This window comes from Dermacentor albipictus, unplaced genomic scaffold, assembly GCF_038994185.2.
Source record: "Dermacentor albipictus isolate Rhodes 1998 colony unplaced genomic scaffold, USDA_Dalb.pri_finalv2 scaffold_121, whole genome shotgun sequence".
Taxonomy (NCBI): domain Eukaryota; kingdom Metazoa; phylum Arthropoda; class Arachnida; order Ixodida; family Ixodidae; genus Dermacentor; species Dermacentor albipictus.
The window spans coordinates 53500-125588 of record NW_027225675.1 but is presented as its reverse complement, the minus strand read 5'-3'; the positions used below and the strand labels follow the sequence as shown (position 1 = coordinate 125588).

Genomic DNA, 72089 nt, shown 5'->3' with positions numbered 1-72089 from the left:
ACCCTGATGCCTGCCTGATAACCGTCTCAATAGGGCCTCCAAATTTTTCAGGTGCGCCTATTCAGTCTTTGCTTTTACCATGATGTCGTCGATGTAACAAGTAACTCCGTCAAGGCCCTTCACAATATCATCCATGATCTTCTGAGAGATCGCCGACGCTGAGGCGATGCCAAAAGCAAGTGGTTAATAACATATAAGCCCCTGGGCGTGTTCAAGGTCAGGTAGGCTTTGGATTCCTCGTCCATCTCGACTTGCTGATAAGCCTGATTTAAATAAGTCCTGGAGAGTTTCTGACCTGCCGCTAACGCTACCAAAAGCTCATCAAGCTTTGGAAGCAAGTACGTCTCGACATCTAGGTTCGCGTTCAGCGTGAGTCTAAATTCCACAGATTCAAATTGACCCATCGCGCTTTACTACGGGAACAGTTGGCGTAGCATACTTGCTACTGGCCCCCGACACGAGAAATGATTCTCAACTTCTCGAGCTTTTCTAATTCAGCCTCTGCCTTTTTGACAAGTGCGAAAGGCATACTCCGTGCTTTTAGACAACAGAGCACATGGTAACCATTAAACTGGAGACTTGCCTGCTCTCCTTGTATTGTCCCTAACTCATCCTTAAACAGGTCTTCGTTGTTCCGTAGCAGCGTTTCCAGGGCTGCGGGTGGACTGCTTGACGCATCGGACACTTTGCAAAGACCTCGAATGCTACCCCAGTCTAGCCTGATATTCTGTAGCCAGTTGCGACCTCAAAGCAATGTGCCGCCTTGCGGAAGAATGTAAAGCGGCAACCGTGCTTCTTGGTCGTTGTGGCGGACCTGCCAATCTATTAGTCTTACAGGCTTTACGGTTTCCCCTGTGTACGCCTTCAGTTGCATCTTTGTTGACTGCAAACGAACACCGGGAAAGTACACTTTAGCTCGATGGTGTGACATGATCGATACTGCTGTTCCAGTATCGAGCTCCATGTGAACGGTAGTTCCTTCTACATTTACGCCAACCATTATGGGTGCCGTTCATGACACGTCGACACTATTGAACTTAGTGAGGTCGCGCTGGGTCTTGCACTCAAGCATGCGCATGCACTGCTTTTGGTTTTTCGGTTTCACTCTTGCTCTGCACATTCTGCGTATGTGCCCCTGCCGGTTACATTCGAAGCAAGTAGCTCGTACGAGCGGACATGCTTGCGCATCGTGCTTGAAAGAACCGCAGCGATAGCACTGCTGGGATTTGCCACGTTTGCTTGCGTACTTATTCTTCTGCTATCCGCTCTGCATTCGGTGAACTAGGCCACCACTATCTGATAAATCATTGGCTGTCACTGCATTTTTCATCCCGGTTTCGGACGCCAGAGCACGGTCAGCTGTCTTCTGGAAAGTTAAGTGCTTGTCCTCGTCGAACAGCTGTCTTTGGATGTCTATTCGCTGCATGCCACACACAAACGTGTCGCGAAGCGCATCGTCAAGAAAAAAAACCGAAATCGCGGCTTTGAGCCAGCCTGCGTATCTCTTCTACAAACTGAGCTATCGTCTGCGTTTCGCCCTGCACGGCGTGGTAAAACTTGGATCTCACGGCAATAACAGATGGCTTCGGGGACAGGTGTTTGCTCGAAACTTCCCTTAACGCGCTTAACGACTGCGAAGTAGGCGTATCGGGAGCAGTCAAATACTTTAACAGTTGGTAGGTTTTCGGACCGATGAGACACACGAAAACGTGTACTTGAAGGTCGTCTGGAACCTTGCTTGCCCTCAGGTACGATGAGAGTCGCTCGTCGTACGACGTCCAGTCACTGGTCGATGATGATGATGATGAAAAACGTTTATTTGCTCTATTTTACAGTGATTTTTGCGGCTTGAGATGGAGTCTTCCATTCTCTCTCCAGGGTCGGTTGCCCTAGTCTAGAGCTCCACTGAGGGTAGCTGCCCTGCGTGCACGCCTTACTAGTCCTTGTTGGACTTTCAGGATGCCGCTGGATAGCATCCTCTCCCACTGTTCCGCACTCGGGTTTTTTATTATGGCTAGCCCATCTGTTTTCTGGCAAGCCAATGTGGTATGGTATAGGGTTGGTTTGTCTCCACACCATGGGCACTTGCTCTCGTACTGCGTCGGGTAGACTTTGCTTAGCATGTTTAGGCACGGGAATGTTCCCGTTTGTAGCTGTCGCCATGCTATGGCGTCTTCTCTATTTAGTTGTTTGTGAGGGGGCAGGTATTTTCGTCTGATGCCTCTGTAGTAGTTTAGCATCTCTGAATAGCTTTGCGCTACCGGCTCGGGTTCCTCAGCGATGTCGGGATTGTTGGATGCTCGGTTTGTTGCGTGCCCCCGAGCTATCCTATCCGCCTCCCGATTTTCCGTAATGTCTGTATGTCCCGGCACCCAAACTATCGTGTGTTTGGCCTGGTTGTTGACGGTTTGGCACTTGAGCGGAGGATGCGGAGGGCACTGTGGCTGATTCTGCCGTTTAGGTAGTTGCAGCATGCTGCTTGTGAGTCTGTGAGTATGGTTAAGGACCTGTTGGATCGGTAGCCCTCCGCTGCCGCTAGAGCCACGGCTGCCTCTTCGGCCTCAACTACCGTATAGTTCCGAATTGATGCGCTGGTGATTTCTTTTAGGACCGAGTTGATCCCCGTTGCGACTTTGCTTTTCTTAAGGCTTCTGTCCTCAGTGTAGGTAGTGGCGTCTACGTACACTGTGTCGTGTCTAGTTGCCAGTGCTCTTTGCACATACTCTGCTCTTGCTTGTCTTCGCGCCATCTGTAGGTTCGGGTCCATATTGCTGGGTATCGGTGCTACTTCGATGGTGTTTCTCTATTCGTCCGGTATCGTCTCCGTGCTTTGTGTATACTGGTCGACTCGTCGAAAGGTTCCATCTGTCCCTGCTGCGAGGCCATTTTGCAGTATTGTCGGCTCCGAAGTGAAGAAGAGAATGCCAAATTAGCTGCAGGGTCCCACTGTCAATGCGTCGATCCTCGTCGCCATTCAGTTGTGTTCGTCCAGGCAGGCAGGAACCAGGCAGTTGCAGGGAAAGTACGCAGAAGGAACTTTTTCATTCCATGGATAAAGCATACAGAAAGGAAGACAAGAGCGGACGGTCCCATAGAGCCCAGCGGCCGAATTGACTGCAGCGCACCAAGCCGTCGGCGTTAATACCTAAACCACACTTCCGGTTTCGATTTTCTACGCATGCGTTTTAATACTGGCTGGTACGCGTCACGCCGCGGCTCCGTTGTTTTTTTTTTTGCTTCCACAGCTCAACCGCGCGCGGGCTTCGCGCGATATCGCTTTATTAATAGGTAAAATTGATTACGAACAATCTTCACAAGCCTCCGTCGAATATAGTTAAAATAGTTAAAAATAATATTGGCGCTCATAGAAAGCATCCACACATCTTCCAGTATGATTCATTAATTCAAATTACCTGCGCCACGATGGTCATGCTGTTTTTCGTTAACTGCGTCGCAAGTCTTGCCTATACGTACCGGGCAGTGTGCCTAATTGTTTGAAATGCGTCGCAGACTGTCGAACAAGTTTCTCACCTTGCCTTAGCCCAATAGTGCAGTGGTGCGATGTCGAAGTTCAGATGGAATGCAAGAATTATCCGGGAGCACACCAAACCTGGCTAAATCCCAAAGCAGAAAAAACAGGCAGATGGTTGACCACTCAGATGCGCGGCTGGTCTCTCTCGCTTCGGTGATGTGTCTGACGAATGACGCAAACATCTGGCTCGTCATTCGCCGGTTCGCCTGTCACTAGGCAACGGAAGTAAGCCGCAAAGTTTAATTTCTTGTAGAGGCAGATATCTTTACTTTTACAGGGAAAGAATAAAAAGAATAAAACAATTTCTGTTAAGCTCATTTCACATTATTTTTTTTCGATACTTGCGGCCCCAAACGGTCGGCGTTAACGCTGTAGCGTGACGTATTTCTTGTTTACAGTTTTCGCCGAGTGTCCGCTCTTGTTATATTCCTTTCTCTATGGACAAAGTGACTGGCGAACGCCAGCACAGCTGGGCCGCCGTCTGAGATAAGCTGGGAAGAAGTGCGCCGGCTACGCTCGGCGCCGCGGTATATACGCCCTTATCAAAGGGGCGTGTCGCAGTAGCGCACGTGTCGGTTATCAGTAGGCGTGCAGCCACTACAAATGCCAGCGCCCGTCGAGTGTGGTGTGTTCATATTTGCTGGTGTGCGCTGGCACAATTCCTGTTAATTCCCTTAGGAAGCGAATATTTTCAAGTGTAAACGGCAGATGAAAATAATATATTTACTTCGTATAGCTGGATTGCTTGCCAGGGGGCCGTGGAGTACAGACGTGTCTCACATGGGCTCCCGCTTCTCGTGCTTCTCACCCCGCAACAAGGCCAGTGACGAACCCAAGTTTTGCACCCGTGCGACCGGCGAGACGAGAGAAACTGGCAGACACTAGCCACTTGAGGGTGAGTGAACCTTATATCAAGATAACAAGCGTTATTCCCGACGACCGCCTGCCCGCCCCGTTAAGCCTAACACCAGAACCAGCTCCGCGCGCGGCGCGCCGCGTGAGCACGAGCACACGAGCGCTCGCTCACGCCGCGGCGAAGAGCCCCTACGATGAACTGAGAGGAAGCTGCTGCAAGCGAAATGTCAAACCAGAAAGAAGATGAAGCAAATGCAATGCAAACAGACCGGACGGAAGAAAACACCGGGGAAGGTACCTGGAACTATGACGCAGAAAGCGGCCGAACAATCGAAGCGGAAAGCGCCTGGATCACAAGAAACAAGAATGCCAAGAAGGACACCTCTAATTCAAAGACGCCGGCAAAAAAACCAACCGATGAGCAAACGCCCAATGCAGCACCTTCACACCAACAACGCAGACCCAGGATGCCGCCCCGGCCACTTGACGGCTTTAAGATCGTCTACCGCCCGCAAGCAGGTCTCGACCTCGCCAAATGGAATACCGTCGCAGTCGTGCACTCCATCGGGAGAGTGAGTGGACTATCACAGCAGGACTTCAATGACAAAGTACGCGTACAAGTAAGCACGGCTGACAAGGAAAACGCCAAGATGCTGGTCAGCATCAACAGAATACAGCTCGGAGGCACTTACCACAACGTCAAAGGCAACATACGAACCCCTGACGACGTCTCCCGAGGCGTCATCAATGGCCTCATACCAGGAACAAGCACCGCAGAAGTTATGGCCGGAATCCGAGCACCGGCACGATACACCGTTCTTCACGCCTGAATGATGGGTCAGTCGACCGCGACACTCGTATTCTTCGAAGGACCGCATGTTCCCTACTACATCATCTTGCAGAGCGTAGACTTCCGCTGCAGACCATATCGCAAGTCAGTGCAGCACTGCCGCACCTGTGGCAACACGGGACACTGCCAAGACGTCTGTCCCAAACCCATCCCAGATTTTTGCTACAAGTGCGGCAAGACTGGACAACCACAAAACCATGACTGCAAACCGACCTGAAGCTCTGCGGAGAAGCGCATGAAACTGCAAGTACAGAGTGCAAGAAGAGACTAAAGCCAAGCCCTCCACCCTACAATATACGGCAACAGCGCCTTAACAGACTACAACAAAGAGACAACCGTTGGAGCTCCAGCAGTGACGAGTTCCCGGAGCTGGGCACCTCGGCCACCAGCTCGAGCAATGTCAGTGCGAGCAGATCCCCCAGACGGAGCAGCTCCAAGCCAATACTGCGAAGTGCTTCGCGCTCACGTTCCCGCTCTCGCTCCCACTCAGTCAAGCGCGCGAGCAACGCCGATGCGGTAAACGGCTCGAGCGACCCGGGTGGTACGAGCAGCTTGGATGCATCGGCTGAAGCGGCAGTCATACGGGTCCTAGAAAACAAACAGCAGAACCAGCAGAGCAAACTGCAGAATCAGCACAGCCAATTGCAAAGCCAGCAGAACCTCATAAACAAGCTACTCCGCAGTCAAAAGAAACAGCAAGAGCTCACCAATAAACTGCTTCAAAAATTAAAAGAACAAGAACTCACAGACAAGCTGCATTAAAAATGCCAGGAGCTCGAAAACATACACAGAGCGTCGGGAACGACGTTGACCAAGGCCGACGTTGAAGCCATAGTAGATGCAAGGTGCCTGATATTTCAAGAAGCCTTTATGAAGAACATTCACGCCACAATGGGAAAAGTTGCCCAATCAACATTCGAAAAAACAGCCGCTACCTTCGAAAACAAGATCGCCACGTTAGACGTCAAAATACATGGGATCACACCACAGATCAACAATTTTATCTCGCATGTAAAAAACAACTACATCACCAAGGCACAGCTCCACAGTTCGCGCCCCACGACTCGGAAGAAGGCACGGGCGAACAGCCACAGCGACTCTCGCTCGGTCTCGCCGACACGCGATCGCCGACGCGAATTCGAATCCATCGACGATGGCGATCCCTAACCGCAAGGCAAAGAACCAGCATTCAGCTATACGCATATGGCAATGGAACTACCGATCATACCACCCTCGACACGCCAATCTACAAGAATTCGTCAAGCTGAATCAACCCGACGTCATAGCACTACAGGAAACCAACACGCAGAACGTCCGACTGCAAGCATACGTCACGTATGCACAAACCCGACGAACTGCCACACTGGTGAAGAAAACTCTCACAGCCCAAAAACATGACGTAGAGAACACCCAGACCGAACACACCTTAATCGAGGTTTTAGCGGAACGAAAGACTCCGAAAAGCCTATTCGCGGCCAGCGTGTACAGCCCGCCTCGCGACCAGCTTCCGGACTTCGATCACTTTGTGTGAAAAATCAGGAAATCCACGAATGGACACCAAATCGTCATAGTGGGAGACTTCAACGCCTCGCACATGGCATGGGGCTATCATACCACCACAAAGAAGTGTGCTAGAGTGCATGATGCTGCCCAGCAACACAGACTCACCCTCTGCAATGATCCTCTCCAGCCCACGAGAATTGGAAACAGCGTCTCCAGGGACACAAACCCCGATCTAACCTTTACTGCGGACGTCCCCTGGGCAGAGTGGACTCGACTCCAGGAAACCTTAGGTAGCGATCACCATATCCTCCAATTAGATGTAGCACACAGCCGTAAGCAGACCAAGACCGGAATTGCACGGCTAACCAAATGGAAATCCTTTAGGGACAAGCTAGATTCCGGAGCAAGCATAACTGACATTGACGAGTGGCTCAAAAATGTATTAGACGCAGCAGAACGTCACAGCAAGATCATACAACTCGATGCCGATAGACCCGCGGTCGACGCGCACCTCCTACATCTCTGGGAGGCAAGAAGTGGCCTCCTGAAGAGATGGAAGCGACAAAAGGTTAACAGAAAGCTAAAAACACGTATCGCTCTCCTTACCAAGCAGGCTCAAGACTATGCGGACCACCTCGTCAGGCAGAACTGGCGCGCTTTCTGTGACAAGCTACAGGGGACTCTGAGCACGAAGAGGACCAGGCACCTCCTACGCGCACTCCTGGCCACTGAACCCTCCAAAACGAAACAGAAGCAACATCTTAACAGTCTTATCCACAACCGCGCCGGATCAGAAGAACACCTCCTGCGAGAACTACAAAAGAAACTATGCGGAGACGCACCCTCTACCGTGTCAACTCACAGCCAAGAATACTCTGGAAAACCGAATCCAGAACTTGACCGACACTTTACGCAGGCTGAACTCCACGTAGCCCTATCCAAGCTGACTAGAAATACTAGCCCTGGTGAAGGCAGGATCGTTAACAAACACCTACGCAACCTACCGCAGCAGGCCACCAAGGCTCTCCTCCGTTACTACAATGAGTGCTGGGAGAAAGGAGAACTGCCTGCTGTGTGGAAACACTCGGACATCACCTTGATCCCGAAGCCCAACAAACCTCTCAGCTTGGAGAACCTGCGCCCGATCTCCCTCACCTCGTGCGCGGGAAAGCTTTTCGAACATATGGTGCACGACCGCATTACCCAGTACCTGGAAGACAACGACCACCTACCAGACAACATGTTCGGTTTCAGGCAGCACCTCTTAAAGCAGGATGTACTGTTACAACTAAAGGAAGGCCTTCTAGATCAACTAAACAATCGAAGCAAATATCCCATTGTGGCAATAGACGTCAAGGGAGACTTTGATATTGTTAACCACGACGCGATCCTCAGCAATCTCGAAGGCGTTGGCTGTAGCACTAGGACCTACGCATACGTCAGAAACATTCTGATGGACCGCACGGCAATAGTCGGAATCTGCAACATCCGCAGTGAAAGCTTCCTACTTCCAAGCGGAGGCACCCCGCAAGGGTCGGTCATTTCACCGCTACTCTTTAACGTAGCTATGATCAAGCTACCCCCACTCCTCGAGACCATACCATATCTGCGTGACGCGATGTATGCTGATGACATCACGCTCTGGACCAGAGGCACGAACGTTGGAAGGCAAGAAAGTAGCTTACAAGAATCCGTCGACACCATTGAAAGCTATCTCCGAAACTGTGGCCTCCGCTGCGCCGCAGAGAAGTCTGAACACCTCGTCCTGAAAGCAAGAACGAGAGGCCGACCAACCAACTACGAAGAGCCCGACCCCAGCATCACACTCAACGGGACAACAATCCTGAAAGTCGACACCATGCGAATACTTGGACTCCACACCCACAAAGACGGATCGGGAGCTTCCAGCCTACCGAGACTAGAACGCACCCTTTCGCAACTAACGAACCTCGTCGAAAGGATCTCAAGCCAAAGAAGCGGACCCAAGGAGCAAGACACTCTAAAAATAATACAAGCGCTCCTCATCAGCCGCATCACATATGGCCCGCCGTACCTGGCTTTAAAGAACGCTCAAATAGAAAAGCTGAACGTCAGGGTAAGGAAGGCAATCAAAGTCGCCCTGGGACTCCCCGCCATGGCCTCTATATCACGTCTCCTTAAGATGGGCGTCCACAACATGTGGCAAGAGCTTGCCGAAGCGCACAAGAACAGCCAGCGGGAACGACTCAACCTCACGTCCACCGACACCTAAACTACAGCTAGACGTATGTCGCAGACATGGACAAGAAAGAGCGAATATCACCGGACGTTCGAGAGGGCATTTGCATCGCACGTGTCCCGCGCAACATGCATCGCATATATCACAAGAGTAGAAGACAGGCTAGAGCCAACGCCATCAAACGAAGTTCCAAGCATGACCCGAATGCCCGCTACACCGACGCGGCCAAGTATACGCATCGAAACGCGTACGCTCTGAGCGTCGTAGACTCCCAAGGCTCCAAGCTAGCATCGGCAACCATCAAGGCAAGCAACCCGGAAACGGCTGAAGAAGCGGCAATTGCTCTCGCCACCACCACATGCAGAGACGCAGCGGTTATATTCACCGACTCTCAGGCCGCCTGCAGAAACTTCTTGAGGGGCCGCATCTCGGCCGATGCACTCAAGATACTAAAAGACGAAGCACTCCGCTCCCGTACACCTGCATAACGTGGGTACCCGGATACGAGGGACTAGAGGGGAACGAAGCGGCCCACGCCGCTGCCCGCGAGTACGTCACCCGGGCTCCCCTCTCGCCACGCGCTCTCGGATCCCTGACAGAAGAGGCGGAGGCCATACCCACCAACTATTCGGCCATATTGCAACATTACAGGCTCGAGCGTCGAGTGTACCCTCCACCGCACCCAAAACTCGACAGAGAAGAAAGCCTGATCCTTAGACGCCTGCAAAGTAATACGTACACGCACAGAACGATAATGCATCGCCTCTGCCCGACCCTCCACGGCTACCTCTGCCCACTTTGCAACGTACCCGACACTATGGCACATTTGCTCCTGGAATGCCCGTCGCAGGAAGGCAGCGAAATGCAACCAGAAACGCACGCGAAATGAGCAATAGAAGCAAACGACCTATTCGAAACGTGCGAGGCCAAGCTAACCCTGGGGACCTGGAAGACCAACGACAACCCGTAGCCAGGGCGAAGAGGGCAGTCGAAGCCAGAGGGTTCCTGGACTAAGGAGCCTTCCCACCTTAGGGTGATACCCGGCCTCGCTCGGGATACTGTTTCGTTTAATAAACGTTTCTCTCTCTCTCTTCGTATAGCTGTGCACTAATTTGCTACGGATGGATGGAAACGACTTTATGTAAATCCGGCAAACAACCAGAGCTCCGGTCTTCCATGAGAGGACTTCGAGGCCTTGCCTCTTCGGCTCCTCTCGGGCCCACTGGACCGCCCACTCTTGTTTCTTGAGGTTGGAGCTGCGCAGAGCGGCGGCACACTTCGACGCAAGAGCCTCCGGACCAACTGCTACTTTAGCTGCTATGACAGGAGACTCCCACAACATGTGTGAGAGCGTCACTCTAGTTTCCTGACATAGCTTGCGAAGAGCCCTCGGGAATTGCGCGGCGAAAATGTGCCGCAATAGCACCGGGATGGGGAAGGTGTATGTCGGCAGTTGTCGCCAGACGACTGGTGGCAACGCTTCAGTTCGGGGTGAGGGGGGGGGGGGCAATATCCACCTGCCTAGCTGGTAGTGCTTGGTGATGTCGCTGTATCTAACGAAGCGTTCGCGCACGTTTCGAACCAGGAGGTCCCAACTCGAAGAGGGGGTCTCCGACTCGGCGCGTAGGGCCAGTTCTCGCGCAGAGTGGTGTGCTACCTCGTTCAAGTTAGGGGGGCGCTCGACGGTGGCGGCGCCAACGTGTGCTGGGAACCACATGAGCGCGGTGCCATCGAAGTGCTGTGGACCAGCTTTCCTTAGGATCTGCAGAGCTTCGGAGGAAATGCGCCCCCGCGCGGAGCTACGAACTGCGGATTGTTAATCGCTAAGAACTACCTCGCAGAGGGGGTCGGTAAGTGCCAGTGCAATCGCAACCTCTCCCGCTGCTTCTGGGTGTTCCGTGCTGACACTACACGCGTGCGTAAGCCGGGAGTTTACGTCTACAACTACCGCCGTGAACCGGCGTTCTTGTGCGCATTCTGCCGCGTCTACTAAGCGTGTAGTCCTCTTCCCACCATAGGAGCGCAGCAATGCCTTTGCATGGGCCTAGCGTCGGCCCCCGTTATGTTCGGGGTACATGTTTCGAAGGCTAGGGGTGACGATCAGCGTGTCGCTGAGGTCGGGTGGAACGGCCAGTTTCTGACCGTGATAGACGTGGTAGTTGAAGCCGAGTTTCTGCAGGTTGTACCGACCCGTGGCTGTCAGGGACATGCGTTCGAGCTGCGAGGCTCCGTGGGCATCCACGATTTCCTCAAGCGTGTTGTATACGCCCAGCTGTAGCAGGCGAGCAGTCCTCGCGGACTCCGGTAAGCCATGGTCGCTCTTGTAAATCATCCGTATAAGGGTGTGGAGTTTCTCTTTTTCGGCGACATTCCAGTTGTGGAAGGAGGCCACATAAGTAATGTTACTGATTCCGAATGAGTTTGTAAGTGGCATGACGCTGTCCTCCTTTATGCCCGTGTGCCTGCTTGTAATGAGTTTGATCAAGCGCGAAGCCGCTGTAACCTTCCCTTCGGTCTTGCGGATAGCTTCTGCGTTTGACCCGTTGGCTGCTAGACGCATGCCGAGGATGCGTATATCCGGGACTCGGCGAATACAGCAGCCGTGTTGCGTTCACAGAAGAATTTCGTCACACTGGCGCGATTCGCCTGTAGGCTTGGGCCGGCGTTGCGGGCGGTAGAGGAGCAGCTCCGATTTGAGTGGAGATAGTCGGAGACCAGTGTCTTGAAGGTAGGTTTCTACTGTAGAGACCGCTGCTTGTAAGGTACATTCTATGTGACCGTCACTGCCCTTGTGGACCCACAGGGTATGTCATCTGCATACAAGGCATCATGGAGGCCGTCAATATCGTCGAGGTAGGCCGAGAGACCCAGCATCACGAGCTTGAAAAGGAGCTGGGATGTGACTGACCCTTGAGGTGTGCCGGCGCTTCCTAGTGCATGTTCGTCGGATACCATGCTGTTGACTGCGAGGGTGACTTTGCCATCGCAATCGATGCTTCGCTTTGCGGGCGAAAGGCTTCGAGTCTTTTTTATGTACTTATTTTATACACTCATGATGTCGCGCCTCCTCCTACCCATTTGCTGCGCCGTCATGTGCCCAGCGACGAACGCACCAGGCCATACGTTTAGTGAGCCAGATGGCTGCGGCGTGACGTGCGCAATGAAGCACGCACTAGGCACACATTTAGTCAACCGGAACAATGGAGCCACCGTGGCGTCGGGGAAGCGTGCTCGTGCCGTAACCTCGGAGGCCCAGGTTCTATTCCCACCCACACCGAAATTTACCTAATGTTCTTTTCAAGGCCCTTAATTTGTTTACAGAAACTTGCCCTGAGAAATTCGACGTCAATTCGAGTATATTTAGGTGGTTTTACCCTTTGCCGATGGCCATTTTTTGTACCATCAGTCGGTAACGCCGGCCACTACAACGCTGAATTTTCGCATAATGCCTCCTATATTGGTTTCGTATTAAAAAATGGCCCTGACATGAAATCAATGAGAATAAAGCTTGCCATAGGAAAGGGCAAGATGCATGCTCTCAAAGATAAGCAAGTGAATGTCAACAACAATTTAGATGATATAGTAAAAGCACTGGAGGAAATCTACGCGTTGGCCTTAGAAGGGCCTTGCAAGACAGTACCCGGGAAAAAGCGGCACAAGATGGAAAACAGTCAATTTAACCAATGATGGAAGAGATATCATACTTGAAAAGCTTGCGTCGCTTTATACGCAATTCATCACTACCTAAAGTGTACCGGAGAGCTGGAATAATGACGACATTATACTAATCCATAAGAAAAAAGAAGTTAAATAATTGTAGATTTAGAGAACCATTAGTTTGCTTTCAATATCGCATAAAATATTCACCAAGATAATTTCCAATAGCATCAGGGCAACACTTGACTTCATGCAATCAAGGGAAAAGGCTGGCTTCAGGAAGGGATATTCTACATTAGATCACATTCATGTAATCAATCAAGGACTAGGCAGGATTCTGTAAAGGCTACTCAACAATAGATCATATTCACACTATCAATCAGGTGATAGAGAAATGTGCGGAATATAACCAACCCTTATATATAGCTTTCATTGATTACGAGAAAGCGTTTGATTCTGTCGAAACCTCAGCAGTCATGGAGGCATTACGGAACCAGGGTGTAGATGAGCCGTATGTAAAAATACTGAAAGATATCTATAGCGGCTCCACAGCCACCATAGTCCTCCATAAAGAAAGCAACAAAATCCCAATAAAGAAAGGTGTCAGGCAGGGAGATACGATCTCTCCAATGCTATTCACGGCGTGTTTACAGGAGGCACTCAGAAACCTGGATTGGGAAGAATTGGGGATAAAAGTTAATGGAGAATACCTTAGAAACTTGCGATTCGCTGATGATATTGCCTTGCTTAGTAACTCAGGGGACCAATTGCAATGCATGCTCAATGACCTGGAGAGGCAAAGCAGAAGAGTGGGTCTAAAGATTAATCTGCAGAAAACTAAAGTAATGTTTAACAGTCTCGGAAGAGAACAGCAATTTACAATTGGTAGCGAGGCACTGGAAGTGGTAAGGGAATACATCTACTTAGGGCAGGGAGTGACGGCGGATCCGGATCATGAGACGGAAATAATCAGAAGCATAAGAATGGGCTGGGGTGCGTTTGGCAGGCATTCGCAGATCATGAACAGCAGGTTGCCATTATCCCTCAAAAGAAGTCTATAATAGTTGTGTCTTACCAGTACTCACCTACGGGGCAGAAACCTGGAGGCTTACGAAAAGGGTTCTACTCAAATTGAGGACGACGCAACGAGCTATGGAAAGAAGAATGATAGGTGTAACGTTAAGGGATAAGAAAAGAGCAGATTGGGTGAGGGAACAAACGCGAGTTAATGACATCTTAGTTGAAATCAAGAAAAAGAAATGGGCATGGGCAGGACATGTAATGAGGAGGGAAGATAACCGATGGTCATTAAGGGTTACGGACTGGATTCCAAGGGAAGGGAAGCGTAGCAGGGGGCGGCAGAAAGTTAGGTGGGCGGATGAGATTAAGAAGTTTGCAGGGACGGCATGGCCACAATTAGTACATGACCGGGGTTGTTGGAGAAATATGGGAGAGGCCTTTGCCCTGCAGTGCGCGTAACCAGGCTGATGATGATGTTGATGTAATCAATCGGATAATCGGAAAATCTTGGGAGTACAATCAACCTCTCTATATGGCTTTCATAGATTATGAAAATGCATTTGATTCAGCTGAGATACTAGCAGTCATAGAGGTGTAAAGAAGTACAGGAAGCATATTTGGATATCTTGGGAAATATCTACGAATATTCCAAAGCTACCTTTGGTTTTTCGCATGAAAAGTGTAAAGTTATCTATCATGAAAGGGGTCAGGCAAGGAGACTATCCACTGCTATTCACGGCGTACTCAGTATGGTATGGTATGCTAAAACTTTAATAATTAAAGTCCTGCAGATCGTGAGTCTTCACAAAGCGGGTCGCTCCAACGTGGGAACCGGAAGGCCGAGCCTCTCGGCCGCATTGTGGGCCTGCTGGACAGCCCAGAGTTGGTCAGGCAGAAGAGGGCTGCGGAGAACCGCCTCCCATCTGGCCGAGCTGTTAGCGATAGTAGAGCGTGACCGAGCACACCGCCAGAGCATATGGTCTAACGTGGCTATATCTCCACAATTGTGGCAGGTAGCGTTGGTGTAAACATCCGGATAGATTTTATTTAAGAGCGATGGATTCGGATAGGTATTCGTTTGTAGTAGACGGAGCGTTAATGCTCGAGCTTTATTGAGGTGCGGATGAGGAACAAAGTAGGTTCTATGGCTGAGATAGTAGTGTTTAGTAATCTCGTTGTAGGTGGAGGGTGTGTCCCTGTTCTCTGGTGAGTCGGCTTCCGATTGATCGAGGGTAGCGCGGTGGGCAAGTTCACGCGCAGCCCCGTGAGCCGACTCGTTGAGGTTTGGAGGAGCACCCTTTATCTGACCCTGATGTGCCGGAAACGAATAAATGAAGTGGTGCGTGATTGCCTTGCACCCAATAAGTCTGAGCGCCTGTTGGAAACGGTGCCTTTTTCAAATGCTCTGACTGCAGATCTTGAATCACTATAGATGGCATCCCGTGAGCTATCCAGCAGGGCTAGTGCAATAGCCATTTGCTCAGCTATTTCGGAGTCCCTCGTCCGAACCGAGGCAGCATTGGTGATTCCTTGCCGACCATCAACAGTGACGATGGTGAACGCCTGACGTCCCTTACAAGAAGCGGCATCCACAAAGCTGACCTGTCGCTGATCACTGCGGTGGTGGCCTAAGGGTGTTGGCCCCCCTTGCCCTCCTTCTACCGCGATTATGATCGGGGTGCATGTTCCTAGTATTGGCGCGACCATAATGTTCTCACGAATCGACGGAGGAACGTCAGAGGAACGTCCGCTACTCTATCGAAGTGATATACGAGTTCTTCCAAGATGGATCTCCCTGCCTTCGTTGTTGTGAGGTGAGTTAGCTGTGCGCGCTCCTGGGCCTCTGCGATCTCTTCAAGAGTGTTATGAATGCCAAGCTGAATTAAGCGCTCTGTACAAGTCTATACGGGTAACGCGAGAACCCGTTTGGTAATCTTCCTAAGCTGTGCATTCAATTTATCCCGCTCTGCCCGTTTCCATCGATGCATGGCTGCCACGTATCTAAAGTGGCACAGAACGAAGGCATGCATTAGTTGAATGAGGTTATCCTCCTTGAGTCTATGATGCCGATTTGATACTCTCCGAACTAAACGAACAGCACTTTCAGTTTTAGCAATTAGCTTGCGTATAGTCTTGCCATTTGTACCCCCTGACTCAACGATCATGCCCAAGACCTTGATTGAATCGACTTTGGGTATGCGACAACCGTTTTTTGTACATCAGTTAATGTCTCTGTCTTCTAACGATGTCCATCCCTTGGGCCTTGGACCACGTTTGTTGGGACTATACAGCAAAAGTTCTGACTTCATGGGGGAGCATCTGAGACAGGTGGGTTCGAGATAGGTTTCAATAGTGTCTATTGCCTCCTGTAAGGCTCCCTCAACCTGACCGTCATTGTCTCCTGTGCACCATATAGTTATATCGTCAGCATACATAGTGTGTTTGATGCTTTCAATCTCGTGAAGCTTGCTGCTTAGGTCAACCATGGCTATATTGAATAAACAGGGGGAAATGACCGACCCCTGTGGGGTGCCCTTCTCGCCAATTTCCAGCAGTTGTGTTTCGAGCTCGGCCATTTGGATGGTAGCCTTCCTATCCGAGAGGAACGATCTAACATAGTTATAAGATCTCTCACCCAGATTGAGCCGAGATATCTAGGCTAGGATATGCGAATGTAGAACGCTGTCGAAGGCCTTTTCAAGATCAAGTCCCAAAATGGCTCGAGTGTCGCTAGAGTCGTTGTCTACGATTTGATTCTCAATCAGTTTCATGGTATATTGTGTGGATAGGCCTGGTCTGAATTCTATCATACTATGGGGGTAAATGTACTCAGTAGTCAAGCTATTAAGCTGGAAAAGCTTAGGAGTGAGGATCAACGGCGAATATCTCCGCAACTTTGCTTTACAAATGGCATTCTTGGGAGCTCGGTTTAGCGGAGGCAAGGATTTCACGATTTAAAAGGTTGTAAACAGAAAGTCGGCTTACTTTACTGAAAAGTAAAACCCGGTTTGCTGACTTACTGTGGTGGCGCTCTAGTCTGGCAGCCACTTCGGTAGCAAAAAAAGATAGGGGGCAATGACCCTCACGGCGAGGCACGGCGGAGTGACGGACGGCGCTACAGCATTGACCTGTTCAGTAACACTGGGAACGAATTACCGCAAATGATCGAGGAGCTCGATCGAGAAAGTACACAAGTGAATTACGGTTGAAGATCAATATGCTGAAGACAAAGATAACGTTTAATTGCATGGCATCGGAGCAAGAGTTAAAGATCTCCAGTCAGCCTTGAGAGTCTGTACATGAGTACCTTTAGCTTGGCCATTTACTCACAGGGGACCCTCATCATGACAAGGACATTTGCAGAAAGATAAAAAATGGGTTGGAGTTCGTGCAGCTTGCATTACCAAATCCTTACTCGAAGCTTAACACTGTCGTTAAAAAGAAAAGTGTACAATCATTGCATTCTACCGGTGCTAACATGCGGTGCAGAAACTTGGAGATTCACAATGAAGCTCGATAGCAAGCACAAGGAGAGATGGAACAAAAAATGTTAGGCGTAACGTTAACAGACAGGAATAGAGTGGCATGGATCGTAGAGATAACGGAGATGGCTTATATTCTAGTTGACATTACGAGAAAAGAGGAAGCTGGGCTGTAAAGCGTAGGGTAGATAACCGGTGGACCATTAGAGTTAGAGAATGGGTTCCAAGGGAAGGGAAGCGCACTCGAGGACGGCACAAAGCTAGGTGTGTGATGAAATTAAGAAATTCGAGGGTGCTAGTTGCAATCGGTTGGCGAAAAACAGGGCTAATTGGAGATCGCATTGAGAGGCCATCGTCTTGCAGTTGACATACGATAGGCTGATGATGGTGACGATGATCGCATACGCAGTTCAAGGTTTGCTGGTCTTTCTTTACGACGATAATCAAATATACCCTAGTTACGTAATCGACTTAGCTACACCCGCGGGTTCTCGCTTTCGTTGACCATTGAAACCAAAGACTCCTGAAATTCAGAAGCCTTATGGGCTCTGTTGTGCGAGAACATGGACGGGAGCCAATAAAGCTGGCGGGTTTTAATGATCTTCGGTTCCGATTGTCATCGATAGTGCTCGTGCCACCAGTGTATAAATATGTCGGTTTATTTAAGGTACGTACGTTGTGCAATATGGAGTTAGATTTCTGACTTCTATGGCATAAAAAACCGTAATGCTGCACAATTGCTGCACAAATGAAACAAGCGTCGGATGTATCGCGGCCGGGTAACTACTATGTTCGGATGTAGTGAAGCCACTCAAATGGCTCGTGCATTCCCGAAGGGGCGTCTCCGTCAGCAAGCGTTTGGTGTGCTGCGGCTCCACATACCCTAGCACATGGGGACTGGGCCCTCCGGGGTGTAGCTGCACACGGCTTAGCCGTCTCCGCGAAAAAGGGGATCTGGGGGATTGAACCGAAGCCGTGTGTTTGGGCCTCCGCTTAACGTAGACGGGCACCCCGGACTGACATCCGCGAGGGAAAATCGGTAGTTGCCCTTTCTTATCACCCTCTCTATTCTTCGTCTTTCTCTCTCACTTTCAATCTTTCTTGTCTTCGTTTCGTTTTACTTCCGATTTTCAGGTATGAAGAGTTAATCGTGCGTGACCTAACCAATCTAGGTTATATCATATTAGGTTATAGCGGTGACGGATAGCTGGTGTTTGCAGGACCTGTTTCACACGTTCTGCGCCAAACCCTTGTTGAACTCCGTGGTCCATGGTTGCCGTCACTGCTGAAATAGCAAACTTTTATGATTAGTTTGTTCTCTCAAATCCCTGATCCCCCCCAGAAACGAGGGCGCACCGAGAAAGTGTTCAAGTGTCTTGGTCACCAAAAAGGGAATTTCCTTTACTACCATGTAATACACAGTGAAAGACCATAGAAGGCAGTGGGAGTCATCTTAGCCTTTCTTGTTTGTAAATGTATCGCAGAATCTATGGGTCAAAGTTACAAGGTGGCAAAGTTGGCGAACGGTGACCTCCTCTTGCAGCTCCGCGAGGAAAAGGTACATGAAAAGGTGCCTTTCTTGTGTCTTGCGGAGAAATCCAAGTGACAGTCATTTCTAACCGTACAATGAACACCATATGAGGTGTCATCTGAAAAGATGACTTTATGGAGCTCACCGAGGAAGACCTTTTGGAAGTATGGAAAGCGCAGGACGTGGTTAACGCAGGAAGAATTGAGATGAGCCGTGATAGTAAACAAATTCAGATGAAGCATATAATTGTTACCTTTACATCAAGTGTGCTACACGAGACCGTCGATGCTGGATATGTAAAGATCCAGGTCAGGTCATACGTGCCTAACCCTCTGAGATGCTTCAAATGCCAAAAATCTGAACTGCGAGGTCACTTTACCTGTGCTAAATACAGCACACACGAACATTCATATGAAACTTGCGAGAACAATCTATAGTATGTAAACTGCTGTGGGGAGCATGCCGCATATTCGCGGTCGCGCCCTACTTGGAAAAAAATATTGTTGCGCCCATGAAAAAACCGTCTATATACACTCTCTGAACCACAGGTCAACGTGGTGTGTGCGACAGCAGCCCACAGCAGCAGCAGCAGTGGGAAAGTCGTAGGAAGAGGCAAAGAAAGCTTCCATTTAAAACTCAGTGCCCTTCCACTCTATGAAGAAGGATGACCAGGGAAGCTGTGTACGTGGGCCCCTTAATGGCGAATCGCACCTCCCCCACAGTCGGCCCGGCATTGCATGGTCTTCGGGATATGCCCACGCATGGGGAGTGCTTAACGCCTGCTTCATCTCCACCACAGGTCCGGCCGGCATTGCACCATCTTCGGGAACGGCCACGTATGGAGAGTGCTTAACGCCTGCTTCACCTCCGCCACGGGTCGGGCCGGCATTGCACAATCTTCGAGATCGGCCCATGTAGGGGGAGTGCTTTGCGCCTGCATCATCTCCGCTGCGGGTCCACCCGACATTTCACTATCTCGGGAATCGGCCCACGTATGGGGCGTTTCTTTTGCTTACCACACCAACAGCGACAGGAAAATTTCCTTGAACAGTAGAGGCATACAGCTTCGCTGTATAATAGCAGCTAATGGAAGCAGGCCACGCTATCCACGTACTTTTATCAGTGGTGGAAAATGCGCTCAAAAAACTTGCGACACCGGGTGGTAAGCGCGAGCGCAGCTAAGCAAGGGGAAAGAAGGTGGTTGTACCATGCATGCATGGGACATCGCATGGTTTAACTGGCCCGAAAAGTGGAAGTGGACGTCGTGTTTTCAGCTCCACAAAAGCTATTAAACATATGTAAGGCCAACGATCTGTTGAGAAAGACGCACCGAGGTGGCGCGAAGAACCATAGGCCACCGTTTGTGCACTGCGCGCAAGGTGTCGTACATCGCTTCCCTTTCTCGTGCAGCAAGGTGTACATAAGGCAGATATGCAGGAGCCTCAAGGACAGGCTAAGGGAACACGAGCAAAAATTGAAGTGTTATCGAGATGGCCATGTGTCCGTGAATTGTGATGATTGCGGGTGTAAACTGCTGTTTATGGATTGTGTATTCATATTTAGAAATACAGATAGAGATACGAGGGCGATTGTAGATGCAAGCTTGATTCCAAAAGAAGGTGCAAACTGCGTCAGTGCTCCGTTGATTACTTAGAGCAGAAAGGAAACAGCCTATGTTGAAAATGCTGGGTTGCACGTGCGATAATTTCCACTCGTTTGAGGCGGTATGAGTACCATGCTTTTCTGAAATAAAATTCAGTTGATAGTTTGCACACGTCCTGTCGTTTTCCTTGTCTGCGTCAATCCAGCGCTATGACTTCAATTGATGCCATGAACAAGCTCGACCAAAAATCTGCATTCCCAGTATAATGGTTCAGAAAGTTGGATGCTGACAATTCTTTTTGTTTTTTAAAAATGCAAATAGGTAGAATATTAGGCAAAATAAGAACAAGAGTGTGGTGGCCCAAAAGGTCGCCTCGTTTTAAAGGGGAGGGTCATAGCACCCATCCATCCATCTGTCCATTCATCCATCCAGGCTGCGATCGCCGGTGCCATCGGCTTGCTTTGGTGGTTTATAGTAGTTTAGATAAGTTTAGGGTCGGCCGAACTAAACATACACGTTGCCAATTTTGTTCTACCGACCGCCTGCCACAGCTGTGTTGGGCCGATGACCATGCCAGCGAGAACTGCGTCGTCGGCAGACAAATAAGACGATTTAGTTGATTCCCTGAAACGACAGTGCTGCCGTGAAATTTTCGCCGCTGATTTCAACACGTGGTGCTCGGTTTTTTTTTTGTCACTCATTATCATAGAGACAGCTCGAATATGTAGGGCAAGCAGTACTGCTTGAGCGGCGCTGTCTGCGTGTACGTATCGATTTACCTGAAAGGTTCATTTGTGTCTACCGGCGTGTGCGGCCACAGTTGGTAGTTCCCTTCAAGTATCGTGTAAACCGCACGGCTGTTGACCTGACTTTATGGGTCATCGCGATCAGCGAGGGCCCAGAACACACAGACTTGTGCATATGGGCGGCGTCGCATCGCACTAGCTGAGACGAGGTGCATGATATTAGCGGCAGAAGCCTTCAGGGACCCTTTGAAAACGGTGGCTGGGAAACCAGGGGCGGTGAGTAACAGGTGGTCCTAGCATTTCGTACTCTTTATCGTACATACAGAATGTTCGATGTTGTATTTTTAAAGGAAAATATGCGCGCATAAGCACTCACTCAGAGAGCGCGTAGCTTTTTATATAAAACTTCATATGTCATTGCCTGCTGTAGACGCGCCTAGATGGAATAAACTTTATTTTCCAACGGATAAGGTAGTCTACCCGTTCCGCGACGCGCAGGTCAGGGGGCCAGTGCCGCCGCCTCAGATGCAGGCTGGGGGTCTTGGGTCCCAGCACCCTCTTCAGCCAGTTGGACGAGCCGGAGCTGGAGCTCAGAGTCTGAGCTGCGCAGCAGGGTCTCCCAGGTGTCTCTACTACCTATTTTGTGCGTTCCCCCGGGAGAGCATGGACATTCCCATATTATGTGGTCGAGGGTCCCTCTCGCCCCACAATGAATACACCTATCGCTCCTGGCCTCGAGGAACATGTGGTCCACCATAACCGGGTGCGGATATGTATAAGTTTGTAGCCGTCTCCAGGCGACTGCTTGTCTGTTGCTTAACTTCGGGTCTGGCGGGGATACCAGTCTACAAGCCAATCTGTAATGCTGTGTGATCTCCCCATATTTTAGCATGCGCTCTCCGCTGCCTCCTAAAGACTGAGCGAGGCGCGCTGCACTATTATGGGACCTGTCACTTGTTGCCCCTTTGGCACAAGAAACAAACAAGTGTGTCAGCATAAGAAGACCACGACGTCCTCTACAGGTCACAAACAAGATACACAGAGCCAGGACTATATGTAGTGGGGCCGGCAGCCTTCGATTGAGAAAGGTGACGTGCCGATGTTGGCACTGCGCCACTTCCTCTTTCTCGTGTGCACACAAAACATTTCACGTCGCTTTGCCCGAAAATTAACTGCCAAACCAGTTATCTTCGTCCTAATTACTTATTCTTAAGTTCAGGTCTGTCGGCAGAAAGTGCGTAAGCTCGCTGGCTGAGCTAGACATCATATCCACTGAATGAGGTCGACGAAGCTTCAAACTCAATTTGAACGGCTGGAAAGGGCTGACAATCGTGCATTTTAAGTTCGGAAGCACGTTTCGACTTTGTGCGTTAACAAGCATAGGGTATCTCAGCTAACGTTAGCTTAGCATCTAAAAAAATGTAAAACAAAAAAATAAAGCACGCGATGCTGGTCTTATAATTGTTTCTCGCGCGTGCTTTTTTTCTTTTTTCCACGAATTTGTTTAATGTTAGGTGGGACACGCAGTATGTATAGAAGCGCAGGTATTGCTTTTTAACCTAATTTCGACCCCCTGGGGTTCTTTGACGCACAGCTAAATTTGGGTACATAATGATTTCGCATTCTGCCCCCATTGAAACGCGGCCGCGGAGGCCGGGAAGAAAACCTCCATCCTCGTGCTCAGCAGTAGGTTACTATAAGCCACTGAACCACCACCGTGGATGGTAGGTTCGAAAAAAAGAGAGATAGATGAAATAAACATATGGGGATCATGCGCTGTGGGCATTGGTTTAAGCGTGACTTACGTTTGTGCTTGCGAAGAATGCACATCTTGATTAAACCACCACTTTCAAGTATAGAATGCCCAACCATACAGGACACATCTGTACCGAGAAAAATCTCACTCAACATAGAAAATAACAAACGGAAAGGGTGGCCAGTGCTAGGAGCAACTGCGCAGTCCACCACAACAGAGGGAGTCTTACCCGTCCAATATACCAGTCTCCAAAGGGTAGAGGAGATAGTAGGAAGGCCTATTCAGAGCCTTAAACATCCGTACAGGTTACTACGCAACAACTCACAGGTATGCAACAGTCCGCGGCACAACAGCAATTAGCAACTCAAGAACAATCAAACACTCAGATGGCGGAACGCTCCGCGCAAGTAGAGGAACGCACACTAGCACCGGAAGCTCGGCAAAATCTGCGCCTCAGGAAAACTACTTACCAGACCCCATCACCATTAAGATTTACTATACTCGCCAGAAACCCACCTGACGCAACCATCACCTCCTCACCTCCCTTAACAACCATTTCTCTTCGACCTCTATGTAGTAAGCGTTGGGCTTACTACGAAACCAGGGCTGCATGAAAAGTACGGATCACTGACAGAATACTTCTCTACATCAACAAGACCACTTCAACTCACCGCACTGCAACACACAAGCACGGACGTCCTCCTAATCGGATACGTCACGTATGGGGCCGATAGTGGGAACAGCCTTCACACTCTGGTCAGTCAGAAGCTAGTGGCAGTCCAACGCCAGCTCCAACAATCCAAACCGTTTGCCATTCTTATCGAAATTACCTTACAGGCAACGAAGACGAAGTGTCCTGTTTTTGCAAAACATCTACTGCCGGCCGAAAAGCCCGCAAACAGTCCTAAACAGGGTTTGGAGCAAGCCACGCATGCAGCAGGCAACAATCCGCTACTAATAGTGGGCGACTTCAACGGAGCCCACCCCCTCTGGGGTTACAGTATACCAACTCCGGGTGAAGCCTGCTTCACAAACCTTTGGCGACAGAGACGTAAAACTCGTCCCCGATCCAAGGAAAAACACGAGGCTCCGCAAAATTGTTGCAAGAGACACCAACCCTGACCCAACCCTCCCCAGAAACAACCCCCAAGCTGGCTAGACCAATCTGGAGTACCTACACAGTGACACCGAGCTGCTGTTCCGAACCACTATTCATGGACTCGAATACGAAGCCGGGATAGTCAGTGCTGGCCTCACAGGTTGGACGGAGCAGTAGGAGATAAGAGCACGAATACCTACAAATGAATGCAGCCGACAGCATCAGTCCATTCAGGACTGGATCATTCTGTGCCATCAGGATGTGAAGGCACGCACCGAAATACTCGAAACATCCACCCCCACTCCGTGCATCACCGCTCGCTTGCTAAACATGTGGGAAGCCCGGCGTATCCTCCTGAAGCGTGGCAAAAGGCAACGAATAAATTTCAAGCTCGAGAGGGGTATCACCATCCTCACACAAAAGGCTGCGAAATACGCCACCACGCTATGCATTACAATTGGATTTACTATGCAATGGCGTAAGAGGAATGCTGAGTAATTCTAAGACGGAGAAGTTGCTCAGGTACCGAATCAACCCCGCCAGCAGAAAAACGGTATCCCACCACGTCATGGTTACAGCAATCCACCAATTTCTAGGAAACGATGCAGACCTCGTTTTGACACTCAAACTCCGGTACAGCCCCACAAAGCCGTCGTAGCCTCTGCCACCTTACACCGCCACCCAAGCGAGCTCCTAATTGAGGACTTTCATCTACATGAACTAACACCAGCAATAATGGGTTTGAGACGCCAGATAGCCCCGGAAATGAAGGAAATCACCAATAAGGCGCTTGCAAATCATAGCGACCCCTGGGTACTAGAGATTACCACTCATCTGAACAAAGTATGGAAGGAAGGAAGTCTTTCCAAGCACTGGAAAAGGGCGGGGGTCCGTCTCATACCAAAGCCAGGCAAACGACGAGCCATTGAGAACCTACGGTCCATCTCCCTCACTTCGTGCGTGGGACAGCTACTAGAGCACATCGTTCTCAACCGGCTACAACCACATGAGGAGGACTCGGGGAACCTATCAACAACGATCATAGGATTCCGTCAACACATCTCAACATTGGACATACTGCTTCAGTTGAAGGAGAAGGAGATTGCACCGGCGATGCGCCAATCCCCCACCGCTACCCCGCCTTGGATCTTAAAGGGGGGTTCCATAACGTCGAGCTTGCAGCAATCTTACAGAGACTAAACACACGGGGCTCTGGGGTCAGGACTTATCACTACATCAGATGTCTTCTCTCCGATAGGAAAGCCATTGTAAAGGTCGAGGGCTAAGCCACAAACTCCTTCCTACTGGGTGGGCGTGGCACACGACAGGGCGCATTGTTATCCGCTCTTCGGTTCAGTATCGCATTAATAGGTGCTGCACCGCTCTTCGATCACATTGCGGAGATCCAACATGGCGTATACGCGGATGACATTGCCATCTGGTCGTCCACAGGGTCGATTGGATCAATAGAGAGCCGCTTGCTATAGGCGACAGATGTAGTGAGCGACTATGCTAAGTCGTGCGGCTTCAGCTAAACCCCCCAAAAGTCGGAGCTACTTATGGTGTTACCGCGAAAGAAGTACGTCCCCGACTTGCGCACTATCAACACACGGCTGGAGGGGGACAGATCAACGTTCTGTCTCAGAGCGTGAAGATACTGGGAATGGTTTTCCACCCAGATCGCACCAACACAACATTAACCAACGAGCTTAAGAATAGAACAGCCCAAGTTACCCCCATGAGCCGGCGAGTAGCAACCAAGACAAGAGGCATGGGGAAGGCAGACACGCTTCGGCTCGTACAAGCCGTAGTCGTGTCCCAAATCACTTACGCTATCCCATACGCGCTACTCAAGGCTACAGAATTTAAGACAATCGACTATCAGAAATCAGAAAGGCATATAAGCAGGCGATGGATCTGCCGATAAGTACGTCCACAGAACAACTAATCGGATAGGAGCGCATAATCCTGCTCATGAGTTGATCAAGGTAGATCTATCCAGTTAACAAACAAGGTCGGTGGTCACGGCAACGGGGAGGTCCATCCTATTACTCCGGGGCTCTCTGCCTCGCTAAGTCACCCGCCGCCTCAGAGTGTAAGCTTGCGCCATGCCATACGGAGCAACGTTACCGTATCTGTCCTAATATGCAAGATGTTAGGAGAAAAATTAGAAGTATGTTAGGTTAGGAGCAACACGCACTCAGTACACTACGCGCAGCGAGGGGGCGCCCGGCTCTAGGCCCGGGCCGTGCACACGCAATACGGGAGTCAACCTTGTACAGCCTACACAAACCCGGAGAAGCAACCACAATAGCCACCATAATCGTGAACAAAGAACATCGGAGTAGCATCTCATTCTCCCAAAACAGTCCCCTCTGAGCCGAGGAAGTGGCCATAACCCTCGCGCTCTCCTAACAGAGGTTGACGTCATAGTGGCTTCGATAGTGGCAGAATTCATGCTACCACGCTCAGAATAATCAATGAAAATCTGCCGACCAGATCAGCCATGATCATCTGAGCGCCAGCTCACCATGGAATTCCTGGCAACGACATTTGACTCGCTGAGCTGCGGCCGCGGAATCCAAGTAGGAGCGCATGCACCCTCTAGCCTCATGCGAAGACAATCGCACAAAAAAATTACAGTTTAACTTGCAGAAAGTACCGTCCTTCACACAAGGCACTACCTAGAGAGCGGAAGATTCCTCCGAGCTCTGTAAGTCAATTCATTCCACCAGCCAACAAGAAATCACCTCGCAGTCCTTACACAATTGCCTCCGCAATGCCGCTTCTGTGGAGAACCTGGATCTCTTAGGCATATAGTAGGTAGTTGCAGGCCGGCACTACTAGAACCTTCGAACTCTTTTCAAACTAACGAGCTTTGAGATAGCGCCTTGGCCAGCTCTGACGTCGACGATCAGTAACGGTTGATCGCAAGGGCCCAGGAAGCGGTCCGAGGCGAAGGCATTCTTGAATGAGGACGCCTTTTTAAATCTCTATTCACATTATAAAGATGTTTATTCTTTGTGTCTCTCTCTCTACATGGAAATTTGTGGGGCTCGAATAATCGCATGCCACGAATGACAACAATGGTATGACGATGCTGAAATGACGACACACGACGACTAGTGGCGTAGCTAGATTTTTTTTCTGTCTGTCAGTAGCGAGGGGAGGGGGTTCACGAGGGGGCGGATGGCGCACTGTTCCTTGCGCCCACCCCTGTCTATGCCACTGATGACCACTGTATAAGGACGACGCAATGACAATGATGGCATAGCCATGATTGAATCACGACACTGGATTAACTAGAGGAAATGACGACGATGGAGCGACCACGACACCATGGCAACGACTGTATGCCACCTGAATTGATGATGATGCCGCCTGAATTACGACGACTGTATGATAACTATGGAATGACCACGGGGGACAACATGACGTCAGTATGACTAAGAATGCATTACGATGACTGTATCATGAAGACACAATGACAATAAAAAGGCGTCGACGGAATGACGACGATGACATCATGTTGATGGAATGATGACCATGGAATGGTGACTATAGAATGATAATGGGGGCGTTGCAAAGCATCGTGATGCCGGCGAAAGGATAACACAGCGACGACGATCAAGTGAAGACATTAAACGATGATGATTGCAGGGCAACGAAGGAATGATCAAACCTGAATGGAGGCGATGAAATGACAAGTGAATAACGACAATGGCGTGTTTCTGTTAGAACGCACGTCCACGATAAATGCAGTGGTCATCGATTCAAGCTCGATAATACCTCTGATAATCCAAAAATAACGTGCTGTGTATGTCGTCTGTCGCAGTCCTTGTCCTTCGCGCTGTACGTTATTTTTGATCATGAATTACCAACTAGCTCAAGCAACCACCCTAGCTTGATAATCCCCTTGGAGACCGACGTTTTCACGCCACCGATGAACCCTGGATGATCACTGGGGAGGGGTGGGGGGATGCATAACGATGCGTCACAAATGTCCTCGCTTTCACCGTATACCACGGTGCATCGCCTTGGTTCCCACGGGGCCCACAGGTGACGCAAAATATGCCGACCACCATGCGGGCCATTTATCGCGTTTGAACCGCTGAGCACCTTATCACTTGCCGTCCAGGGCCACGTCGGCTTGCACTATATCCACTGTCAGTTTTAACTCTGGCCGGTACCGGACAGGGTTGTTCTGGGGTGGTTAGATTGCCGATGTTGCTGAATAGAGATGGCCTTTTGCAGCTCAGCAAGATATTTGGGGTTTTATTCCTGTCTGTTGCGGCAGCGATCTCGTGGCGGGTGAACAGAAACTGTCGCGCACATAAGTCAGAAAAATAATCAGAACTCACACAGACTCACTCACAAGTATTACACACACACACACACACACACACACACAAACACACACACACACACACACACACACACACACGCACACACACACACACACACACACACACACACACACACAAACACACACATACTGATTGTGATGATGATCGGCAGGCTGGAAAGCCCCGTTGCAATCGCGTGGCTCGTACCCTGTTCGCTCTCTGGCTGCGCCCTACCTGCTGGTGCTGCGTTTGTCGCAGCTGCACTACGAGCCGAATAAACCCCCTTACAATATATATTGCTTAGGGCTCACTCGGACTATGACTCTCAAAACTCTACTCAGCCTTGCCCACTTGGACTCATACTCACCAGAAGCCGCCTTTCTCATGCTTCTCTGCTGCCCTCTGCCGCATGCAGCTGGAAATGTTTTGGGAGGGTGCCGGGGCTTTCGCCGGTTGATTTGTGTATCTGCGCCCACGTTGAGTGTGCTTCGGTTGTCCATTTTCTGGATCGCGAATAATTATTGTTGACTTCTCCGGTGCAACGTGTGGCTCCTGGAAGTCATGTAGTATTAATTAACTACTGATTGATCAGGCAGTAGTTAATCAGTAGTCATCAGTAGTGCGAACAGTAGTAGTAATCAGTAGTTCAGTAGTTCATATCTATATCAAAACGGCAAGTTGTGCCAGTTGGTTGGAATTAATAGAAAGGTTCGCTACAGTACAACACAAGACAAGTACAGAAGAAGGTGTCGTCATTTTATACCTTCTTTTGTCCTTGTCTTCTGTTGCGCTGTAACAAAATTTGATATCTATAGTGCGTTGTTGTTCTAAGAGCATGGCCGATAAAGGCACGCCGAGTACCGTATACCAACGCGGCAGCCTTTGGGTTTGCTGTCGCTGACGTCTGCTCTTGCACCTCGTTTTGTGTATCCACTTTCCGCGATCATTAGACATTCCACATATTCAAGTACGGTTCGGACGCAGCCTATTTGCCATATCGGTGCATTTGTGTACATCGACATATATAGCCACAGATGGTTGTTAGCTTCGGATATTGTGGAAACGGAGCCTCACTGATATGAAATAATGTAAAAACGTAGGAAAACATGCATATCTGCACATATGAGCCACCTTGTTCCACCCGGAGACCAGTCAATACGAGCAGCCAAGTCAAACAACGGCACCTGTGATACCTCCACATATATTACGGGCTGTTACTAATAATTCTCGCCTTTCTTTAAATTCAACATGCTTACAGTATGCATGTGCCGTAAAGTATTGTTACAGTAAACTGTGCTCGACAGGAGCGCTCACTTATAGGACGTGTAGTTCTCTCGCGAAAACGCGGATCGCTAACACCGTTGGCAACTGAGAGAGTTTGTGCCGTTTCACTGAATGCAGTGTTGTTTGTTTCCCGTTTGACTCAGAGGTGAACAGTCTTGCTCTGGAATTACAAAATATGTGTCAACTGAACAATAGGTACAGAGACACCCATCTACGGGCAGCATTCTGAAACCATGAGCTATATACACATATTGGTACAGCGCTGTGTCGCCGCTTACCGCTTATTGTGGACGCGCCGTGTGAACTAAACAGTAGTTGATATGTGGGGTGCTATGCAGGATGCGCCGAGTTTCTCGTTCACCCGAGTTTTACCCGAGTTTGCCCGACGGCAGTCAGTGAACGGAGATAGCGCGGAACGCGCTGAAGGTGCAGGCAAAAAAAAATATGTAGACAAAAAGCCGCGTATGACAACATGAGCGCACCCTGCGCGGTACGCTGCTTCCACGTTTCAAGCGCAAAAGGCTACACAACTAAACGCGCCAGCACCGCGTATTGTTATCAACGGATTATCGCAACTCAGCGATACCGTGACTGCCCCGCTGTCTGTCTGCACACTTGCCGTGAGGCGCTTGCCACGCCTTTCCCTGGCGCGTCAAGGGCGTGCCTCATCTTTCGGGCACTGTCTTTCTATCCTCCATCTTATGCGAACAGGGTACATGCGGCGCATTCTTGCACCTACACTTTCACTCAAACGAATACGTTAAAATACAACGAATAAAATAACGAACATTTTTATTTTTTTAGGTATCTGTTTTTCGTTTTCAACGCTAGAAATTTGTGATGACAAATGGAGATCGAGCAAAATATTAAATTTTGCACTTCTTGCCGCGAGTGGCGACAGGGAGGCGAAAGCTTAGAAGCGGTATATTGAAGCGGGTCGCACGCACGAGGGTGTTCATACGGTGATAAGTCGCCTAGGGGCGCTGCAGTGCTATTCTCAATAAAGTCGGTCATGATCCATGGAGGGTCATGGCCACTCTTTCTCTATTAGGAGAATAGAAACGCAGCGCCGCTGTACGGCTGTTCATCGCAGGCGCATCACTAGGCTATTAAGGCCCCCGCTTTACCAACTAAAAACGACACAACAGCTGTCGCTGCAATATGGCGGTATGTTATTTTAGAGTGCGTAGTGACGCAGTTCAGTGAAAATGAACCAGTTTACCTTTGTGCGCGAAGCCTCTGCGATACATTGCGAAAAGTGCGTGCTTCCCCAGCGGCAAAATTCATCGCTTGTCATCGCTTGCCCAGTGAACGTGCCTCTGAGCGCATGTACGCAGTATTTGAGTGTGTTGTTGTGCAGTCGAAGGTGCTTGCGGATTACCTCTGCTGGAGCCAGCAGCGATCGCAGATGGATATCGTAACGACACCGCAGCACTCGCATTTTGGCAGGTGAGGGCTCTTGTGTGCAGTTATAAAATCAGATTTCGAACGGAGAGAGGTGTGGAACTGTTGAGTGCGCAGTGCTTGTGATGAAGAAATGCCATTGCACTGGGTCTAGAAGAGCGAGCGTTTCTCGGACGCTGATCGTGTTTACGACGCTGTGGCTCCGTTTCCTCACCGATGACAGAGCAGCCATGTCAAACGACTGCTTCAATACGCATTCCTCAGCATCGTCGTCCCCCTCGACGCATCGACGCCTTGCAAGCAGTTACAGTGACGTGCCGATAATTACTTACTGTGCGCTACGCGGCACCATGCAGGCAATGAAACCGTGTTGTGCGGCCATCTCAGCCCGAGAAGATATATGCATAAGCCAGCGACAGTCAACGCTTTGTTTTTGATAGTGGTGCTCAGTACATCACCGATGACAGTGCGTTGTGCGTGTTTTATGTCGGCGGTCAAGATTGTTGATGCCTCTCAGCTCGACACCGCGTCGCTGTTGCCGAAAGATAAGCTGGGCGTGGCCTAACCGTGGTGGCTGCGCGCGCAATAGTTACATGCCTCGCGCGGGGCGTGACCTCTGGTTTTGATTGACAGGCGAACTCGTGCTAAACTTGTACATCGCGAAACCCCCTCCGAGTTCAACTCGGGAACATGGCGGCGGCAGCAGCAGCCTGTTTGATTGCATCCAGCGGCAGCAAGCGTCAGCATGACCGTCCGGACCCGTTCACCTGCATGACCGACGGGGAGTTTCAGCGTCATTTTCGCCTGTCGAAGACATCAGTGTGCTGGCTGTGTGACGACCTAGGCGAAGACTCTCGTCTGCGGAGACAGCGTGGCGGGCTTCATTCGCTCAGCGTCATAGAGCAAGTCATCTGTGCTCTCCGTTTCTACGGGACTGGGAGTTTTCAGGGAAGCGTCGGCGCCGAGCGTTACATTGGATGTCATCAAACTACTGTTAGCAACTGTGTCAGAGATGTGTCTGACGCGCTTATCGATGCGGCAGTGCGTAAGCGGTGGCTAGCTTTCAAGAATACTGCGGCGGAGCGGCCATATATAAAAGAATGCTTCCTACTTGAAGACGGTGTATTGTTTGAAGACGGTGTATTGGTTGAAGACGGTGTATTGGTATAGAAGCTTGAAGTTTATTGCACAACAATTCGATGGGACACAAAGAGAAATACACACAGCAGAATGCTTTGCTGTGTGTGTTACACTTCTTTGTGTGCCGTTGAATTGTTGTGCAATCCAACTTCGAATAGAGCATTGGGCTTCTTTGATGCAGGACCGAGGAAGTGTGAGCTTTTCGACAACATGCCAGTGCCTTGCCACAGAATTAAGGCTGCAAACAAAGCTTTGCTTTCAAATCCACCTGCTCATGTAATACAAGCGCTGATTGAAAGAACCATCACACAAAAATAATGGTGAAATCAATGGCCTGTGAAAAGTGTAATTTGTATATAGACACTGTTGACATAATAGGTGCCATACCGGCCTCGAAATTGTACTGGACAGAGCAGTTTGTTTCCTATGTGAAGCACAACCTCCCATTACATGCTGTGCAAATAACCAAGCTCAGTTTGTTTTGACGTGCTACACAACATTCAGTGTAATCTCTTTTTGATTCTAAAGTGCCAAACATGACCTCTTTTTCAAGGACGTCATGGGAATATTTGGTGGGACTTTTTTACAGCCCCTCATAATGGAAGTGTGGCCAGCCAGCTTTGCTTGGATGCCTTTATAGATTTCTGCTCCTGATCATTGTGTGCTATCAAGTTGCAGAAATCTATGCAACTGGTGCAAGGCATTACGTGTTTCTATAGTCGGATACAACTTTAGGAGGCTGCGGAATCTGCACTTCAAGGCAGGTGAACACAAGCCTGCACCAATGGGTACGCACTCTAGACTGACATCGTGCCGCCGGACAGACTAATACCTGCTCGTTAGAGAGGGACTATTTCTTTAGACGTGTAGGCAATCGGCTGCTGCGCATTGGTCATCTGGGTGGGGCCTCTCCTGTCTTCTGAAGTTTTATCCGACTGTAAAGGATGCTGCTTTTCATACAACACAAAAGGACAAAGTGTACAATTATTTGGCCTATGAAATGGATACATCAGAAGTGTGCTATGCAAGGGCTTAAGATGTGTGAAATATGGTACATGCAATTATAAGACAATGTTAAAGAATATGTGGTATCGAACATGCATGTAATGGCACATTTGAATCGGGGAGTGTTGCAGTCATATGCACAGTCTATAGGTGATAGAATTATTAAGCTCCTGCTGTTTCCTGTCTTCATTGTGAATTACACACACCGTTCATCTTGTGGCTAATCAACACGCACTGTATTCTTGCAGACAGAAAGAAGAAACAGCACAATGACGTGTATGCTGCATTAGTGTATTTTTTATTTACATGGTCCAAGAGTGGCACAGGTTGTCTTACGTTTTTGCGTATTTTGAAGGGACACCAAGTGCATGTTACAAGTCTCCTAATATGCACAGCAGAATGTTTACTGCAATAATTTTATTCATGTTCTTGAATAATAAAAAAAATATTAAACTGAAAGCTTCTTTATAAGGTGTCTTCTGTGGGCTCGACAGGAGAGCAGTGAGGGCACCGATACTACTCTTGCAGAGCAGCCCTCTGGCACACTCTCAACAGCACGTGCCTGGCGCTCGCCTACTGCCACCAGGCGGTTGAGTGCCCCCAGCAGCAGAATGTTTTGCTGCAATAAAGTGTATTGGAATGAATCAGCCGCATACAAACCATTATTTACAAAGAAAAATGCTCGTTGCACTATTAGTACTAAGTGCCCTTAAATGTGGAAGCCTCTAGTGTAGTATGCATAATAAAACAATGCGTTGGGACAACGTTGCTTTATTTTTCATAACTGGGGTTTTCTTTTTCAGAGCCAATTGTCATGTTGATTAGTGTGGCAGCAGCTGAGGTGGCCCCGCACCTTCGTGAGTCTCTACTGTCAGTACCACAAACCTATTTTTGTTCGCTGCAAAACAAATGCCTCACCCTACAATCCCGTCTTATACGAGCTGATTGCATCCTATGCGTAAAAACATCATATTTTTGTCTCATTACGCAATTTTCTACCATCCTCGGCTGTAGTTCTCTCTGCTTGACATCCATTCATTCATGCTTATGTAATCACCTGATATGAATTGGCAACAAGTGATCGAATACGTGCATGGCCTGCCTGCCGATTCCTTTCTTTTTTCTTAATCTCAACTAGCATATCAGTTGCCACGGTTTACTGCCCCACTGTCTTCCTGCCTTAATGCTATCTCCAACAATTTTTGTTACTTCGCTTTCTGCACAGTCCTTGACATCTCAAGTTTCTTTGTTAACCTCCAGGTTTATGTTCCATATTGCATAACCGGTGGAATGCAATGATTCTAGATATTTTTCAAGGATATCGGTAACGTGGCGATCACGATTCGGTAATGCCTTCCGTATGCTGTTCAACCCATGAAATTTTTGTATAAGCTTCCTGCTTTATATCAGTACTTGCTATTGATATTTCACTTGAATAAAGATACTCTTCCATAAATTTTGCTGGCTTAATGTCCCTCATGAATTTCTGTTATCTCACCAAGTTAGTGAAGGTTACCTTCATCTTTCCATATTTTCGCGGGCCCACTTGCATGTAAAAGCACGAACACTCATTGGTTCTCACTGCCTTCTTTAAACTGCTGGACATTCAGTGCGTTACTACGAAAGTGACTTAATCCGTGCACTCTTATTATGCTAAATATGAAACAGTAGAAATATACGTACCTGCAGTTTGTCGATGTCTCCTTCACTGTGTTAGTAGCGAGATCCATCGTCGGTACCACCTCCTTGTCACATCGTAGCTATATAGGATGTCTGCCTTTTGCCCAGACTATGTATTGTTCGTGACGCGCGCAGTCACGCAGAGTGGAGGAACTCGGCGCACTTGCAGAAGCAGCACCGGACAAGTTGTTTCTTCAGCACTTCGCCGTGAACAGTAGGTGCGCGTTGCGATCTGTAAAATCGCCGAAGCTATTGGCAGTCTTACCGGGTGCACGGGAAGATTGCCCACGGAGGAACAGAACTATCCAAGAAATAGAGGCCATCGTCGAGCCTGATCACTACGTCGCGCACTGCAAGCTCGTTGTACGGGTTTGTTTACACTGGGCCTCTCTGATGCTTAGCCGCCATGCTTGCCCGGTGAATGGATGTGATGACGCCACTACAGCGTTCCCTCGTGGTATAATGCGAAGCGTACTAAATTACAAATTAGTCTAAGACGCATTCAGTGCACATCTCGTAAGCTTCAAAATGCTTCTAAACCACGTTAAAGTAATTAATAATATTGCACTAAATGCATTTGTTTTACAACTTGCTTCTGCATATAATGCACTCGGTGGCACGACAAATTAGTGAAAGAAGGCACGACCATGCACCGACGGTATGATCACGTGAGCCCCAGTTTGTCGACCGCCCAGAAGGCAACGCCCAACACACTAAGAAAAAAAAGAGTATCCCTTACTCTTTTCGAAGAGTCTGGACTCGTCACGTATACGACTCACTTTGTGGGAGACACCCGAACTCTCTTTTGGCAAAGAGTCCCGAGACTATCTGCTCAATACAAGGTGTTTGCGTGACTCCGCACACAATAGTCATGCATACTCCGTTGTAATAGTCACCTATACCCTCTCAAAAGGGTCACAAGACTAGTGCTGAGGGAGTCCGTTAACAATTCTAAATGAGTCCAACGACTCAAGATAAAGTGTCTCATGAACACTGCAAGAATGACTCACCGAACTATTCTAGATGAGTCTGATGACTCCAGCAGTGTGTCAAGTTACCCTTAGTGCGTGGTGCCGGCCTCTTGCAAATAAAGTAAGGTAACTAATCTATGTAAGTCGTTTCACTCTTGGATGGCAGTGTCGAGCCGCTTTTCAAAATGTGTCAACAACTCTTGCTGTAAGTACACACGACTACGGCTAGTTCTCAAGAAGACTACTATGAAAAGACAACATAGGATAACAAAGAATCCACAGTAAACTTGACAAAAAGCACATGGCAGGTTAGGAAGAAAAAGTTAATATTTCATCAATCTTTGTTATTGTCTTCTGGAAAATTCAAATGTATAAGTCAGCACAGAATCACTATGAAAGCAAGACAGTTCTCTTTACCATTAAACTGGAATCAATAGCCAACTAAGCAAAACAGTCTTAAATAAATATCCAATATGTAGCCTGCAGCTGCATATGCATGACACTGCAATGCCACTCAGAACCATAATGAGACCCCAAAATATTATGTAACTCATGTAGAAGGTTAATTCACCACCGCACAAGTCTCTTATAATATGTCAAAAGATTCATAAGTTCCACCTATTTCCCTGTTCTAAAAGACTTAACTTACGACTTAACATTCTAAGCAAGTAAGCTACACATAACAAATAAGAGAGGCTGCACTTATGTATAAAGGAGACCCATATAAGGAAGTGCAATAAAAACAATATTCCAACTTAGATTACATTACCTATGCATTATGCTATGCTTGCTGAAAACAACTGGTTGGCAATTGATAATCCAGTCTAATAGTAAAAACAGCTGTCTTACCTTATGGTACTCTTGTTGGCACTTTTTCCCACACAATTTGTGCATGTTAGCGTGAGATGAAAATTGATCTGAAAAACACATTAAAAAGTTGTGCATCAATTTTATTCTGTCATACAACATGCAACAGTGTATAAAAATCTCATAACTGACATAAATACAGCAACACTTATACTGATCATTTATTTATGTTGAGAAACATACTTTTGCAAGACTAAGTAAAATAGCTGACACAGACAATTTCACAGGTCGAAATAACCGCTAATACAAAACTTTCCATAATGCAAACACGTTGACAAAATAAGTAGCACAGGCAGCTGTATTTTGTTACGGCAAAGATAGCGCATGAATGATGAGGACAAGAGAGGAAGCAGAACACATAAACAAACTATACCCAGCTGCATGCACGCAGCTGTAACAATACTCATAGTGCACAAAGATCCAAAAGAAACAAAGAGGAAGATGTGAGGAAGGCTTCTTTTACTCATCACAAGTCATCCTGTAAGAGCACATTATGCACTGGCTGTAATCTATCCTCAGGACATACATGAATAAGTTACTCTAGGTGCCACATCTATAAATCACTCATACAATGTTCTTGTGATTTTCCTTATTCCAATCTTTAGCTTAGCAAGCATGACTGAGTTACGTAAAGCCTCCCTACGGCTTGGCACATATACACAAAGAAGTGTTTCTATAAACACTGGAAGTCACGGACGGATGACTGACACATACCTCTTTTATTTGTTTTGTCTTTGTCATTATGATTACCTACCACAGTAGTCTTTTGTAGAGTGAAACACATCCAAATAACACACTGTGGGCAACCAAGTGTGAATACCTGTTCTCGATTTCTACCTTTCTCTGGTGTCCCGCTAAGGTAACAATGGTGCGAAGGATTGTCTTCCCAACGTATGCATTCCCATACAACAGGAGCAGATGATAAGCCACATTAATGGTGCATGAAATAAAGCATCTGTGCTTGACTTTCCACTGCCGTTCCAATCTGGAGTGACCTTTTTTTTTGCTTTGTATACACTAGTACAGGTGCTACGTAGTCCCCTTGGCACCCAGAGCAATTCTCACACCACAGCAGGATGTCAATTTTTTTTTTAAATTCTAAGCAGAACTCTCGTTATGGGGGACAATTGCGAACTTATATTTTTGCTTTGTATCTTAATTATGTTGTTGACCTTTAAATTTAGCCACTTTACTACTTTTCTGCAGACAGGCCATTGCACCAATGCTAGGTTTTGAAAACACCAGAGCAGGGTAGAAAGCAAGAACAGATATTTATAATTTGGGTGCCCCCTCTGCATTGCATGGATATGTTTCAATGCACGATAAGACTACTTGGTAGCTAAACATATAAAAGTTAAGAGAATTAAGCTCAAAGCCTACCAAATTAGTAACTGGGAACTGGGAATTTCATATGTAAATTAAATTTCCTGATTCCCAGTGATGAAACAGTTTTGAGAATATGTGCGAAGGCAACCAAGTCACTCATGCTCACAAAGGAAACAAAATAAAAACAAGCAAGATTACAAGAACTTCGAACTTGCAACCCAAAGTAAGACACCTGACATGACTGATTTATGTATTTACTGAGCATAAATTACAGCTAGCGCATAATCTGCTTGAACAAGATGACAAACAATGAGTTACTGTTGCTTTCTCTCTGGGGCATTTGGCTCTTCTGAACACATGCACATTGTATGGCACAGCTGCGTGGATGTAGCTGGGCATAGTTATGAGTCAGCATCACTTTGTTATTATGGTCCTTCACTATTATTGTTATGATTTATATTTGGCAAGCAGCCTAACTATCGGGTTGATCAGCTGTATTTTAAACACAACATACTGACAGATTTCCGTTTCTAGCTAACATAAGGAGGCGGGTACATCCTTTCAGATTTCAAGAAACAGCTGTGCAACAGAAAGTCTACAATGACCAGTACCTTTATTATTAAGTGCCATGTACTAGATCTTTCTGCAATGAATACCTCTATTACCAAAAATTGTAGTCTGAAAAACTAATTGGAAAATATTTACAAGTGACAGATACTAGAACTGCATTACAATTGCAAATTTTTTCGTAAACAATATCACAATAATTGAAGTTTTATTAATTTCAGCAAAATGGCTGACATCCTATTATTGAGGCTAGTCAGTGCTGAAGGTATTGTTAGTTTGTAGGAGTCCTCAGACTGACAGCTCTGAAATATTTATCGCCATACTTGGTGGAACATGCTTTGCTGTTGCAGATATTACTTAGCCACAAAACATTTTGTAAGCCTTATGGGACAATTCTGTGTGGAAGATAAACCTATCTGATCATGTCTTTTTGGGTTGTGTATCTCGGAACTGGTGCTAGTCTGAGTTCTTACAAACTAGACGTTATTGAGTACTGTAATTATAATGCCTGCCACTGCTATAAATTTCTGTTAGCGAAAATTGTCGCATTGTCATGAAGCAGATATGTTCAATTTTTAGCGGCAGTCACTGCTGAAACACTCAGTACAAAGCACAAAACAAAGATATGGAGTCAAAATGTAAATGTCGAACAAAGTTATAGTCAATTCCTCATTTCACAGAACTGTCTTTTTTTCTGTTAGTTTGCCAATACCAATTGCACATCCACAAACATTTTAGTATTGCACTTCTGGTAAATGCAGGAAATTTCAGTGTTTAACAGAAGCCCTTGGGAAGACAGCCCAGAGTCGCTTTAACAAAAAGACTTGCATTCAATCTGCGTTTCTATGTTGTAGGTCACTATAGCAAGGGGCATGTTTTGCTGATTGAATATTACTCGAAACAGTCTTATTATTCGTACTAGAGGCTTTGAAAGAGAGCAAATTGTAGAGTTCTTCATGCAGATTTCATATATGTCATTAGTATTTCTTTAGCTGCTTCTTGAGTTATGTCCCACACAATGGGAAAATACACTGATCTTTGCGGGCACTTTCTTGTGTACTAAATTTTCACAAAAAGCAGTGTGCTGTAGCTACCTCAGCTCTTCGTAGACTACAAAGTACCGATATCTATTCAAACAGCATGTAAAGTTACTAGAAGTATGCAAGATTAGTAGGCAGGCAGAGAGGCCTGCCTACTAATCTTGCATACTTCTCATGCTATTGTGAAAAAAAGCTATTGAATATACTTCAAAAACATTTTCTCACAATAGCATGTGAATAACCTTATGCACTTATAGTTGTCCTATACTAACGAAATTTGGCATACGTACTCTTCAAGATATGCAGAATGCTCATATCTAATTGAAATTGCAATCTGTAAAATTATTTAATGTGGCCTAATATATTCTTGCATAGTTCCAGTAATTGTACAAGCCGTTTGGATAGGTATCACCACTTTGCAGTATACGAATAGCTAAATAAGATACAGCATGAAGCTATTTCTGAAAACTTTATACACAGGAAAGTGCCCCCCAAAATATTTTGCCACTGTGTAGGACATAACTAAAAAACAGCAGCTACACAAAAATAAATGACAATTCAAATCTAATAAAACACTTTATGAATGACAGTATATTCAAATTTCTAGTACAAATATATAAAAAAGTTGTTTCGAGGAGTTAATAAGTGGGTGTCAGTGTATTCTACCAAAGTGTTAGAAAATGCCTTCAGGCATACCATGGGGAGCTTTATAAATAGCACACGCACGCATCTGCCTAAAAAGCCCCATGCCCTGCTTGAATTCATTAGTCATTTTTGCATTCTGTTGTATGTCACCATTTGCATCCCTTAACATAGAGTGCACAAAACCAAAAACAGCCTATTACCGTATTTACTCGCATAATGATTGCACTCGCGTAATGATCGCACCCCTAAATTTTGTCGTTTTAATTCGATTTTTTTTATTTCCCACGTAATGATTTCACCCCGAACTTGCCGCAGCGATGTGTCACGTGCCAAATCTAGCTAATAATGATCGCGCTTACCATCTGTCGACTGCTATGCGAACGACTCTTGAAGACAAACCAAGCAGTCTGCACGCAAAAAACTTTCTTAAGCAGATGCCCCATTTCATTGCTTTCATCACTTTCCGCACTTCTACGACAAAAAAAAGCTACAACCAAACTTTCCTTTATTATGTGTAGGCTTTATAATGGTTGTGGTCAATAAAAACAACAAAAAAAGGCGTCTTTCGATTCTTCTCATCTGCACTTGTGGGCACGCAACAAATCGCGAGCGGCAATGATAGCAGCCACGTTTACACTGATAGGTTAGAAGTGTACCCTATTCATTCGCCGACGTTTGTAACGCAGCTAAGATATTCACCCACCCTTAGCGGAAACGTGCCACGTTAGGATAGTGGTGAAGACAAATGCCGCAGTTTCCGCAGCATGTGTTCCTATGTCACTCGCAGCTAAGTGCGCCCATCTGTTTCTGTCCCCTCAAAGTGGGCATGGCTATGTTATTGCCGCAAACTTCCAAATATTATTCATTACTAATATGGAAGAAACTGTTTGAATGCACTGTAATGTACTCACGAGAAGAAAAATGCATTCGGCGCGTTCGGCTTGCTCTGCCGGCCACCATTTTTTTTTCGTGTCCTGCACTACATACAGCAGCAGCCGCCTATTTGTTGACCTGTTGTCATCCCGTAGTAAATGCCAGATAATATATTTTTTTCTTTTTGCGGGAAAGTTAACCAGTGTAATGACCGCACCCCTGAATTTGAGTCAATTTTTTTTGCAAAAAAGTGTGATCATTATGCGAGTAAATAGGGTAACACACGGAATTTTTAGCCTGTAAAGGGGTTGTATACAAATGGGGCAGCCCACTCTAGTGTGACAATAAACAAATATTTGTACTCACAATATTGAAACCAGTCATAACATATATCCTCACAAATTTGGAAATGAATAACCAAAGAACCTTGCTGATTGTCTCATTAGTGTCCTAAACAAGACCTTTTGATGTTTATAATTTCTAGTTTAATTCACTTTCTCTAGTAAATGGACTTTGACCTAGACTACTCAGAGTAGGAGACTAACCCAGACCTGGAAGCCAATATTTAAATCTGAAATAAAGACATTCATCCCACGACCACGCCACTGCTATGTCATCAGAAGCGTGCATCCATGGACTGTAAAATAATTTTTACATGATCTGTACTGTTACTCTTGCACTAATAAATTAGGAAATGCACTTGCTATTTAAAGCACTGCTGTAAACCTTTGTGTTTGAGAAATGAAATACTCAAAAGTGTAACACAACCAATGTGTGCATATAACCTACGATGCCTTTGACATTCGTCAGTGTGACAAATGGGCACCGAGAAATGCAAAGGGCATCATAGCTTTCTTGTTTGAAACCTTGTGTGCGAGTATATTACTGGTATCTTTGCAGTGAAAGGAAGTCACATTATTATCAGACTTATGAGGGGAACTTATGTTTCTCTAGTTTAATATTTTCTTTTTTGTGCTCCTATATTCTTGACTTTTCCAAGAATAATGGGTGTTTGAAATAAGTACTCTATATTGCTCTTAAATTTTTCCTGCACAAGAGCTCACGTTAGGTTACATTTCTTGAACACTTTGCAGTGCTGTAGATAATCAAAAGAAAGAAAAAAATGCTGTAAGTTTGCATTTTAGCCTTCTGTATAACAAGTATGAATCTATCAATTACATACACAAGTACAAAAGAACTACGAAAAACTGGGCATAAAGACATACATTATAGTAATAGCAGGAATCGATGGTGAGAATTCTAATAGAAAGGAACCATTAAAAACTAGGCACTAAAGACACATATTAATTATAATAACACAAGTATTTGCTAAGAATTTGAAGAGACAAATAGAATGTCTCTTCAAATCACTCCACCCTAACATTCATCCATGGTTTGATGAGTGACCACAGTTGGTGATGCTGTTTGGATAAGTTGCAGCTGAGGTGCAGCTGTGAAATAGGCGGAACATGTAGAGAGGTCACCAAAGGTTGCACGCTGGTCGCACAGCAGGTTGCCTTGATCTCCGGACTCACTCGACACTCATGTGTTGAGCCTGGTTATACGCCGTTTGCAAGAGGCCTGGCCCGTGTGTGGTACGGCTTTGGTAAAATTTCGAGGCAACCTGAAAAACACAGATCGATATCTATAAGCACCACAATATTCTTCACCATAGGGGAAACCTGAAGTTTACCATGGGCACATAGCAGATAATGAAAACAGACACAAGCCACCAGACTTCAGGTATAAAGATGTGCAAAAGTGTAAATGAGTGTTAAGAGCTGTTTATAGGATGGAATGTTTCATTTTGTCTTTTGTAGATGAATAATAGTATCTTAACATAAAGTCAAGTGTACTTGGCCCTCCCTAAAAAAATTTAAATTATGGGGTTTTACTTGCTAAAACCACTTTCTTATCATGAGGCACGCCGTAGTGGAGGACTTCGGAAAGTTCGACCACCTGGGGTTCTTTAATGTGCACCTAAATCTAAGTACACGGGTGTTTTCGCATTTCGCCCCTCTCGAAATGCGGCCGCCGTGGCCGGGGTTCAATCCTGCGACCTCGTGCTCAGCAGCCCAACACCATAGCCACTGAGCAACCACGGAGGGCATGGCCCTCCCTATTTGTGTAAGTAGGCAATTCCATGCGAGCTGTACCGACCTGGCACACGACCACTTGAAATTTTTTTTGAAGAACTGGAGGCCCTTCAATATAGCGCAAATGTTAATTTCAAAAAATACTTAACTTAAAAAGTTTTTTTACTGGCGCAAGCACTAAGTGAGATTTTGTGTAATGCACCAATCTATGCATCATAAAAGGCATAGCAGAAAAATTGGTTCCTTCATTAAAGGGGCCAAATTTTTCGGGACTATAAAAAGAGGCCTTACACCAAAAATTGAACTGCTTATTAGCCACTGCTCAGTTTATTATGGGTCATTAAACATGGACAAAATGGCCAATTAACATTATTTTCATGAATCTGGTTTACAGCAAAAGCTGCAAATTTATGTAATCCACATATTTAGGAGTTGTGCTGCATGCAAAAACTGGTTTCAGGAACATAAATTATACAGCAGTGCACAGAGATGCGGATGAACTAGCAAAAAAAAGTCAGTTTTGGTGTGTTTATCGGCATACTTACTATTGAGGCAGTCCTAGTAAATTTATGCCCAATACCATGTATGAGTGTACACCGTATTCTTTTTAGATTGCTAAAGCTTTATCAAAGCAGTTTTTTGTTAAGCAAGAAAAAAAATGTACAAGTGGTCTCCTACTGGTTTCAAAATTTGCAGCGCGTTTCGTCTAATCCACAGAGCCTTTTGGCGGCTAAGGCAAACTGCATGGACTTGAGCATTCCTGCACCGATAGCAGGGAGTCTAAACTGCTTTGAAGTTAACTCTTTCATTGCTGAGTGGCTACAAGCCACTTCACTCAAAAAGTTGCCACTTAATCACATGTATTTACATTAATCTTTCTGTTGGCTTCCAGCCTGCTTGGCATCATCACGAAGGCTGCCAACTCCCTAGTGGACGTAGTCAGGACATGGTGGTGGCAGGACGCAGCGGCAGGAGCCGCCAAAGGCTTCAAACTCCCTAGTGGACGTAGTCAGGACACAGTGGTGGTAGGATGCAGGGGCGGGAGCCACCAGAGTGTACCTGCAGCAAATTTGCACAAATGCTCTTAGTCCTACCATGTCACAATTTACAAGAAAAATTAAGCAGTCTGTGGAACATGGATACCAATACAAATAAATGTAAACAGTTAGGTCCCACAACACAACTAGAACATTGACAAAGAAGAAATGGTACTTATGCTTATGAAAATCCAAGCAATGAAAAAAAGAGAATGTGCATCCGATTTGTGCACGGAAGCTCAGTGGAAACCTGAGCTCATACCATCAAGTGATCTGCTAGTCAACTGCAAGCCTCTTAAAATGTCATTGTATATTTTTTACACACACTATGTTAAGCTGCATTAAAACAAGTTCAGCATCTCTAAATATAAGTAATCACGAAGCAATTCAATTAATGAATTCCAGTGGTCGATAATGCAACAAAGTGCACGCTCTGATGAAGCTGGCCAAACTGGGTAGTGACAAGTAACAGCGTGGTTCTCTACATCTTGTTTTTCTGGCTTTCGCTGTAGCATTAAAATACACAAGAAATATCACATTCCTGACATTTAACCCTGCCAATTTTTATTCCATAATGCATAATACTTCAGCAAGAGCAATAATGCTGTCTTTTAATCATAAATAGTGATAGAACAAGAAATTTTACTGGAGCTAATGTTTTGACAAGAAAACTTATCTCCTTCTCTTTGTCGAAACATTGGCTCCAGCGATGCTCCTTGTTCTACGGCTCTTCATCATTTCAAGTCTCTGTCTTCCTGTGTACCTCTGTACTTTCAATGTTGTATCAATGAAATTGTAATAACGGAGAATTAGTAAATGTAGCTGATGAAGAACTTGGGCTTGTTGGTAGACAATGACAGAGTAACGGCGCAACATAGAGATACGGACAAAGGAGGCTCATGTGTGCCGTCTCCTCCAGCTATGTCTCTCCTTTGGACAATTACTCTATCTCGATGTAAAAGTATTACCCTTTGCACAATAATGCTGAAATGAATAAAGGCCAGGAAAGTGGACACAAAAATTACAACAAATAGCATCTTATGCTAATGAGATATGCGAAAGTCCCTGCTACGATCTGTCTCACCAATAACGTGCTGGATAAGATGGCGTCTTCTTCTAGATGTTGGCATTTCTTGAATACCTAAAATAAAGTACATTTCAAAATTACAAAAATACACAGAACAGCCGTAGCAGAGGAGATAACGCATTGTTTAGTAAAAGAAAGTAAACTAATCTCTGATGCAGTGCAGACGAAATTTCCTTTATTAAATTAGCAGAATAATACATCACACTTCATTTCATTTAATGCTGTGAGCGTTTCTTGGTACAACAAAGAAAGGTATTTCTGCATGAAAACAGTAAAATAATCATAGCCTTCTACTTTTACAAAATACGCGACAGCGACTAAGCCAACTACAGCAGTATATACTTAAAATTGTTATATGCACATTACAATAGCCAAGACAGGAGAAACTTGGGTTTATATGTAGCTCACCAAGAGGTACCACCTTGGAATCGATTCATTTCTGCTTGCCAAATATCTGCACTAACATAAGACTACAAATAAAAAGACCCTCGTTTTCATAAAATACCGGACTCAAAATAGAAAATCCAGTAGGAATACCACAAATTCTGTGCATAACACAGCCAGGTTTTGTGCGCCTAGTAGGATTTACTATATAAAGGTTGCAGCAAATTCATGCTTTTAAATATTTACCACCATGAAAATAAAGATTACATAAAAAATAATAACATTATACATCGGCTTAGATTGTCAGCTAACGTGTTTTGTGTTTTCTACTTACAGCCAAATGCACATAAAATTTGTTCTGTTTCAGCGCTTTTAAAGCGCTGTGTCTGTTCGCCTGTGCATGCAGCCGCTTTACCGCTCTTAAGATATCTGTGCTGCCACATCGCCTGACACTGCCATACAGCGTTGTAGCGCTTTTATTATTCGCGGTAATATACCTAAAGCGCTAGTAAATCTTCAGAATACACAAGCTGTCTTTTCGACTACCTGTCTTCGCCAGCGAAAGTTACACTGGTACTAGTATTGTATCTACACTTCAAGTTACGCAGGACAGTACTTGATATTCTACGGATCTTTCGATGCGACAGGCCGCTCGTCACCGGAGTCGTTAAGAACGGTGTTTCTCCTGGCAGTACAGCTTTGCAATAATTTCAGATGCTCTCCTGAGGCTTCCGTCTGCCAGTAGTATTTTCGCATACATACGCGCACGCATGCCCAAGAAACGTCTGTGAACTGCCAAGAGAAACGTGGCGCAAAATGTTGCCATACCGGAAGGACCGAGTCCGCGCCGTTTGTAAACTCGGAACAAAAGCTGATATGCTTACCTGAGACGTTAAGAGAAATATGGCACAGGTCACAGGTCCGCGCTGGTAGTGGTTCGTATGCATCTGGTCGTCTCTGTCCGTTGCGATCTCCCATATCACAATGAAAGATGCAGTGCAAACCGCAGCACTTCGGACGCTTCCGGCGAGCGCACTTGCTCGATGTCGGCAAAGACGAAATCGGCGAAACGCTGCTGCTGGCGGCGGTCCCCTCGTCGCAATCACACAGCACGGACAGAAGCTCCCACCGTAACTTGTCGCAACGCTTGGTTGCAGTCGTCCCTAGCGCAGCGATTTCAGAACCACTCAACGACAATGTATACTCGTGCGTGATGCAGCGCAACTTTAAAATGGCGTCATGCTATTGACGGCTTCGGCTTTGGATCATTTTGTAGCTGCACAACTGAGCAGAACAGTTGCGCTAGTTTCGGTTTTGTTTACTCGCGTTGAAATAAAAACTGTTTTGCTCACTGATAATTTTACGTCACTTAAGTAATGTTCACGAATGAAACAGCCATGAATTTAATACGCGTGTTGAAATACCCGCTACGTTCACTTGGCAGAAGCAAAATTTGCTCGTCCGAGCGTGGTTGCGTTTGAAATATCTATCGGTGGGCTGTCGGAGCATGCTCGAAGTGTGAAGACGCGGCGTAATTGTCCTTAATTTCCTTAGATATAACGGTGCGGCTGCCCTTGATTTCCGTCTAGTGCAGTTTGCTCTGATGTGAGGTAGAACTACAAAGCCGCCCATGTTGCTGAATGATCTAGTGCACCTGAAGCTGCCAGAACTCCGGCATTTCCTCCACAAGTTCTTGCGACTGTGTGCCGCGATCACCAAATGCGAGCGTAGTCATTTGGCGGAGATTTAGCAGCACATTTTCTAGAACTATCGTTCTCCGCTCTCTCACGACATGGAGAAGCAGTGTGGTTGGTCCTTGGTAAAAATTTCTATTTATTGCGAATTTTGCGATAGCAATTATATGGACACAACCGTCAAAATATATCTGTCGGTGTTACCGTGAGCTTTCGTATAAAGTCAAGTGCGATAAGATCCTATCCCGCGCCGTTGGCTGTGCGCGTTAAAGGAAGTGTTCGAGGCTGAGCCGGGCTCGATGGGCGCCCCAAGTATCTATAGGAGGTCACGTGATAAAACGCGCGCAAGCCGGGAGAGGGATGCGGGATGCGCTAGTTTAGCGCGCTTCTCCTCCTCTAGCCGTTGCTCTAGCCCGGTCTTGCGCCACCCTCGCTCTGTCTTGGTGATAATTTCCGATGGACGCAAAGCTGGGGGGGAGGGGGGGGGGGGCGCTCAGATAACGCAATTTTGCGGAGACGCTTTGACGGAAGAGGCAGCAGAAGCGTTCTGTCCGCTCTGTTCGCGCCCTTCGTCAAGCCAACGCTGTGACAGCGAGTGTTCGCCGTCATTGAGTGAGATCTGTTGTATGCACGTACGCGCGTGACCCAGTGCTTCCTAATTTAAGGAGTAAGCGAATGTTTACTGCAGTTTATTCAGCCGATGAAACAACGAACATTGGTTCCAGCAGTAGTTCGTGCAGTGGTTCAGGCAGCATTGGGGCGAAACTGCCGTATTTTTGTTTTTATATTTCTAGGGGGTTCCAAAGCAGTGTTGCGTACGTTAATATTTGTTTGTGGCCGCGGAACGCAACGCACAGTAGCCCAGTGGCTTTGGTGTTGCGCTGCTGAGCTCGAGGTGACGGGTCCAATCACAACCGCGGCAGTCGCATTCCAACGGGGGCAGAATGCGAAAACGCGCGTATACCGTGCATTCCGTACACGTTAAATAACCCGAGCTGCTGAAAATAAATCTGCAGCTTTCCATTACCGTGCGCCTCATAACAAGATATTGATTTTGGAACCTAAACCTTCGAAATTTAGTTTAAGTCGCGGGATTACATTTACAATCGACACTGTTGACTGCACCTACTGAACTTATCTCTTTGCTGTGCTCTCTTTAGTAGCCAATACTTTTTTTTAGATTTACTTATGGTCAGAACCAGTGTGACAAATCCAAGTCTTCCTTATCATAGGAATCCAGCTATGGCTTAAGCGTGTGAGGTATCAACAAACATGGTCAAGAAAAATCAATATATAGAGTTCGAAGTAATTGCAGAACATGACAAGGATGAAAGAATGATACACGGCGGCATTACAACCAGGACAGGAACCCGAGGGCCTGCCTAAAACAGAAGAGTTTATCTGGTATTTCTTCTCCTGCATTAAATCTTTCTCTCGCCAGACTCATCTCGAATATCAGAGGAATGGCGATCTTCCATGACTCTTAGCGTGCTATTGAGAGTCAAACGACCCATGCGGGAATGTTGACTCTTCTTTTTGACTCTACTCGCGCAAAAGTGGGTCTTCGGAAGAAAAAAGAGAGTCAAGTTGCTGTGACTCACTTTTTACTCTCTTTTTTCTTAGAGTGAAGGAATGATAGCCAGCCAGAGTGAATCTAGACAAACCAATGAAACTGGAGGCTTGTCGAAAGATAAACTGTGTCTCGGTACCATTCGTGCTTTCATCTTGGGATGTCGCCAGAGCTCGTGAAGATACCGAGTTTCGCCAAACTCGGCGCATCCTGCATAGCACCCCTGGGGTGCGATCTTGTACGCGTTCCAAAATAGAACGGAGGCGGTCCGTTCTTTACGCCGCGAATTAGGTGGTCCGTTCCATTGTATTCGTCCGATAGCCGACAACACGGAATGATTGACAGCAGATGTCACGGCACAATTGACGTCATAGCATTCGTCACGGTTCAAATTGACCAATCGTGTGTGGCTCGGCGGAACGGACCGCCTCCGTTCTATTTTGGAACGCGTACAAGATCGCACCCCTGATCACTATATTGCCACAACTGATCTATAAGAGCAGTTTCCTTTGTCGTGACTGCTCATTTTGAAGCTCGGGTCCATCGGCAGCGGGTGCAGGAAGTCAACGGGACCGGGCCTAACCCAACATACGTTAAACAAGATCAACACTGGCTCAAGCTTCATGCGCACGCCTTTGGATGACTGAAGCTTGAGAGTTTACATTTAGACGACTCAAGGCACTGCATTTATCACGTTGTCGGTTCGACAGCCGATCGCGGGGGCTTCGGTCGAGCGATCATGGTCAGTACGCTGGTTTTATCGTTGCCGTCGATAAGAAGTACCGTCGCGCGATGATAAATCGCGCCCATCGGTTGCGTCGTTGTCAGCCTATTAGGATAAAATGGTCTCAGCGACACACTGCGCAGAACAGTTGGCGTCAGCGTCTTGTCGGCCTCCTATCGACCCAGTGCTACCGCGCCCTAAACTAGTACGTGAAGTCAGACTTGCGGTGCCACCACCAGCAAGAGTGGACCGACCCTCCAAGAACACTTCGTCAGCAACGGGATGTTCTTAAAGTGTCACCGAAGTGTAACGCGGGGTCTTATCGATAACTTTGGTGGTTCAATGCAAGGCGGCAATTACGTGGTGCACAGCGCAGGCCGGACGAATCCTGGGCCGCTTTCTGTTTTAAAGGGGAAGTGCAGTGTTGCGCTACGCGCGTTTTCGGCACCGCACCGAAATAGATCAGTGGAATTCCAACACGGTATAGACAAGAACGGCACCGAGAGCGGCGCTGCTGCGCCGGCGTTGAGAGCGCCGCATGTGAAGCAAAATTCTATTAGCGGGTGGTACCCTTCTCCCATCTCTCGTTCGCGCCGCCTTGATTTCCTCCTGCACTGCACGTGTTTGGGCACGTTTCGTGCCGCGCGCGGTGTGTGCCTACGTGTGTGCGCGTAGACATTTCCTTCGAAAGGCGGTGTACAGTCTGTTTCACATTTAGGGGAAAACTCGAAGCGTATTGCATCGCGATGCGGCGAGCGCTTGAGTCACGCGGCGGCAGCAGCTCGCGCAGGTGCTCGAGGGGCGGGATCTTGAACGGCGCCGTCTGCTACGGCGGCGCGCGCTGGCCGCACTGTCGGGAAACGTTCTACTGTCAGGTGTAGGGCGCCGATCACATGGTTACTGCGTGAAATGAGCCGGTATTCTTTGCTAAGCGTTGCGCGGCGCCCACTGATACGCCTCGAATGTAAGTTCATCGCTGCAGGGCAATCATAGACGACGTACTGATTCCATACATTCTTGACGGCCCGTTTCTGGAAGGCGACTATATATTCTAACGCGATAGGACGCCGATCCACACAGCTCGTGCTGTGCAAGAACTGCTAGAAGAGCGCGCAGTCACTCTCTTGGAGCGGCCGCCTGAATCCCCGGGCGCCAACATCATTTAAAATGTCTGGGGCTCGTTGAAAGTATCGCTGGCGCAACATCCCCTCTATCAGTCGCCCGAGGATAGGCTTCGATCCACCATCGTCAGCGACTGAGACGTGCTGCGAATGAACACATCCCTGATCAAGTCATTCTACACTTCACTGCCTTCCAGGATGAGCGCTGTCATCGCTGCCGCTGGGGACATGACGAGATACTAACTGAAGTTCCGAGCGTGACGTGTCCAATTCCCCACCGGCGGGCAGGGTCTGTCTGGTGTAGCGAATGATTGTCAAGAAAAATCACTTCCAGCTCATTGTCTGAACCTAAAACTTTCATTTAATCGTATCCGTTTGTTTCATCGTGTTCGACTCCCATTGTTGAGTGCTGTTTTCCTTTCGAGCCAAACAAAGACTGAGGACGTTGCGCGCACATCTTGGTGCGTTTTGTCGCTGCTCATTACGGTAGCACACACAGTGAAGAAATATACGTGCACACGCGCAGTACTCCGACCTTTCGAAAGAACAAATGAACCATGCTGTCAAAAGAAGTTTGTGGAACTCCATTATCGCCAATGAAGGATCAGAGTTTGGCGACGCACAACGTTTAGTAAAGAATATCAGCTCAGTTCCCGCAGTACCGATAAAATCGGTGCACTGCCCCTGACAGTACCACGCTTCCCGAAAATGCGGCCAGCGCCCGCCGCCGTAGCAGACGACGCAGATGACGACACCGCCCCTCAAGCGTGTGCGCCTGCTCGAGCTGCTGCCGCCGCACGACTCCATTGCTTGCCGCATCGCGATGCGATACGTTCCGAGTTTTCCCCTTAGTGTGAAACAAACTGCACACGCTATATTTGCCTTTAAGAAGATCGGTACGCTTGACGATTATTTTTATGGCTGCAATGCGGCGAAAGGGTAGCGTCTGCTTAACCATGTAAGTGAGGCTGAGCAGGTAATTGGAAACGACATCGTATGTGCCGCCGGAAAAATTGTCAGCACATACGATGCGGCACATACATACGGCACCTACGAGCTCAAGTCATTTTCGCAGCTTCTCACATTATGTTTGCTACAAATCCGTGTTGTATCTGATGGCGACAACGGACTTCTATCGACACTGTGCGGAAATAAGATATATCGCTGCATAGCACAAGTACGACATGCGCACACAACTTTAACTAGTACGTCTCCTACAATATGGAATAGAGGCAGCAATGTAGACAGCTTGGCCATTTTTTAACAGTACTCAAGAGACGGAAGTTGAAAGTATTATTAATCATTCCGGCTTCAGCAATGCCGGCGCGACCAAGACGCGGGTGTGTATCGTCCAGTAACCCGATCGATCGGTGCAGTGGTGAAGCGGGAATGAACTCCGGTCATGTTCAATGCATCATGCACATATTCAATTTCTCGGCACGCGTGAACTTCGGCCACTGCTAGCGCATACAACAGACGTGGTTTCCATTCTTGGGCAGCGCACACACAAACGAAACACGAGAAAGAAAACAAGACAAGTGCTCGTTGAACTTAAAGTTTTTATATGAATAAAAGGATTATGTACCGAGTAATTATTAAATTCACGTGGGTTACATATAGAAACCGTCATACACTCAGGAGCGATCAATGAACGAGCTCGCTTCGTTTGCCAGTTGTTTACTTCGCTCGGCGCACCGCAGTAATCCATGTCTGTCGTCTGCTTCTTTCGTACCATTTTCTTGTGAATCGGCAGAATTTCACTGGTGGCATCTACCCTTTCATGTTTACATTGCTGTCGTGACAGTTAACAACACAATAATAATTTCCGGTCATCCGAAGAGGCGCCGTTGCAAACAAGAGACATTTCGCGCGCAGCGCGAACTGAACGCGGGCGCGACCGCGAAGGGAAGCGGCGACGGAAACCGACACCCATTGGAGATGAAATCGCTCCGCCAGGGGAGAAACGAGCGCTGGCGTCTAGGATGAAACTTGGCGTGCGGTCGTCTATACGGCACGAGTGTTCGCTGCAGTGCGCCTCCATGCGCTTTTTTCTTTTATTTTTCCGGGAACTTTCCCCCGATATCAGGCTGCTCCACCGCGCGCGCATCTCCTCCAAAACGTTTCGCGACTAATTTTCTAGGGCAGGGCGCATGCGACCTCGCGCCATGAAAAATGTCGATTCTACTTAGGCTCATTCGGACTCAGACTTAACGAAATTCTGCTCAACCGTGCTCACTCCTAATCAGGCTCACAAAACGTATATGCAGCTAAATTCACACGGGCTCACACTCACCAGACTTTAGGCCTGCAGTCTCTCACAAACTTACGTTTTCTCGACAATTGAGCGCATCCACGGTTAACAGTCCTTCGTACTAGACTAATAATAGCACATGGGGGGATTTACAAACTCCACACACTTAGAAAAAGTACGCAAAAGAGTTTAAAGCATACAACAACATACAACAAAGTCCCTATTCCCATGTGCTTCACAATATCTTGTAAGAAAGCAATAACTTTGACGCACGATCTTGGTAGTGACGGAAATATTTCGCTTAAGGATTTAATTTCTTAAAAATACGTTTTTTTAAATATGTAAATTCTTATTTGTGTGCTTGTGCATGCGTGCGCACGTGCTGGTCGCGCACGCGCCTATGCTTCAGTGGCGCGCGCGTGCGATTCTGGCAGTACGGGAGATACCTTGGTCATTTCTTTCTGGTACTGCGTGGTATGAAGGTCTGCCTCGTAAACAAATGTGAGTGCTGCTAAAATTGTGCACGAAGAAAACTTTACGTTATGGCACTTTGATTCACGCTAGCACCATTGCAGATAGTCTGACTCGATGTTTTGCAATTTGAGTTGTCAGTTGTCAGAGATCGAGGATTTTGTGAATCCTGGTTGGTACACAGAATGAACAGTACTTTGCCACAGTAGTAGGTTCACAGCATCAGCTCTTCTGGCATGACACTACATGTCAGAAGTGCAGATGCGCCGTTCCAACAGTGACACTGCTGACATCTGTATTTGTTGTTAGTTGCCTTGAATGTGAGATTCAAACGTGGGGGAAGCTAGGAAGCGAACTAGGGGTTAGGGCGGCGTGGTTGCCTTCAAGCCTAGTCAATAAAGTATAAATGAAAGTTTCTTTGTAAATAAACGCTAGCTGACCACGTGATGTGCAAGTGGCAGTTTCTAGACATGGAGGGCACGTGAGGGACTAGACCGGAGAGTTCGTGACGAGGGTGGAATGTGACGACGGCGCCACTACGATCTACTACGTACGAAACAATGTCTTAAGAAGACCCGGCAATCGTGGAGGGCCCACTCTACAGCTGTCATGGTGCAGACAGGCCCCAGAAAGCAAGTGGTGGCGCGAGAGCACTGTTGAAAGTGCAATTCACCTTGTTGTTCTCGAACGTAGCGCTGGGCACTGAGCATTTGCAACGTCCGGTAGCACCGTAGAAGCAGGATTACCACGAATTTCAGAAATTCACAAAAGCGTAGATGCGCAGCACGACCAGCACACGAGCTGTGCCATGATGTCAGTCGTCAGTAGCGCTGCGGCAGCCATCCCGGCTTACACACCAGACCAAGAGCGCAGTACAGACTAAACAGTGCCGGAGTCGAGCAATCGCTGAACGGAAACGGTAAGTGAGCCAACCAAACCTACCAAACTCTAGAAACTCGGCCAGCGTCGATATTTATTTATTGTTGTGATAGCAATTATAATGACACTCCCGGCGCACTTCTGCCTTCGTCATTGTCAGCGCCATAGGCGTCACCATCACTGTGATGTTCGGTATGAAGTCCAAGAGCGATAACATCGCCGCCCCGCGCCGGATGGTAAATGCCGTATGGGCGAGTGAAAGCATGCGAGGGTGAGCCGACGGTGACCGCTCAATCTCGCGCGAGCAACGGATGAAAGTGGGGAGGAAGTGCGCCGTCTTCCGTCGCGCAAGGCACCGGCGGCCGGGAGGGAGGGAGGGATGGGGGCGTTCTACTCCAGCGGCTGCTGCTTATGACGTGGCTGCGCAGCCCCTATCTTAAAGCGATCTGCGACGAGCACAAGGCCTGGGTGTGCCGATGGCTCATAGCTTCGTTTCTGATTTGTTTTCGTCGCTTAGTTCGCGTTGAAGAAAGAGGCAGAACGAAGGTGAATTCGCTCGCTGCTCCTGGCACTGTTTTGACAGCAAGTGCCCGCGATCATTGAGTGTTACGTGTTCATGTTTGCTTGAGCACGCGGGACACCACGCTTGTCAATATTGTTAGAAAGCAAATGTTTAAAAACTTATACGGCTGATCAAACTATCATTTAGTTCGTATAGCTGCCTACTAATTTGCTATTGCAACTGATGCTTCGCTTTTCGGGCGAAACTGCGACTTTTTTTTATTTATGCTATCCCCAAGGCTCGAAGGCATTACAGAGGAGAGTAGTAAAACGGGAAGTATAACAATGAAATACCAAAAAATAAAATAAACATGTAACATATTAGTAATTTCTAATCATGAAATGTTAGCTAATGCCTTGCGAAATAGTTTGTTATCAGCAATGGCGGCAATGTCGCCGTGAATGTGGTTCCATTGTGGCGATGACCAGGGAAAAAAAGACTCACAAAAAGTGCAAGTTTTGCCTGTTTGAATTCCGACTTAATTAGGATAATTGATGCTGCTCGACTGATAATGAAGCTGAAAAATGAAGTCACTGTGAAGGGAAGAATGGTAATAAAATTTGTGAAACAGTATCAAACGAGCTGTTGTTCTGCGAGATTCAAGTGACGGAAGGCATATATTACCTTTCATACATGCTATGCTGCTGGTGCGATTATCATTTGAAAATATGAATCGGGCGTAATTATTTTGAACACTATCGGGGGGGAGGGGGGCGCATCAGGTTTTCATTGTATCGTTCGCACGCAGCTTCAACGTATTCTAATTTGGGACGCACTAATGACTCGTAAAATAGCAATATTACAGTTAACGGTTCCTTGCGAAAATTGTGCTTAGGTATCAAACATGCTATTATTTTTATTCATTATGTACTCAGTGTAAAGTGTCCAGCTTATATTTGCAGTTACATGAACGTCTAAGTATTTGCACGAGTTAACGGGCTCTAGAGGAATTTTATTTATATAGCAAGTAAGTATGTAACATATGGGAAGTGGGCGTTCCTGCGTACACGCCTAACTTTGCATTTAATAACATCAAGTACTTTTAGCCAGGTATTGCACCAATCAATCACAAGTTCAAGTCTGACTGAAGAGCTTTAGTGTCATGGTTAGTAATTTTTTCATGATATATCCCGCATTGATGGACGAACAAGTGAATGTGAGACGTCAACGAGGAAGGTAGGTCGGTAATATAAATCCGGAAAAATAGAAGCTCAAGTAGTGATGCCTGAGGTACACCAGAGCTAACTTCAGGGAATGGTAAGTCATAGTTATTCGCAGTAACGAACTGATAACGGTTACTAAGAAAACACTAAATCCGCTTTAGCAGGTTATTGCCAATGTATAAAAGGCCGCTCCTGCCGCTGTGCTTTGACAGCGAGTGTCCGCGATCATCGAGTGCTTGTGGCAAACCTTGGCAAACGACTTGCTAAGATCTAAAAAAAAAAGCACTCTCAGCATAGGAAGCACCATTTAAAGTACAGTGTAATGTATGAGTAAAATATTTTAGTTGGGTTTCACATGAGAAAGGTTTGCGAAAACCATGTTGAGCGGAAGTGAAAAATGGCGTTGAGCTAGGAAGTTAACGTGGTTTGTAAATATCACGTGTTCAAAAAGGTTTCAGCAAGTTCTGGTAGGAGAAATCGGGCGCTAATTGAGGGGTGAGTTTTTGTTCCCAGACTTATTCAACGGAAGCACCTTCCATATTTTCTATTGTGTATGCAGTGTAGATGTTTTTATTCATTGTTGAACAATATTTGCCCGTATTACAGATCTAAAGGCGCCAGTGATTCTTTTTTAAATGCTATTAATTTTATCACAATCTGGAGATGAGTTAAAAGGCAAATCAGCAATGTGCTTAGCAACACCAGATGAATAAATAGTTATGGGATAATTGTAGTTTTCTGCGTATGGTAAATGAAACTTCAATAAACGGAAAAAATTATTTGCAAGTGGTTCGTAAAGAGCAATTGCACAAGCGTCACTTGGAATGACGTCACCCAAGACATCTTTCAACGTGATAGAACTATCGCAAGAGAGGTTAATGACGGGCCAAAACTTTCGGGCATCTGTTTTAGGAGGAAGAGGAAGAGGAAAACGAACAAAAGAAAGGTAGGGAGGGCAACCAGACGCACGTCCGGTTTCCTACCCTACACAGGGGAAGGGGTTTTACGAAAGAAAAGAAAGGAGACATTTGTTTTAAGAATTTCAAGTAAGGTATAGGATACGCAATTATTTTTTATTTTCTTTTTCGTATAGTTAGGCATACTTGATTAGAAGCGTTATAGGATTCCCAACGTGTTTCACGCGCAGATGATCCAGTAGCGCGGAGCCGGACGGCAATGCGAATGGCGGCTGCGTATTCTAGTGTTTGATCTTTTTTACCTTCATGCACTCGTGCGATGTGCCCTGCGCGCCACGTCGCGTTACTGTCGTCGCCGCTACATTAGCGATGAGCTTTCTGACCTATGGTCGGGTATCGAGCTTCAGGTTCGCCTTAAAGAACCCGCAGGTTGTAAAAATCAATAGAGAGCTCCCCACCTACTGCGTCTCCCATTGTCCAACTGCTTCGGGTTGTTAAACCTTACTTAATCAGAGTGCGTAGGTCAGTGAGTAGAGACGAAGGCAGGTGGTTGTCAGTGCTTTAAGAACTGCGTTTCATAGCAGCCCAGTAGGCGTCCTGCAAAGTGTCGAGCTCTTATTCCCGTTTTTGTTTGATCTTGCTTCAAAAGGTAAGTATTAAATCAAAGGGGCGAACAAAAACAACAATTTAAATGATAGAATGAAAGAATGAATGACGCCCTGTTTATCATTATCACCTTAATTGCTTCCTTGTCAGTAACGAAGTAGCTGCCAAAGAAAACTATTGGCTCCATCAGTCGTGGTGTTTTCAGCGCCGCCGTGTGGCCGCCATCATGCAGTCATCAACCGCCGTCGTGCCGCTATCATCTGGTCAGCTGTCATTGTGTTGTGCTAAAGCGTTATGCTGTTGAGCTCGACTTCGTGGATTCAAACGCGGCCATGGTGGCCACATTCCAATGGGAATAGAAAGCAAACGCACAAAACACTCGTGTACCGTGCATTGGGCGCCCGTTTAAGACTCCCAGGTGGCCAAAATTAATACGTAGCTACGGTGTGTCTCATAATTGGGTTGTGGTATTGGCCCGTAAATCCCAACACTGAAATTTTTTAACCACGCTAGTGTGTGTCATTTAAGGCTTCCCAAGCTTTGGTCTTTCCCAATAATTAATAAATTATTGTTCGCTGCGTGTTTCTTACTTTAAAACTTTGGCAGCGTCTAGGCGGGTTCAGACGCTAACGCTAAAAGCGCCAGAGGTACACCAGCGTTGTGCCCACTGAACCAAAACACATTTTTAATTGCGGTGGGGGACGGGAAGTGACGGCATTGAAAAAGTTGGCAACACAACAAAGCACGCCATCGTCTCAGCAGTGGCGCTCGGTCAGCAGTCACGTTGCGGCGACGTGCCGTGCAGATCACGCATGTGTCGGGGCCCTGAGAAAAGGCACCCACTGTTTTACTTGAACCGTACGTAACAAGGACGAGTCCATGCAGCCAAACAAGACGCTCTTGTATCCTGAACAAAGCGGTACGGTGCTGCACGCGGACGCGGTAATGCGGCGACAGACGTTGAGGGGAGGGGTGGCGGGGGGGGGGGGGGGGTGCTTTGTTCATTGTGCCGCTATACGTCGCCCTCATTCTTTGTGGCTTTGACGATGAAGTGCCCAGGAACATGGCGACTCGAATGCATTGACGGCATTCACTGAAGACCACCCTGGGCGACCGACTTCTGTTTGCCTTCGCTCCCTTATTACACAAAGCGAGCTCTTCTTTCACTTGTAGATATGTTTTATCTGTGTCCGTGAACTCACCACACATGATCATATGCGGTGCAACACGAATGCACGCGTAATTGACGTGTGCGCGCCAGCTGGTGTCCACGCGAGAATATACAGCTGTCGAGGCCGCCGAAGCCGATTGAGCGTCTCGTGTAGTTTCGTTAATGACTGAGCAGAGTGAGATGCACTGTGAGGCGCGAGTAATTACAGGCTGCCACGAGGCTTCACGTCCTAAAAAGAAACAATGCAAGAATCACTTGGTCGACACTTGCGAGAAACGAGACGACGTAATCATTCTCCACCATTCCTAGCGCGGGCTGCGGTGAAAAGAGCAAAGAACGCCCCTAATTGTACAGAGAAAACGACTTCGTTCCCATTCGAACGTGCGCAGTTGCGGAGTTAATGATTTTAGTCAATATGCGTCGTCTGAACGACAAGAAGAAAAAAAGAAAAAAACGAAAGAAAGAAAGAAAGAAAGAAAGAAAGAAAGAAAGAAAGAAAGAAAGAAAGAAAGAAAGAAAGAAAGAAAGAAAGAAAGAACGGGAACTGTGGTTATGCGACTCTATTTCCTTTCGGGAAAATGGAACAATGACATTTAAAATTTCCTAATGGTACACGCTTATCATTCTTAAATTTGATGTTCAAGCCTCCGAGTTTCCCAATTTGGGGATTAGAGTACGAGAACGGACGACATATTGTGCGGCTGCAATAAGGATGTCGTTCTGTGACGTAGTAAACCGCCCACTGTACGTCGCACTTTGCATACTGCCTTTGCTGCTTATCGAAGAATGGGGCGAAGCTTGTGATGCAATGTCGTAGTGCAGCTTGCAGAACTATAAAAAGTAGAGAGTTTATGTATGTATGTATATTCTCCTAAGGTCCCTTGTGCATTTTCTTGTATATATATTTTTCAATCCTTTTGAAGTTAGCTTGAAAGTTACTACTTTGCATATCCATCCTATACGGGAAGTCAGGTGCGTGCGGAACATTTGGGAAACATTTTAGTTTATCTCTTGCAGCGATGTTTCGACGCAATTGACACTAATTGGAAGCAACCCTGACCCGAGTTTCACATATTGCCAGATCACGTGAAAAGTGCCGGATGCCACATTCAATATGCCAACCCAACTCGGCATGTTACATCCTAAAGGCTGTGTTTCTGCAAATAAAAGCTGCTGCTGGTGGTGGTGCTGCTGTTGCTGATGACGATGACAATGACAATGTGTGGTTTTTAATGGCACCAAGGCCAGTTATGGCCAAAGAGCGCCATGACAAATGGTAACATTAAGAATGTATTGTGAATGGCGTGGACAGTGAATTCATCATAGTAGGTGTGACATGGCTGTATAAGGGCCTAACAATTGTCGCTGTACATGGCGTAAAATATATAGGTACTAAAATAATGACACTCATTAGTTAGGGATGTAGACGATGGCAAGTGTGTTTTGGTAAAAACGTACGACCACGAAAACAACAGTTACACTACAGCATAAAGACGGCACTCGAATACAAGGGATGTTAGTCACGTGTTAAAATTTCCTGGCAAAATCATTTTCAGGGTGTCGATTTCGGCTAAGAAATCTAAGACTATTTTCAGATTAAAAAGCGGTTTACCACTAAGAAAAATGCAGGGTGAAGAGGTATATTTTCCCAATATGCAAAAGGGAAATACTTTTTCTTTTGTGTTTCTATTGCAGGGCAATGGATAAGAACGTGGAGGACTATCAGGATATCGCCGCACCTACTACAAGTCGGAAAATCTGCCCCAGTCAAGACGTAGGAGTAAGTACTGTAAGTGTGTCCTGTTCTTAATCGGCAAAGAAGTACTTCCTTGTACTGTGCTGTTTTCTCACTTACCAATTCCCCAGTTTTGGTTTTATATTGGGTAGCTTAGTCAATGTTTCTGTATTCCGATTTCCTTGCCAAGGACTCCTCAGTTTACGATGTAGAAAAGACTTTATGTCTGTGGCAGGGATGGGGAAATTACCATCTGTGTTGCTAAACCTCACTGACGTAGCGTTTTCGTCAACAGCTACGTTGCCTTTTATACCTTTATGGCCTGGTACCCAGCAGAGAACATTCGCTTGGTTGCACATATATGCGGAGCACAACAAGCTATACAACTCATTTGAAACGGAACTATTATGTTTTCGTAAACTAATTAATGCTCTCACGACACTTGATGAGTCTGTGAAGAGAACAGCCTTAGCGACATTTCTGAGCCTTATGTGTTTCATAGCCAAAAGTGTAGCGTATGCTTCTGCTGTAAAGATACTGGTGCGTGGGTTTAGTGCCCCAGATGTGGAAAATGAGGGCCCGAGAGCTGCGTTAGCAACACCAGCAGACTTCGAAGCATCTGTGTAAAATTCATCACAGGAATACTTCTCTTTCAGTTCAAGAAAATATGTTTGTATGTGAGCCTCATGTGCTCGTTTTGATATTTCTAAGAAAGAGATGTTACATTGTATAGTTTGCCTTTCACAAGGCGGTGGAAGCCGAGTAGGAGCCATTAAGACATTCTTTAAAATAGAGGCCGCTGTTTTTCCTGAGAGTGCTTCCAATCGGAGGGACAGACGAGGCCGTATACCTGGGCGGTTATGGAACAGCCTGGCCGTGGAGAAGTCGTGAATACTTGAATGACATCGATGATCCACAGCTGATTTTACCTTCATGGCATACGAAAAACTTAAGTATGTCCTTTGGTAGTACAGAAACCATACATTAGATTCGACGTAAAGGCTTTGCACAGGACTAGTTCTAAAGGCGCCTGTTGCCAGGCGGATGCCTAAGTGGTGGATAGGATCTAGCATTTTCAGAGTACTAGGTCCAGCAAAATCATAGACTATGGCTCCTAGTCAAGGCGTGTTAATATTACACTTTTGTACAACTTTATAAGGCATCTCCGGTCGCTTGCCCAAGCTTTGCATGACAAGAGCTTCAGCAGATTCATAGTCCTGAGGCACTTTGCGTTAAGATACTTCAGGTGTGGCACAAAAGTTAGCTTACTGTCTAAAAGGATTCCTAAAATTTTTTTATGGCTCGCAGGTTAACCGCTATCCCTTGAGGTCTATTTAGAGTTCCGCCAGTATACCTCTCTTGCTAGCGAAAAGGACGCAGGTACTTCTTTGAGGGTTTAGTTTAAAACCGTTTTCGTTCGCCCACTTAGACAGTATTTATGCAAAGCTGTACTTGTCGCTCACATATACTTAGATAACATGATATATAACCCATCTGGATGTCATCCACATATGCAGAATAAAACATAGTACTTGGTTTGGCAATCTGGATTGAGTTCATTTTGACAATAAAAAGGGTGCAGCTCAGCGCACGTTCTTGTGGAACACCAGCCTCTTGCGTAAATGGACGAGACAGAATGTAACCAGCTCTAACACGGAAGGTGTGATTCGAGAGGTAGCTCTGAATCCCGTTCAGCATGTTGCCTCGAAGTCCCATTTCAGACAGATCACGGATGACTCCAAAACGCCAGGTTCTGTCGTATGCCTTCTCCACGTATAAAAATACTAAAAAAAAACTGTTTGTGGACAAGGGCATCATAGATATTTGTGTCGATACAGACAAGGTGATCTGTTGTGGATCTACCCTCCCTAAAAACGCACTGTAATGGATCGAGTACCTTGTTGCTTTCAAGCAAATGGATGAGGCAACGGTTAATAATTTTCTCAGATAGTTTGCGTAGACAACTTCTCAGAACTATAAGCCTATAACTGTTGGGTGAGGAAGGGTTCTTTCCTTCTTTGAGAATAGGGATTACGACTGCTTCTTTCCAGGCAAACGGAATGTAGCCGGCGCCGAACATGGAGTTGAAGAGTGACAGTAGCGTTTCTTTGGGCTTCTGGGTGTAAGTCTCTGATCATCTCATACATTATTCTGCCACTTCCTGGAGCGGACTTGTTGCAGCAATTCAGTGAGACCTGGAACTCAGCCAGCTTAGATTGATGATTGCATACTTCATTGGATGAGCTTTTCCGACCCAAATGAAGCTGTTCTGCTAGTTGCTGGTATTTCAGGAATGTATCTGTGTAATGAGATGTACTAGAAATGTGCTCAAAATGTGCTGCTTGACAATCTGCCTGGCCCTCAATAGTGTCTCTTTGTGTATTTACTAAAGGTATAGTATGAGTTTCGCGGCCTTTTATTTTGTTCACCCTGTTCCAGGCTTTTCGTTCGTCTGTATAGGAAGTGATGTTGCTTATGCAGCTTTCCAACTTAAGTACATTGCGGGGCCCTTAAATAGGCTCGCTAAAATGGTAGGCGGGATCTTGCTCACGTCAACGTCACGTGACAGGCACTGAGTTTCGTTGTGGATGGGCGGCTGATCCCTTCTCCAAGGTGACATTCGCACGTGCTTGCCTCCTTTGGCGGCAACGCATCGCGTCTGGTCGCCGATGGGCGGCTGATCCTTTTTCCAGGTGACGTTGCACGAGCTTTCCTCCTCTGACAGCAACCCGCGGGTCCTGTTTGGTTCGCGGAAAAGGTCTCCCCTAGAGTCGGACACACAAAGGGGCCTGTCATCACTGCTGGGCGCCTGCCAGACCGGCAACCACTCGAGAAAACCATAGTAAATTAGGAATCCATCCTTCGTTTTGATTAGGCATGGTCTTCGAGCATCCTTTTGGCCCGGGCTGTTCCACGCCAACCGTAACAGCATCTCCGGCGGGGGAGCAAGATCCCGACGCGGAGGGGCCAGCCGCCACTGGGTGAGGGATCGGGGTTTCAGCAGCAGAATTTTTCTCCGGGGTCACGAACCCTTGGATCATAGCTGGTTGATTCCTGGGAGTCGTTCATCAGTCCTCGTGGCGCTCTTGTATGCCTTTTCTCCCAAGTCCGGTTCGCTGTAACTGGACTTGCAAACCGGTCTCGCAACTTTTCACCTCCTGTTTGGGCAAGCAATCACCCCCGAACAGTGCCGGACCCACAACCACAAAGCAGTGAGCACAAGACCACCCTTCCGTAAAATACACCAGGATTTACAAAAAAAAGAAAACTCGCTACTGCATGCCTATCCCTGTCGCGCGTCCTTTCCCCCTGAAGGCTAAAAACAGCCATTGCTTGAAAGCGTTAGGACGTGGTTACTAAAATGAGCTAACGATCAACTACAACTCCGCAATAAAACGTATGAAAAAAATACAAAAGTAAAAATGCCACGGAAACCCGAGTGAGCATGACGCTTTCGTTACTCTAGGGGCAACGACTCAGACCGTCGGCATTGCCGTTAAGCTTACCCTTCTTGTAGCGAATATCGAAGGTGTACTGTTGAAGAGCCAAGCTCCAGCGCAACAGACGACTGTTTCTTGTAGGCATGGGCTGCAGCCATGTGAGGGGACAGTGGTCAGTGTCTATGGTGAATCTTGAACAAGCGATATAGCAAGCTAGCTTCTGCACCACCCATACCACGCAGGCGCTTTCCTTTTCTGCTGCACTGTATGCTTGCTCACCAACTGAAAGCTTTCTACTGGCGCACACTACGGGGTGTTCATCTTAGTCATCTCTCTTTTCAAAAAGCACCACCTGCATAGCCCTGTCGCTGGCACTACACTGAAGAATGAATGGTTTAGAGTAGTCGGGTGCGTTGAACACTGGCTGACTCGTTAGTGCTTTCTTCAGCATACTAAACGCCTTTTCTTTTGTGTCAGCCCACTTTACCGCTTGCGGTTGTTTTTCTGAGACCATGTGTTAGAGAACCTGCAATCTTGAAATAACGCGGGATATATCTTTGCTAATAACCTGCCAAACCAAGGAATGACCTGATGTCCCGCTTGGCGCGTGGTTGCGGGAAGTTGTCTATAGCGGCCAGTTTAACCTCTAAAGGCCGATGATGACCTGTTACATGACCTAGATAAGCTAAATCTGCGAGCCCTAATTGACATTTGGGAGCCTTGACAGTCAAGTTGGCCTCTCCTAGACGTCACAACACAGTTCGCAAATGTTGCATATGGTCCACCCATGATGAAGAAAAAATTGCTATGTCATCGAGATACGGAAGTGCAAAGTCCAACATTTCCCGTAGCACCTGGTCCATAAGGCTAGAGAAACAATAGGGAGCATTCTTCAATCCAAAGCTCAGGACATTCGGCCGAAAGGTTTCCTAGGTGAAATAAACACTACAAGCCTGTTTGCCCTCTCGGCTAACGGGACCTGTGAGTACCCTCTGAATAAATCGAGCGTAGAGATCAAATTAGCACTGCTCATTCTCTCAAGCCTTTCCTGGAGCGGTATTAGGTAGGCCTGGTCCTTCGTGGTTAAATTGAGCTGGTGGTAGTCGATACATGGTCGTGGCTTCTTTCCTGGGACCTCAACCAAGATAAGAGGTGAGGTATAATCACTCTCTCCTGGCTCGATTACACCTAGCTCTATCATCTTGTTTATTTCCGCGCCCATGATGACGTTGAAGAGATGAAACGCGATAAGCTGTCGAACGAACTGGGTCCGATGAGCTTAAGTCGATATCTTGAGCGATCGCAGTGGTCCTGCCAAAGTGTCTGAACATGTCTTTAAATTCAAACTCGAGTTCCCCCAGTTCGGCTTTTTGATTGGGATTCAACTCCGCCTGCTCTACTAGCTTGTCAATGGTCTCGTGAATGTGTTTTGCCCCCGTTGTTGTTGATAACTCCAGGAAGTCGACAGGCATCTCCTCAGGTTGGCTTAGCGACATGTTCACAATGAACTCCCTCTGCCTGTAGGGTTTAAGCAGATCTCGGCGGTACACTTGTGGTGTCCTTCGTTTTTCCGGTACCATGATTACATAGCTTGTTTAAGATAATTTCTTAATTATGTCAACCGGTCCTTCCCATTGAACCTGTAGTTTGTTTTTCAATGAGGGTTTCAGTATCATTACCTTTTCTCCAACTTCAAGGGGTCGCGTTCGAGCCGTCCTGTCATAGTATCGCTTAGCATTGCTTCGGGCCCTGCGCATTTCCTGCCCTGCTAATTCTTGTGATGTGTGCAGTCGGTTTAACAGCTCTAGCACGTATGCCCCAACTGAAGGGTCGTCCGCCAGGCCTTCCCAGGCTTCTCGAACAATGCAAAGGAAGGACCGAAGGCAGCGACCGTAAACGAGCTCTGAAGGTGAAAACCCTGTTGACTCGTGCGAAGTTTGAAGTGTGAATATTGCTGCAGGCAAGCAAACCTCCCAATCGGGTTTGTGCTCATAAAAAAGGGCTCGCAAAAGCCATTTCATGACTGAGTGGTCTTTCTCTACAGCATTTGAGTGTGGGTGGTACACTGAGCTATGAATGGCTTTAATAACGCACGTTTCGAGAAACGACGAGGTGAGTGCACTCGTAAAGACGGATCCTTGATCTGACTGGATTGCTGCGGGAAACGCTACTCGTGCGAAGATAGACAAAAGCGCGTGGACGAACTCCACCAAGCTTAATTCTTTGAGGGGCTCCGCCTCTGGAAATTTCATTGCAGGGCATAGCACAGTAAGAATATGCCGATAGCCAGACTGCGTTGCAGGAAGTGGTCCCACTGTGGCTATTATGAGCCATCGAAAGGGCTCCGTGATGATGGGAACAAGTTTCATTGGCACTTTAGCCTTATCTCCGCGCTTGCCTATGCGTTGACACGTGTCGCAGCTTCTTACTAATGCTTCCGTTTCCCAAAAGTAGACGGGCCAGTGAAATTCCTGCAGTAAATGGTCCCAGTAAATGGTCCCAGTAAATGGTCCTTTGTTTTCCGAATGCCCATATGCCCTGTCCAAAAGCCCCCGTGGACCAGGTGCTGGTCGAACGAGCTGGAAGAACTGCATTCGCTTTCGACTGGTGTACTTTCTATAGAGGACGCATGCCCTCTTGAGAAACTCTACGGTCTCTTTGGCCACACCTTCTTTCGCGTCTGACCTTAGGTTCCGCAGTGTGGAATCTGTTTCCTTTTCAGCAATCAATGTGGCAGGGCTTACATCCAATAACTTTTTTCTGTATTCTGCTTATCGAGACATTTCAGGCTCCGGTGCCTTCCTGGCCTCTGAATCAGCTTGTGTACTTTCTGCAATATCCCCCATAGGGCTGTCCTGTTTGATGCTGGTTGACGAATCCTCCATCAAACCTGTTTCCTCCACCAATGGACATTCGTACACTGCCTTGGCCGCAAGCTCCCTTTCCTTGGAACGAGTTAGGGATGGCACTATTCCCTCACTAGACTCAATTTCCCTGCTTCGCAGCAAATCCTCAGATTTGTTTGAAAACAAATATGGATACTGCGGCTGCAGATGTGCCGGAATGGTGGCTTCAGTGTCCAGTACTCCAAAGGGGCCTTCGATACGATTTTTTGCCAGAGGGAGACGAACACTGGAGGCCTCTACAGCTTGCTTTATCCAAGCACATTCTCCCGTGAACTGGCGTTCATCCACGTACGACAGGCGCACCAGCTCTATGGTGGCTGTCAACTGGCGAAGCACCCTACACAGTTAGCTGTTTACCACGGGGTCTCGAATGTACGGTTCAAGCAATTTCAGATTTTCCTCTTTACTGCTTTGTGTCATCCATACTAGTTTGGGATTTTCGCACCCCACGGAGATATGCCGCATTTGCTGGCAGTTGTAGCAAACTACTGGTTTCTTTGCCTCGGTAAGCTATTTTCTTTTGCCTTTCTGCCCTCTGTTCGGGTGGCTCCTACTTTCCCTTGCTGTTCTAGTCCCTAATTTTCACCAAATCTGACCTTTCCTTGGATTTATACTGACTCGACTTTGACTGTCGCTCTGGCTTGCCGGCTCGGTATTTATTCATCTCCTTTTTAGGACCTGCGTTGCCTTCGAACGTACGGCAAGTTACGAACTTCTCGGCGAATAGGCAAGGTGTCCACACCTTGCCTATCCTGAATCCAGTACTTGATGTTTTCGAGTAGCCGGCGGTAGAACAGTTCTAATGCAATGTAATGCATTGTCTCTTCGGTGTCGCTGAGTGCACCTTCTTCTCTGAGCCATTCTTTCAGGTTTACCTCCAAGGTGTATGCGAAATCTGAGTATGACTGACATTTCGTCTTCTCGACCTCCCTGAATTTTGGTCTCAATGCTTCTGCTGTTAATGTATACTTTTCAAGCAGATTCGCTTTGACTTTACTGAAGTCCTCTGTTTCTTCTTTCCCCATGCGGGCAATGATATCAGCTGCCTCACGTGGCAGCAACGTAAACAATCGTTGCGGCCACGTGTTTCTCGCGAAACTGCACCAGAAAAAGACCTATGTCCCCTCCTACTGCGTAGGGTGGCATGAAGTCTGTCATGTTGCGCTCGCTTTCTCGTGCCTCTGTGCTAGGTCTGGTATTTTGAGCCTTCAACAACTCAACATCTAGGCGCCCCATTTCGCGTGCATGCTCTTCTTTGGCTTCACGTGCTGCCTGCTCGCGCTCTTCTTTTTCTTCAAGGCGCTTACGCTCTTCCTTCTTATCCGGTATGCTCTCTACGCATTCCTTCAGTTCATCGTCGTCTGCCCCGCTCACGTCGATCGCTTTAATGATCTCCGGCTTTCTCTTTGATTTCACAATTTGAAGGCCCAACTCTCTGGCCAAGTTAAACAATTCCGGCTTCTTTAGTGCCTTCCAGTTCATCGCTGCCCTTAGTGCTGCTAACTCTTCACTCTATAACAACCTCAACGTACTCAAAACTTCCATCAACCATTAAAAAATCCCTGCTCTGTACTTCCCCCCAAAATACACAAAGCCAAGTGATATCTCAGGGAAGAAAAGCCGTTCACTCACCATATGCTGTCATGAATCCTGACACCTTACTTCCGAACATTGGCACCAGGACGAAGAGGAGACGAGAAGTTGGGGTCTCCAGGGCCGCGTATGGGCTCCCTGCAATGGTCAGGTGGCGCGGCGATCGGCTCAGCCGTCAGCGCCACCGTGTCAGTTGCGCGAAACACCGAGGCGGCCGCTGCTGTGGAGGCATGCTTTTGCGGCGCTCGTTTGAAGCATCTCGAACGTTCTAAATTCCGGTTTTAAGGCAATCGAAAACGTCTAGGCCCATTTTTTACCACCGACGTTTCAGAAAGGACGTCAAATTTACGACTGCAACCACGTATACCGTGTCAAAGAAGTAAACAGCCCGGACATCCCAGTGAGGTGCTTAAATTAAATTGTGATGTTTTAGGTGCCATAACCACGATCTGATTAGGAGGCACACCGTGGCGGGAGACTCCGGAATAATTTGGGCCACCTGGGGTTCTTTAACGTGGACCTAAATCTAATTACACGGGTGTTTTGGTATTTCGACCTCATCGAAATTCGGCCGCCGTGGCCGGGATTTACTCCCGCGACCTCGCGCTCAGCAGCCCAACACCGTAGCCACTAAGCAACCACCGCAAGTCGCGAAGTATATATCAGAACAAAGTAAGTATGCTTACGACGTCGATCTAAAAGTGCGTTAACAAATCATTATTTTATGCCAAGTGAGCAGATACGGCCGTGGACGTCTTTGAACTGTAATTTGTCGCTTCTTTACTTGGAGCGTGCCTTGCACCTCACATTATAGAGGTTCTGGCGAATTGGCCGCTAAGTGCTTTTTTCTCCGTTGACAAAGTGCCTCGAGCATATTCTGGTATTGTCGTTCGGGGTCGAATGTGAGAGACAGGCATTACAGCTGAAGCATCATAGAGAGCAATCAGCTGAGACTAAAGAACGTGAAGACTGAACAAATATGTTCTTGTGTGTGCGAGGGAAATGCTAATTTTCGAATATTCGACGTGTTCTGCAGTGTACTCCAACCTTAGTTCTGTTGTTCTAAGCGCGAGAAAACATCGGCACGAATGAGCTCGGTTCCAGCATTCGCGTCTTGATTTTGGCGCAGGAAGAAGCACAGCGCATACAAAGCTCCAGCACGGAGCACTTACGAAGCTAGATTTGACACCTAACAACCACGGCGCGTTTGTTTTGGTGCATGATGAGCTAAACAACTATCAAAACTGATTTCCAACAGCCGGAATAAATTCCCGCATTTTTATGCACTTGACGCTTTATTGCGTGTTTTTATAGACCGCTGCTGGCTCTTTTTCATTTCTTTTTCTTGTTGTTGCACTTACGTCTTCGTTCATTTAACAGAAATTCGCAAGACCGACACGAACTGCGACGATCCACTTCAGCCGCCGGGTTGCTTCCCCTGGTTTTGAAGGGAAGCGGTACAATTTGATGCCGACATCCCCTTCGCGGTTGTGACAGTCCTTAACGCAGCAGTATCTGCGCTTGTTCTTTTTGTTCACGCTTCTCCCGAAGGAGCTGCGAAGAGGCCGCGGGGAATACATTGGAAAATTGGAAAAGCAGGCTTGCAAGCGGGCCTGAGCGCACCACGGGCAATTGTGAAATGATGGTGAGGGCCTACCCGCGGGTGCTCACCGCCGCTGCCAGGTGGCGCGACATGTACAGGCAAACTGCATTGCAGGGTGCCTATACCACCACTGCCAACCAGTTGTTTGACGCCTGTTTCTCGAAACTCGACCAGCGTTACTATTGGGAAGCGTGGCGTTGTCGGCGGGCTGCAGGCCTCCGGTAGACAATGGCGACCAGGCAGGGACGAGAGGATTTCTATTGCGAAACTTGAACTGTTTATTCAATGTTTCGGGAACGATGAGAAGAAGAGAATGAATGAATTGAAAAGTACACTATGGGGCCTCTTAAATAGGCCCACTAAAATCGTTGGCGGGATATTGCTCACGTCAATATCACGTGACTGGGACTGAGTCTGGTTGTGGATGGGCGGCTGATCCCTTCTCCCACGTGAACTTCGCAAGTGCTTGCCTCCTCTGGCTGCAACCCACGGAGTCTGGTTGGGGATGGGCAGCTGATCCTTTTTCCCAGGTGACGTTGCACGAGCTTGCCTCCCCTGGCGGCAACCCGCGGGTCCTGCTTAGTTCGCGGAATGGGTCTCCCCTAGAGTCGGACACACAAAGGGGTCTGTCATTACTGCGGGGCGCCTGCTAGACCGGTACTCACTCGAGGCAACAATAGCCAATTAGGAATTCATCCTTTGTTTTGATTAGGCATGGTCTTTGATCATGCTTTTGGCCTGGGGTGGTACACGCCAACCGTAACAACCAATACTGTTTGTGCATTTGTGATGTGTGTCAAGAGAAGCCTGTTGGCTTATGGAGCCTATCCAGGCCCCATGATCCAGGTTTTGTCTTTCTTGGAGTGGTCACCAAAAGAGCGGTGCTCCTGAGGCGCGAATTGCGCCGCCTGGCTTGTGGTTGTGTCCATCGACTCCTGAGAGCCGCTGGACTTCCGCGCACTCAAGTGGCTTGCTTTCGATGTAAGCCTCGCCTCGAAAAGCAGGGCCTTGGAGGCCATCAACCCAGTGATCGGTGGACCCTCCTGCAGAGATGGCGCAGCAGAGCCGGATGCTGTCGCCTGGGGGGCTCGTGACACTGCCGCGGCCCCATTCTTTGTGGTCCGGGCAGAAGCCGGAGTCTGTTGTGGTGATGCCCCGTAAGGAAATATTCTTTTTACTTTGAGGGTGATTATTTCTTTTTCTTTCTGCCATGTAGGGAAAGCAGTAGAGAACGCTTCATGTCCACCTTCACAGTTGGGACGGTGGAGTGCGTTATTACAGTTATCTGAAAGGTGATCGTGGATGCTGCACATTGCGCAGGTTTGTCGGCCCCGACAGTTTTGTGAGCCGTGGCCATAGCTCTGGCCATGCCTCTGACTTTAGTATATCCTGTTTCTAATGTTTCTGGCAGCACACTGCACGCAAAGGTAACGATCAGATGTTTAATTGGAATTTATGTTTTCCTGGTTGATTATAATTCTCTTTACTATGGCGACGTTCTCTTCCTTCCAACGTTCTAGGAGCTCTTCCTCGCTCAGATACAACAGGTCATCGTCGGAAATTACTCCTTTACTTGTGTTCATGGATTGATGTGGAGTCACTGTTATATGTACATTACCGAAGGAGACCCGATTTGGGAGCTTGTCATGCTGTTGTTTATCACGGACCAACAGGAGGCCGCCGCTAGCCATTCTTGTGATTTTGTAGCCTGGGCCAACTGATTCAGTGAGGCATTTCGCAATCGTGAAATGTGAAATTATTGCTTTTTGAGAATTTTTATTATGGATAACGTGAAATTGTGCGAACATTTGTTTCGGTTAACAAAAAAAACTGCAACTTATCTACGGTGCGTCCTCTTTTGTTAAGAGATGCATGAGACAGACGGGGGAAGGACGATAAGTCCATGCATGTTTATTTATTTTCGGCAGCCAAGCCAGCCATCCACCATGAAGCCCAACAAGGGAACGCTACAAAACCCGAAGCAAACGTGGACTCCAGCTGTACATAGCCGCTATAACCTAATATAATATACCCAGGGCTCGATAAACTACACCAGGTAAACCCTTCCCGCCAGGAAAT

General features: G+C 47.2%; 1 long non-coding RNA gene across 3 annotated transcripts; it reads right to left on the bottom strand.

The window, feature by feature from the left end:
- Positions 1-36686: 36686 nt before the first annotated feature.
- On the bottom strand, positions 36687-46869 carry LOC135913905 (uncharacterized). 3 transcript variants are annotated; one of them, XR_010568157.2, is made up of 5 exons: positions 46489-46503; positions 45218-45274; positions 43965-44155; positions 39725-42624; positions 36687-39653 (listed from the first exon to the last, which is right to left on the bottom strand). It is a non-coding gene; the product is annotated as an uncharacterized lncRNA (long non-coding RNA). The 3 variants fall into 3 exon arrangements; XR_011510468.1 differs by lacking the exon at positions 45218-45274 and having other exon boundaries at positions 46489-46869; XR_011510467.1 differs by lacking the exon at positions 46489-46503 and having other exon boundaries at positions 45218-45288.
- Between the last annotated feature and the right edge of the window lie 25220 nt (positions 46870-72089).